The following is a 72,089-nucleotide window of genomic DNA, read 5'->3' as shown; positions in this document are numbered from 1 at the left end:
GCAAGTATGAAATTTACGAAAATATTATAGGTTTTTTGATTTTGTTACATAGACCAAAATTTTCTTTTGATGTTTTTGTTATATTTATCAAAATGAACCATGTGTTTTATTTATGAAAATGAATTAAATTATAATATATTAAAAAGAAAAATGAATTTGAGGAGTAAATAGATAAAATTTTTAAAAATGTAAAGTACTATGACTTGTAATTTAAAAAGAAAAGAGAAAAAAAAAAAAAGAAGACTACCTACCAAACTTGTAACCTAATTTTTAAAAATAGATATTTAACTCAAAACTTTATTCCTTTGTCATTGTAAAACTAAGAGACAAAATAATAATAAATAAAAGAAAATATATAAACAATTAATACAATAATTTATCGACTGAAATTCTCGTGGTTTCTCAAAGCAACCCTTTACCATACTCTTTGATTTTTCATTTAGAGAGAGAAATTAAACCAAAAAAAAAAAAAAAAAAAAAAAGAAGAAGCGGAAGCAAACTGTTCTCTTCCACTTCTTCAAACCCTAGACCTCTCCTCCTTCGATTCCTTCTTCCATCAAACCCACTGTTTTTCTTCCCCCTTTCTCCTCCATTTTTCTTCCACCTCCGTTTCTCCTCTTGCTATTCTCTCCTCCTAATGACTTCCTCTCATTTCCTTCTCTAAACAAAAACCCTAATCTCCCTTTCTTCTTAGCTCCCCAATCCCCCGAGTTCTGCTTTTTTTCTTTTGGAGGGGGTGGGGGGTCCCTCCATCACTTGTTTCAATTTGAATTTTACAAGCTCTGGTTTCTTCTAAGATATGTATAGGGATCGAGGAGGAGGAGGAGGGGGGATTGGTGGTTCTTCCAAATCGGAGATCGTTGGTGCTACCTTGGATCGAAAGCGTATCAACGATGCTCTCGATAAACATCTTGAGAAGACTTCTCCCTCTACTTCAAGAGGTCTTCATAGTAAGGAGAAGGAGAGGCTCTCTGTGCCCTCCACTTCCACTGGTAAACCTCAGCTTGATCATCGTTCTGCCTCTTTATCCAAGAATAAATGCTCCGATGGTTAGTCTTTTTTCCTTCTTATTTCTTTTTTTTTTCTTTTTTTTTTTAATATTAATTTGAGTTTTTTTTTTCTTTTTAGTTCGTGTTATTCAGTTGAATTTTGGGTATACGCTTGGGAAATTTAGTTTTTAACTCTAATTTTTGTTTTATTCGGGATCTAGGTTTTTTAATGTCTTTATTCCGTGTTTTGAAAATCTACACAGAAGTTAATTGAACTGGGTGTTGCATTTTTGCTATCGAGTGTTGTGTCCAATGATAGAGTGGTACTTGGGTTCTATGGCAGCATTATTTCTGGAGATATTATTGCTATTCTTTGTCTTCTTCTTCGATTTTTTTTTTGTATCTAACAAGTTTCCATTAATGGCAGAGGAATCTGAAACAGACAGCGAAGAATCAGATGTCAGTGGTTCAGACGGAGATGATACATCATGGATTTCGTGGTTTTGCAATTTGAGGGGAAATGAATTTTTTTGTGAAGTTGACGATGAGTACATACAAGATGATTTCAATCTTTGTGGCTTGAGCAGTCAAGTTCCGTACTATGACTATGCACTTGATCTTATCTTGGATGTTGAATCTTCTCATGGTGAGGCTGTCTTTTCCAATCCTACATTCTCGTTTCCCCCCTTTCTTGATTTAAGAAATGTATAATTCTTCCCTCATAAGCTTCCTTGACTTTCACAATATCATTTGGAAGTTCAATATATGTGTATCAATTAGACTACGGGTCTATGAAGCTCTTCTATAAGTATTTTAATATGTTTAATATGATAGGAAATCTTTGTTTGGTATTCCATTGATTTTATGGTTGGAAGACATTACGGTTCGATGTTAGGAAGTCTAATTCCTTTAAGAATATTTTGTTTAGATTTGGTAGATCTTGGAATTGTTATGGAATTATTTGTTTATTTATTGTTTAAACTTAAACATTACAATCCATTCTTAGCTCATTTTCTAGACTTGTTTAAATCTTTCCCGTTATAGCAATGAGAAAATTTCAGTCTTCACTGTTTCTACATATTAACCAGCTCCCTTTTACTTCTCTTTCTTGCTTTGGAAGAACAGTACTACTTGTAGTCTTCTGTTCGAAGAAGAACAGTACTACTTGTAGTCTTCTGTTCGAAGAAGAACAGTACTACTTGTAGTCTTCTGTTCGAAGAAGAACAATACTACTTCATAGTTCATACTTTATATCTTTGTTCTTTGTACTCATTCGATTTTCATTGACATGCATTTGTTTGTTTTCCTGACAATTTTGACATATTTTAAGTGTATGGCCGTGCACAGGTGACATGTTCACTGAAGAACAGAATGAACTAGTTGAGTCGGCTGCTGAGATGCTGTATGGTTTAATTCATGTCAGATACATACTAACTGGCAAAGGAATATCTGCAATGGTAATTTCTTATTCAAGTTTCTTTAGCTTTTTCTTTTTCCCCTCTGTTTAAATTGCTAACTATGAAAAATACAGCTGGAGAAGTATAAAAACTACGACTTTGGAAGGTGCCCAAGAGTGTACTGCTGTGGACAACCATGCCTTCCAGTAGGGCAGTCAGATATTCCTCGTTCAAGCACTGTGAAGATATATTGCCCAAAATGTGAAGACATATATTACCCTCGTTCAAAGTATCAAGGCAGTATCCTTCTTTAAATATATCATGTCTTGTCCTTCTGCCTTTTCTTTCCCTTCCTGTTGTTATTTTATTCTCATATATAATTATTTTGATTCTTTGCTGCACGTCTACATGCTTGTTATTGAATTTATAGTGAATTATGTATGGCCAACTTTTTATGAGATTGATTTCCGCTGTGCTTTTTTTTCCCTAAAAAGCATAAGTTAAATTTACTCATTTTTGTGTAGTGTTATTTTTCTCTCATGTTGCTAGTTAAGATAATATTTGGTTTTATACTACTCTTCCTGTGATTTTTTTTTCTCTGTGTATTCTTCTTTGCGATCCCAAGCGGAGTTCATATTTTGAATAGTAAAAATAACCGAATCACAATTATTCCATTGTTATGAATGGTCAACTGTTATATCAGTTTTAAAAGCTGTTTCAAGGCCTTGATAGTTTTTAGTTGTTGTAGAACATTAGTTTGCCTAGGATGTTCTCCTTCACTGCATATGGTCGCTGCATGTTCAATTAAGTCATCCATGAAAAGATGTTTGATTGTGCTTTATATATATATATATATATATATATATATATATATATATATATATATATATTCACGAGTGTTCAGGTTCAGGCTAGCTTACGTGCACCTTGATTAGTTTCATGGGATAAGTGGCCTAATTCTACAACATTTGGTGTCAAGCAAACTCATAGGATATTAAATTATAAGTAGGTGGTCACTATGGCCAACCTAGGATGGTTTGATCGCATTTGGTTCTATAATATTACAAAAGGACATGCTTTGTTATAAATACACAAGGCATGGCCATGTTTCTCTTTTTCCTTTTTATTAAGTGCCACCTGCTACAGTAAATCAGCGAGTCAGTTTCACATTCTAAATTTTTGCTTTGCATGGTATTTTGAGATTTAAGGGTAGGTTTGGAACATTTTTGGCAGGTTGACCAGTGCCTTTAGTTAATTTAAAGCACATTCAAAGTTTTATGTTGTGTTAGCCTAGTTAATTAAAAGTGGTTTTGAAAATTCTGTAATCACATTTAATGCTTCTTGGAGAAGCACACAAGTTGTGTGTCTATTGAAAGTACAGATAGAGAAGTGCTTTCGCTTGAATTTACTTTTCTTCAAAAGTAGCTCCCTGATGTCTTCTGTTAAGTTAGAGTCGCCATTTCGGATATTCCATGGGCTGCAAATGTATATTGGACACAATTATGAGCTTGCATGCAGATAAATTTTGCTTTTAAAAGGGCGCTAGGCATTCGTTTTTTACATGTTAATCTGTGGCTTCTCTGTTTTAGTAATGGTTCTGGATTTTTCGTTTGGGTTCTGAGGAGTTGCCTTTTTCTTTTTCCTTCGCAAGTGAATGCCTGCTTAACTAGTCTCTTTATGAAGAATACTGTTAGTGTACACCTATTGCCTCATGTTCTTCATGATTTTCCTTCACTTGGCCTAAGATATTGATGGAGCTTATTTCGGAACCACATTCCCACACTTGTTTTTGATGACATACGGACACCTGAAGCCACAAAAAGCCACACAAGGCTATGTTCCCAGAGTTTTTGGCTTCAAGCTTCACAAAAAGCATGATTGAGTTAGAAAGCTGCACGTTGGGTCGAGATCCTCCGGTATTCATCCATTTTCAAATGTGCTGCCTGGTGCGATACTTCTAATACCCTTGCGACGTGGCTGATGGATGCATGCACTCATGGTTCTAACTATCAAAGGTAAAATTACAGCCAGTTGTTCAAAAAGTCTCAAAATGATTAAAGAAAAAAAATGTTCACAAATGCAAAATTGTCATAGTAGCTGAACATGTCTTTCTTTTCTTCTTATTGTCGTTTCATGAATTAAAAATGGTGTTTGTAAGTTTATTTCTCTCTATGGGTTGATAATCAAATTATTTGCTGTTATGCATTCCTGTTCTTGTACTTGATTCTTTCTCCTCCAGTTTTATATAATACACCTTAGCTTTTATGCCCTTTACCATCACTTTTTCCTATTTCCTATTTCCTTTGAGTTGTAACAAGAAGAATGCTATATCTCTTTCTCAAATTCTGGATTGATTTTTTTAGCTTATGTAATGTGTTTTGGTTTCTACCAAATATACAAATTTTGTTGCATTTTAATTTATTTCTGTTACCCAAATTCAGAGCTTGTGTTGCAAAATCATTTTTTGTTTCCAATCAGAATATTGTTTTTGCATTGCTCATGATATTTGCTTGTGTTCCATATCTGTCTTGGTTATGTGGATGTGTGATTCATGTTTTCTTATCAGAAAAAGATAAGAGTGGTTTTCATGCTAATGCTTGATTGTGAGATGGAATTGTGATATATTAATTTCTTTGGTGATTATAATTAATTAATTATGAATGGTGACGCTTTAATTTAAAGCTCATATTTGTTGATTTTTTTGATCAGATTTTTCACTCCCAAATTTGTTTTTATTTACTTCTCTAAGTCAAAGGTAACCTTTTGACTTTTTTTTTTTTTTTTTTTTTTTTTTTTTTTTTTTAATTTTGGAAAATTGAAGGTTAAAAACATAACATTCACTTCCCTCCTACCGTTTAAAGAATAATTTGTATTTTTTTGTTCTTTAACAATTAAGTGTGAACATTTTTCTCCTGGAAAGCATCTTGTAAACATTACTTGTACGTGAGGTTTGTTTTTTATTTTTATTTTTTTTTTAATTTGGTTGAGAATTTACATGTTTGTTAAAGGAAGAATGAAAGGTCATTGTGAAGATTTGACATGAAAGCTAGCACAAAATCGAAATTCAAATATTTATGGAATGTGACCTTAGGAAAAGTAATTGTATTTTGGATATTTGCTAACAAGCACAAATTGATAGGACCATAATTAAATATCAAACAATGGGGTTACCATCTTAACTTTTTAGAAGCTCCTTAGCTAAATGCTTACTAGCGCTTTAATCCCTCCTCCCCTTTATATATATATATCTTGACAAATCCTGTGGAAGCCAGGTGATATAAATATAGTCTGTTTTAAAAATAATTCAACCCAATCCTGATAGTTGATATTTATAGAGTTCTTTTTAATTCAAAAAAAAAAAAACTTATTTTTGATAATCTTTGAAGGGTTTTTGGGTTGGAAGTCTAATTCATTTATGTTTGAATGATAGTGTACATTAACAATCAAATTCTTTTTTAAAGCATCTCCATGACTGAATGGTTTGGTTGGTGATTGAGTTTAGTGGTTTGGTTTGGCGTTACGATTTGAAATATTGCAAATATTCTCTTTTCTTTTTTTTTTTTTTTTTTTTTTTTAATAAAAATATCCTTTAAATCAGCCCTAAATGTTATTTATTGAGAAGAACTATAAAACACCAGAAAAAAAAACGAAAAGAAAAGAAAAAAGTAACTTATTAATTGTATTGCTGAAGAAAAATTAAAGTAAAATAAGACCACTGTTGAGAAAATTGACTTAGAATTTATAAGATTGAATATCATACCGTTATTTCCCTCCATAAATGTAGTTCTATTTCTGTTTCAAGGTTTCTAGCAAAACATTGGACCATTGAATTTAGAAGGTAATGACACAACATTCCTAAAATATTTACAAATTTAATAAAATATACGATTTATTTCTGATAGGCCACAATAAATCAATTATTGGTGTCTTAAGAGAGACAATTATTTGTGTCTCATAATATGGATGAACGTAGATAATCGCATGTTTTTGTTATATTACATAAATATTTTGGCCCACTTTTCTATATTTAAAAATAATCTTTTAAAAAATTAAAACATCGACAATTCTACGTTATCTTTTAGTGCCTGATGTTAGTTTTATTGAAATGTGTGAGACAATCACAATTATTTTTATGCAAATAAATACAAATGTGTTTCTAAAATTTATAGTAAAAATGCTGTATAACAACATTAAGTTAGCAAAGATTTATTAAAGGTATAAGAACTAAATTGAATAAACTTACGTAGTATTTTAATCCACATGTCTTATATGTATATAAATGTTGTTTTCAAATATTGTAAAATAAACTAAAATATTTATAAAATATAGAAAAATTTCAAAATTTATCATAAACATGGATAGAATTAGATTCTAAAATCTAAATTTTACTTCCATTTGTGACAATTCTCGACAATTTCCAATATATATGTTTTTATATTACTTTGTGTTTTGTTTTGGAGAATTGATTCTTTTGATTTTATATTCAATTTGAAAGGAAAAAATGCTGTGAAGTAACTGAATAATAGGGGAATTAATTGTACGTATTTGGTTGTTTTAAATTAGCTGTATTTGATAATATTCTTCTTTGACTTTTAATCACTTTTGAGTATCAACCTTTTTTATTTCTAAATTCTATCCTTATCTGTTAAATTAAGAAGAAAAATATCAGTTTCTTCGCACAAATTTAAACTATTTATTAGGGTACTTCTATAAGATTAAAAATAAAGAGTAAAATACACTTTTGGTCTATAAAGTTAGAAGTTGTTATCTATTTGGTCTCTAAAATTTCAAAATGAACACCTCGATCTTTGAGCTTTGAGTTCAAAATGGTCCCTAAAATTACTTTAGCCTTGAACATTCGATAATGGTCTGCTTGTGCTGGTCCTATTATATGAAACTGAGAGTATTGATACAATCCCTTTTAAAATTGCTAAATTGTGGATTCAGGTTCGGGTTAAAATTTGGTTATATGTCAAAACATCTGGTAGCACAAAATAGAGGACAACTGAGGGATCTGATTGAGATAGATTCTAAGAAAGGTAGTAAGTAGATGGGGCAACATATGAGACTAGAGGTGACGTCACCCAGCCTCTTCAACGTGGAATAAAAATCAAATTCAATGTATTTAACGAGGTATGGTACCATTTTAAATATGAAAAGCTTCTAGGTTTTTGTTATCATTGTGGCATCATGGGGCACACAATAAGGGAATGTGAGGAGGAGAAGGGGTATCGAACTGACGTGGGAAGAAACAAGTATAGAAAATGGTTGAAGGTAGATTGGCTAAAAAAAGGGAAGAATGAAACAAGGGATAGAGAGTTACTGTTCTCATGGAAGAGAGGGTGGGGAGAGTGAGAGAGCATTCATGTTTGTATTGGAATTTATGTCCTAAAACTCGTAGTTGTAATCATATTCTATTCAATAAAATCATTATTGAAAAATTGAATACTATAATCTTAAATCCAATAAACTAAGATCCCAAGGCTATTTTGAGTAAACTTGAACTTTATGTAGAGACATAAATATGGATTAAGTTCGAGTAAAACGTCTAAATAGTCTATAGTATATAAATAAAGGTTGGGCGCCTTATTCAGAGATATTATGATGCGGCCCGCTTTGTAGTTAATACAAATAATGTAATCTTGAATAATTCATGTAGAGACATGAAAATGGAGGCATTCTATGTAAAAGGTTTACATAAGAGAGAATCATGAGATAGTCACTTTTACGTTATAACGTCATTTACTGTTCAAAACTGACTATCTCGATTATTGATGAACTAGGTAACTTAATCTTAATCCTGAGCTAACTGTGAACTCCTGTTCACACGAGATTATCCTTAGATCTGCATAGGTGAGGGCAACTCATTAGCATTGATCCAATAAGCCTCCCATTTTAGGGGTAAAATCGGGTGGATAGTTAGAAACATAGGGTGCAAGACGGAATTCACTCCTACCCGCTTTAGGGTTAGTAGATAGGTTGTTCTCTTAAGGATTGAATCCAATTCTTGAACAATGGGGCTCCACCCTCTCATTGACCCAAGAGGGATTTGGTTTATAGGTTGTACCTTAAACCAATTGTTCAATAGTGGATCAGTGGGACTTAAGGAACAAGATGTAGCATCGGGAGTAAAATGGTATTTTGGCCCAACCGAGGTTACAAACAACTTGTGAAGGATTAACTTACTGATCATGGTTATATCAGATGGACATAAATATATCTATAGTGAGGGGAGTGCAACTACGAGACTTTAGTGGAATGACTCGTTAGTTAACGAATGTTAATTAGCTTGGTCTAAAAGTGTTTAGCCAGTTAATCTCGGTTCGTTGGAACCCATGATCTATAAGTCCATTAGGTTCCCATGCTAGCTCATGTGGAATAAACTTAGAACAGTATGATGGAATGAGTCAAATTGTTTGAAACAGGAGAAGAGAGAGAAACTGACAAGTATATGTGATATAGTTGTCGGCGTTAAATTACTAATAGAGCTTTATGCTTAATAGGATTTAAATATTAAAGATATGAATGTGGATTCATACTCGAAAGCTCGGAAAAGATGGAAATAGTCAAAGTTGTAAAAGTCAAAATGTTAACTTTTGACTTTTGAAAAGTCAAACTTTGACCGGTAATATATTCAAATGTGATTTGAATCTTGAGAAAATAAATGCAGATTCATGCTCGTAAGGTCAAAATTAGTCAAGAATGACAAAATTGTAAAAAATCAAAATGTTGACTTTTTAGTTTGAAAAGTCAAAGTTTGTGTTCTTCATCTCAACTGAACAAGCACCAAGATTGCCTCGAGATTACCTTTCTATCTTCAATCTTGCTTGGGATTCCACATGACTATACGAGATTCAACCTTCAACGATCTCTTAGCTTCAATTCCTTGACACTTAGCCAAATTTCCTCTTTTACAATAATCATAACATAATTTTAATGACAAATATGAGTTTCCTTTTAATATTAACTCTAAACAACACTTATTCTTCGAAGTTCTTCAAAAAGACTTGAGCTTCTCTATGATCTGGGGTTTACAGTGGGGGTGGGAAGGAAAACATTAATTCCTTATAAGATCAAGAAGGGAATAGAGGCACGCTTGTGAGGAATGAGGAAGATGTAATGATGGGGTATGGAGACACTGACAGTTAAGGAAAATCAAAAGTAAAAGGTGAGGGATGAAAGTCAAGCGATGAAGGTGGGTAAGAAAAGCACGAAGATTAAGAGGGAGGATCATAATGAGGAGTGGGAAGAAAGGGATTATGGAAGTTAGTAGCAATCATAAGGAAACAATTGGTCAAAGGCAAAGAGATTGTGAGTTTCATCATCAAACAAGGATTGCTATGAATAGATGGTCTATGAAAGATGTGGTAGAACTAGAGAAAGGAAAGTTAAAATTTTCTCTAATTGACTCACATGAGGAGGAAATGTTTTTCATTGAAGGAAAGAAACTAAGAGTTGAGGAAGGTTAAATCATCAAACCAACAGTGAAGGCTTTTGAAGAGTCCCGTTGAACGCAAGAATCATTTTATGTTGGAAGAATCAAAGCTTGGAGAGCTCGAGAGTGTTCAATGACCTTTGAGAGGTGATTAATAGATAAAATCCTCAGTTGGTTTTTTTATCTAAAACCAAATGTGATAAGAAATGAATTGAGATAATCAAGACTAGATTAAACTTTGAAGGTTGCTTCTGTGTTAAATCGAGGGGAAGCAGTGGCAAAATATGTTTATTATGGCGCGAGGAGGTGGAGGTTTCTTTGCGTTCTTTTTCAAAACATCATATTGATTGTTCTAAATGTTGGGAACAAAAGAAGAGGAAGTTTTCTAGTATTTATGGATGCCCTGAGGGCTAGAATAAGGTTGATACTTGTGATTTGATTTGGGAGCTTCATAACTTTGATGACTCGACGTGGTTGGTGGGTGGGGATTTGAATAAAGCTTTTTGGAGCAGTGAGCAAAAGGGTGGTTCCACTAGATTCAATAAGAACATGAAGCTATTATGCGAGACAACCTTTGACCCCAACCTTCATGATTTAGGATTTGTTGGTATTGCTTATACATATATGGTCTAACAAATGGAAAACCCAAAGGCCTATTATGAAAAGATTAGACAAAGTCTGGGCTAATGATGAATTCTTAAATGCTTTCCAAACTTCCAGGTTTTCTTCATCTCCCATGGAACTTGTCAAACCATCGCTCTATTTGCTAGGTGGGATGCTCGGATGTTAAACGTTTAAGCTAGAGATGGTATATACCTATATTTCGATATGAGGGAACTTGGGTACAAGAGCATGCTTGTGTTGATATTATAAAAAAATGTTGGTTGGGTCCTTTTCTGGATGATATTAATTTTCAAAAAACGATAAGTGAGGTAAAAAGTAATGTTGAAAAGTGTGGCCTCCATCTTATGGATTAGAAAAGGTGTAATCCCAAAAATTTTAGCAAGGAAGTACATGCTTTGAAGACTAAAATTTAATGTGTAATGGAGGATCCCCACAGCCCGAAATTTGCTATTGTATATGTGCTAGAAAACTCGCTTCAGCATGCCCAAATATGGAAGAGATGAACTAGAAACAACAATCAAGGGAGAGCTGGCTGAAGGGGGTGATCGAAACACTGAATGGTTTCACAGGAAATCATCAATTTAAAAGGAAAGGAATACCATTAAGGGTGTTTTAAATGAGTAACGAACCTGGATAACTGTCACCATTAAGGGTGTTCCTTAGTCATTTTCATAAGCTCTTCAGTTCTAGAATACCTTGTGAGAGGACTATCAACTTGGTCATTGCGAGAATTCAAAGGAAGGTCACAAATTAGATGAATAGTTTTGTACTGAGGAAGTTTACTAATGAGGATGTAAGGATGACTCTTTTTCAGATGGATTCGTCCTAGGCTTCATGTCCTGATGGTTTCCCTACATTATTTTATCAGAAGCACCAAAGTATGGTGAAAGAAAAAGTTATGTCAACTTGTCTGGCGATTCTTAATAGAAACACTTCCATAAGGGATTTTAACCACACTAACATCATTATGATTCTAAAGAAGAAGTGCTACTTAGGTTTCTGATTTTAGACCTATAAATCTTTAAAGTGTCATGTTTAAAATTATAGTGAAAGCTCTTACAAAAAGGTTAAAAAGGATTCTTCCTCAGGTCATATCCAAGTCTCAGAGTGCGTTTCTTGTTGGACAACTAATTTCTAACAATGTTCTGTTGAGTCAAAGTGTTGCTTCATTTTATTTCTAAAAAGAAGCAGGGGAGGAAAGACTTTGTGGCTATGAAATTGGATATGAGCAAGACATATGATAGAGTTGAAATGAGTTTTCTACAAAAATTGATGGATCGCATGGGTTTCAACTCTGACTTGATTACATCGATTATGGATCCATTTTTCTGTGCTTATTAATAGTAGTCATTTTCTCCCATTTTACCCTCAAAGGGGTTTGCGGCAAGCCGATCCTTTGTCGTTGTATCTCTTTATTTTGTACAAGGAAAACTTTTCTTCTCCTCTTTCATCGGAGAATCATGATTCGGGGTTGAATGGCGGCGGGCATCTCTTATTTTTTTTTTTTGTAGATGATTGTTTTTTGTAGAGTTAATGTTAAGCCGTGTAGTATTATGAAAGTGATTATTCAAGCTTATGAAGTTGGATCTGGCCAATGTATAAACTTTCAAAAAACTGCTATCTATTTTAGCCCAAATGTGAATCAAAATCTATAAATGGGGTTCAACGATAACCTTAATATTAATGTGGTCAAAGATCTAGGAAAATATATGAGTCTCCTGTTGTATTTCACGAGAAAGAAGAGTTGAGATTTTAGATTTCTAAAGGAGAAGATTCAAACGTGTGTTACTTCTTGAAAAGGAAAGTTGTTCTTTATGAGTGTTAAAGAAATTCTCATTAAGGCAGTTGTGCAATCTCTTCCTACTTATGCCATGTCTTGTTTAAGATTGCCAAATATGTTTGTTAGAATATTCTCAAAGAACTTGCTTGATTTTGGTGGGGTTCCTTTAGTCTTCACAAGAAGATTCATTGACTAAGATGGAAGGCTTTTTGTAAACCTAAAATGAAAGGTGGTCACGGATTTTGTCATATTGAAGGTTTTAACAATGCTCTCCTCACGAAAAAAGCTTGGCTGTTAACCAATCTTTTTAAAGGTAAATAATTTTCTCACACAACCTCTTTGAATGCTAATAATGGGCACTCTCTTTTTTTTTTTTTTTGTTTGGAGGAGCATTTTATGGGGGATGGAAAATGGAATCCGTAGGTGCATTGATAGTGGTGATGATACTCTAATTTTTCAACATCCTTGGATTTATCACGAGCGGTCTTTCAAGCCTTTTTTCCAGTGCCCCTAATGTGTACATGTCACTAAAGTGGTAGATATTATTCTGGAGGGTGAGTAGAATGTTGATGTTATGAAAACATGTTTATGTGATGATGATATCCAAACTATTCTGACCATCCCCATTTGTCGCACAATGATTCGAGAACATTTGATATGACACTACTCTAAAAATGGAGATTTTTTGACTTGTCTACTTTTTACTCAAGTAAACGTGCAAGCTTTGTCCTCAGAGATGAATTCTACCCAATTATGGGGAAGAAAGTTTGGTCTTTGCAGGTCCCTAATAAGGTAAATTTTTCTTGTGTGGAAGCTTTTCACTCCATTTTGACTACTAATTTCAACCTGCAAAGAAGGAAAGTGATTTTATCTGGTCATTGTTCTATTTGTGGACAATATTATGAATGAGAATCATGTTTTTTCATGTGTTTTCGTGCGATGGAGTTACGGGAAGAATGTTTCCCATTTTTTCTCGACTATGTGAATCCCCATATGAATATTAGTGACATGCTAGTATGGGTGGCTGGTTGTTTTGTCTTCCAATAAATTTATTCGCTTTAGCATCATCTGTTGGGCTTTGTGGGAGGACAAGAACAACTTGGTTCATTCTTCTTCTATTATGCCTATAAAAAATAAGATGGATTGGATTGAGGATTATATTGGGAAGATTAATCATGCTTGGAGTTTGGGGTTGATGTATTGTAAATATTTGTCGAATTGCAGTCTAGTAGCACTTTAGGGGTGTTGAGAGGGGGTGGCGTTCGTCGGGTTTGGCTTCCGCCAATGAGAGGGAGGCTCAAGCTTAATGTGGATGTGGTGTGCGGTCCAAACAAGCATGGGTCAGGGGTGGGGGCTGTGATTCGAAGTGCGAACAGTGATTTGGTGGCTGCCCAAGTGCTATTTTGCCAAGGTTGTGGACCTGTCGAGGTAGGTGAAACTACAACGATTAAGATGAGGCTTTCGGTGTTGAAGGTTTAGATTACTTGGATGTTTGGATTGAATCTTATATGGAGGTTTTTGTGAAGCACTTCTATGTTATGAATTTTGCCATTTTTCCTTTTGGTGTGTTTTATGCTGAATGCATTGTTTTATTTGCCTTATCGAACATTGTTGGTCTCAGTTTTGTCTCAAGGGAGTGCAATCGAGTTGCTCATAGTCTTGCCAAACATGCTTTATCTTCTTGAGTATGGGGAGTTTCCCAAAAAGTTTCCCATTGATGTTTTTCTATTTGTTTCTTTCTTTTGGTGATAAGTGCAACACTTGGGAATGAAAGATAGTCATCTACCTAATTATTTATTGATTTAACTAAACTTTGACAAAGTTGACAATATGTATGAAATTAGAACAATATCATATATAAAACACCCCTTTTTCTTTAATTAAAATGAGACTACAATGTTATTTTGGTTTATCAATTTTTTGATTTAATCCAATTTTAGATTTTGTATTTTCAAATATACAAACACTAAATTTGTTTATTGGAAGTTAATTTTAAGGGTGTCTTTTCAAAATATAAAAAAGTAGCAAAGTATTTACATTGTATAGAACAATTCCGAAAACAGAAAAAGCCCAAAGGCTCAATATGTAAAATACCAAAAATGTCCCGTCAACTACGCTGTCAACAACGCGCGCGTAATATATTTGCGATCGCTTAGATTTGGCTATTGTTTGATACATGATCGTTTAGATATGGCTACAATTTATTTTTTTCAATTCTATCGTTTAATTTTGTTACACGATCGTTTAATTTGGTCACACGATCATTTCGATTTGATTGTTTAGATTTGGGTAGATTTTTTTTTCAAAACTTGGTACACGATCGTTTAGATTTGGCTAAACAATTTTTTTAAAATTCTTTTGCTACACGATCGTTTAGATTTGTCTATCGATGATTTTTTTTTTTTTACACGATTGTTTACATTTGGCTACTCTAATCTAAATGATTTTTTTCAAGATTTTTTATACACAATTTTTTAGATTTTGCTATTTTTTTTACACGGTCGTTTAGATTTGGTTATCCAAATTTAAACGACGTAAAAAAAAGAAAGAAAGAAAGAGGAAAAGAAGAAATGCTGGAAAGAAATCATTGCGAAGAAAAAATAAAAAGAAGAAAGACGATGGAAAGATTAGACGACGTAAAAAAGAATAAAAAAGAAGAAAGATGGTTGAAAGAAATCACAAAATCAAAAAAGAAGAAATACGATGGAAAGAAATCTCAGCGAAAAAAAGAGGAAAAGAAGAAATACGATGGAAAGATTTAACGACGTAAAAAACAATTGGAAAATAAGAAAGATGGAAAGAAATCGCAGAAAAAAAGAAAAGGAAAGGAAGAAAGACGAAAGAAATCGAGTAGGAAGACGATGAAAGAAATTGCATGAGGAAAACGATTTCATCGCGAGGAAGAGAAGAAAGATGGAAGGACAAACCTGAAATATTGGCTAACTTTATGAGCTTTGTCACACACACCGTAAATAGTTTAGTAGTTTGTTGCATTTATGTAAGTTTTCCTAATTTTAATTAAAATTAGTTGAATAATTATAATTATTTGTCTCCAAAAATGGATACCCTGAGTATGTGTAACATTATTTTCTATTTTTATTATATATATTTTAAAAACTAATAATTTTAGGAACAAATTTTATGATTTGTTGAGCATAGAGACTAAATTTATACATACAGACTAAAACTTCATGAAAGGGTCAAAGTATTGGAACCAAAGTTCTATCTTAACCTTAAAAAATCATTGTTTTTTTTTTTGTTTTTTTTTTTTATCTCCGAGGGGCAAAATGGGAATTTTAAAGCATTCATGTGTTTATTGGCGAAAGAGATAAGAATTATAGAAAAAAAAGTTTTATTTATTTATTTATTGTTGTTGTTTTTCTTTTTTCTTTAGCTTTTAAGAGTTGAGTTAGATTCAAATTTTTTTAAACGGGACACATGCTTTATATCAGTTGATTTATGCTTCACTTTGCACATAAAAAATGATTTTGATATTTAAACTTTTTGGTATCAATATTATTCAATAAAGATTTTTAATTTTAATATGAGTATAAATCAATTGATTAAGAGTTCAAATTTTCGAATTATTTAAATTTATATAATATTAAACTGTAAAAAGAAAATAGATTCTTTTAAGAAAAATTATTAAAAATAACAAAATTGAGATTCTATCAACATCTATCTATCAGTAGAATATAAAATTTTGTTATATTTTGGTCTATTTGAAAATATTCATTGTTCTAGAAGAATATATCAATTTTTTTTTTAAAAAAAATAAACAAATCATTAAGAGTTAAAATATGAGATTAGTTTATAGAAGAATATCATAAAATTACATTATGTAATGAAAAAACGAAAGGATTTAGGTTATAGATAATAGCACTAAAAAGCTATAAATAGGTAATCACATGTCAAAGGAAAAACTCAACCTTGGGGGTAAGGAAAAGAAAGATATATGAAAAAGGAATTCTTTTTAATATACATTAAAATGAAATTCCTATTAAACAATTGAAAATTTTAAAGTTTTAAACACTACTCCTTATAAATTATTATATTTAGTAACTAAATTGTTGTATAACCTAATTGAATAAAAAATTGGGCTAACAACACAAATAAATAGCATATTTCAAATAATAAGATGTATTTAGACGAGGAGAAATTGCAAAATTAATTTAAATAATTTCAAAAACGAAAAAAGCTCCTAGGTTCACAATAAAAAATACCAAAAATGTCCAATGATTAATTGACATCTAGTGTAAGTAATATATTTGGTAAACGATCGTTTAGATTTGACTATTCTTTACTACACGATAGTTTAAATTTGGGTGGATTTTTTGGTATGTTTGGTATGTTTGTTTAGGTTTGGTACATGATCGTTTAGATTTGATTGTTTAAATTTGGGTAGCCAAAACTAAACGATTTTTTTTTAAAAAGTTTTTTTTGTACACGATCGTTTAAATTTAAATTTAACCAAATTTAAACAATTTTTTTCAAGATTATTTATATTAGATTTGGCTATTACTTATTACACGATCGGTTAGATTTGATCATTTAAATTTAGGTAGCCAAGTCTAAACGATTTTTTTTTTTAAATTCTTTGGTAGACGATTGTTGATCTATATTTGGTATCGAAGAAAGGATGAAAAGGAATGACAAATTTGAAATATTTAAAAAATAGCCGGTTTCGTAGATTTTTTTTTTATTATATGCGCTGTCGTAAATATTTGGTTGTTTTATTATATTTATGAAAATTTTCGTAGATTTTATTGATATTTAAAATATATTTTATTTTTAAAAAATAAAATCTGATTCAACTTCGTAAACACTAGTACAAGCTCGAGAAAAGTTAAAAAATAAAATGAAAAGAAAATCTAAAATGTGATCTAAATATTTAAAATAAACCATTGACGTATTCTTCTAAAATTAAAACACACAAATCACAACAAAAAAGAAAAAAGAAAAGAAAAAACTCTTCCAAATTAAGATTAATTGACATATAAAGAGAAAATTGTACTTGGAGGATCTTGTTTTACTATGTCATGACACAACAACCGAAAATGTAGCACTAAGTTGGTGCAAATGTGAGATTTGCTACCAAAGTTGGAGAATGGAAAGATTATGAAACAAAAAAAAAAAAAAAAAAAAAAAACACAAAATGAATTAATAATTCATTATTTTATTATTACAATTTAAGAATAGTAACTAATTATCAAATCACTCAAATGATAATAAACTAGACTTTGTTAGTTTTTAACATTCTTTTGCAACCATATCAAGAAGCATTAAAAAAATCAAAATAGAAAAATAGAAAAAACAGATGAAAATAGAAACAAATAAATAAAATGATTATTTAAAAAAGGGTTATTTTTCAAAAGTACAACCAACACGAAAATATTTACACCGTAAAAAACAATTTTAAAAATAGAAAAAACCTAGAAGGCCACAACGTGAAATAATATACCTCGCGATTAATCGACCACATATGTGTGAAAAGCTTGGTATATGATCGTTTAGATATTGGTACGTGATCTTTTAAATCTTGATAAAATGATCTTGGTACATGATCTTGTACCAAATCTAAACGATCTTGTACAAAATCTACATTAAACCATCGAGTACCAATATCTAAATGATCTTGGTACAAGATCTTGTATCAAATCTAAATGATCTTGGTACACGATCTTGTACCAAATCTAAATAATCTTCGTACATGATTTTATATCAAAATCATTTGGATATTAGTACACAATCGTTTAGATCTTGGTGAACGACCGTTTAAATCTATCACTTATCTATCTAGATAGATAGTGATCTATATCTGTTTATCTGGGATCGATGACTGATCATTTAGATCTTGGTATGGGATCACGTAGTAAAAAATGAGGAAGAAAGAGAAAAAAAAATGACACAATACCAAATAATGAAAAGAAATAAGGAGATGACGTCCAAGATGAGAGATGACAAAGAAGGAAAAAGTTTAGGAAAATGAGATGAAAAATCACAAATAAGAAGATGTGACAATATGGAGAATGAGAAGTAATAATATGAAGAATATGCACAAGCATTCAACGCGAAATTTAAAACTAACGAGGACAAATCTAGAATTTATGAAAATATAATCGTTGCTTTATGATTATTTTAAATTGAGTCTTTCATTTTTATGTTTATGATCAAGTTAAAGATCCACCTATTGTTGTAATGAAGAAGGCAAATTTCTCATTTGAGAGATCCAGCAAACATTAAAAAAAAAAAAATTAGAAAACAAAAATAAAAGTAGAAAATGATGCAATTTTGAAAAATTAGATAAAGTAAATTTTGATATTTAGAAAAAGTTTATATTTCTTTTTATTTTTCTTTTTTTTTTAAAAAAAGAGGAAGATAATTTAGGAGAAAATCAATGCTTATGCTAAAAGATTTGCCTTTTAACTGAAAAAGCTAAGGGTAATTTCAGGTTAATAGAAGCCCAAAACACTTGGAATAAAGCATGTTTACTTTTTTTATCTAATAAAATCTTAGGTTTGCTGTTCTCTCAAATAATAGTATAATTACCGTTATAGACCTGAATATTCCTAAAAGATTTGTTTCCATAGAGTAAACATTTGGTGGAATTGTCTTTGCGTTTGCTTTCAACAAAACCACATCAACATAATGATATCCAAAGTCAAAATGAGTAAATATTCGAGCATTACATCAACATTTGTCCCATATTAAAAACACTTTGTTACTACCAAATTTTATTCTCAGAGAGTTCCATAATATAATTATTAGTTAAATATTAAAATTTGAATATTTTAAAAGTTAATGTCTACATAACATTTAGAATAATGATGTTTAGAAACTAAATTTATAATTTAAAGTGAGGACCAAAGTCCTATGGTAAACATCCATTAATATTCTTCTAGGAGAACCTTGGAAAAAATTGAAGAGAAAAAACAAGGGTCTCTTTTTATGATATAGACACCTTACAAATCTTAAAAAAAACTTCCTTTTCTAATTGGATGGAGTTAAAAAATGTTAGCTGGTTTTAGGAATATTCTCCTTCATCAAGTTAAAGCTTTGAATTCTTCATTATCACTACTTGTTAAACTTTTTTAAATAAAAACTATGTCAAAATAGTTTCTTTTTTTATTGTTTTTTTATATATTTATTTTGAGAAAAATATACTTCTTTTTCTTTTTTATCCATTTAAAATCCAAACCGATAATTGTAGCAATTTAAACCCAAATTAATAGTTTTAACAATTTAGTTAAAACATTCAACTTTTTTAATTATATCAATTTAAGCAATGAACTCGCTTTTATAATTATATCAATTTAAACCCTAAACACTTTAATAATTATTTCAATTCAAGTTATGAACTTTTATAATTATATCAATTTAAACTTTTCATTATTTTTTTATTTGAATACACTTACGAAAGTTAATGTGATGTGTTTATGAAAGTTCAATACTTAAATTTATATATTTATAAAAGTTCAAGGTTTAAACTGATACAACTATTATTTTGGGGATTTAAATTAATACAACTTTAGTTTAAATTGATACAATTATGGATTAGGTCGTATTTAGTCAAAATATGACTTGAGTGATCTAGTTCGATTTTTTTGTACCAACAATTTGACTCAACTGAGTTCAACTCAGGTTGGGTCGAGTGAACTCTTTGTACAGATTTCATGAAAGACAAAATTTTATCCAGCACAACATTTGTTTCTAAACTACAAAAAGCTCTTCAGAAGAGACTGTATGATGAAACTGAATGTGGCTTCTCTCATTTATGACAACATTATTTACCTCAGACTTATGATTAGCATGAATCCAATTGTCATAAGAGTCTCGAACAGTTCGTTTTGTCCATGAGCAGAAATTAAAAAGGCATATTCATATGTTAAGACAAACCTTAAATCATCAATTTTACTAATATTGTGTTTAAGTTGAATTTCCACCGAATGTACTTGTCACCGGTAAGTTTATCAGAAGCTAATAGTTGGATTTTTGAGCTAAACATGTAAAAAAATAAACAAATTCTATTAGAAAAATGTTACAAACTCCTATAAATCCAATCAAGTTTTAGCAAAAGTAACAATGTACCCATCATTATTCTATTTGCAACGATATTTCAATGATTTAAAATGACAGCTACCAAGGGGTAGTCGTTTATCCCTTCATTGAACTAAAATAATCTTGACCAAACGTTAGAATAACTATTAATTATTTCTATAACATTTAGTTACCACTATTTCCATCGAAAATATATTAACTCTTGTTAATTCTTGTAAGTGTGACCCTTTATTTTCGAGCCTCAGTGATCAGAATTAATATGCTTCCAAAGTTGGAAGACAAGATTGAAAATGGACCTAAAAGATCCTAAATGTTTATGAAATTAATGGTGTTCTAAATTCTATGATACAACCCTTCCATTGGTAAGGTTTCTCTAAGGCAAATATATAGGCACATTATAGGAATCTCACGGTGCAACCTATTGAAAGAGAGACCTTATGTTGTCACTTACTCTTGTTAATAATTTTGATGTAATTTTAATATTTTTCAATTTTATTCTTTTTAATGAAAATGTAGGATTAATTGAGTCTTTTCACGATACATTATGGTTTCTATTGGGAGGCTATTTAAGCTTTGTCTTTAGGTTGTTTCAAGAAAGTTTTTGACAATTGAAGTTTAGGGTTTTTTTTATCAATAGAAATTCTTTGGTAAATTGTAGAGTCCCATTGTCATCTTTTTGCAATTCTTGATTCAAGGTTGCTTGCCAAGAACATTTAGGTAAGTTCGATCACCTTGCTTGTAGGGTGTTCGAACTTGAAGTGAGGAACTAGTTCTCCTTATCTCTTGATCTTCGATCAAAGAGTAATCCAAATCTAAATCATTCCCTTGGGTTGCTATCAAATTGAATTGACGGTTTTAGAATTTGATATTAAGGGTTCACCAATTAGGTTCCTAATTATAAAATATAATCTTAGGGCTAGTGTGAACTCCTAGGGATGCTAGAGCTAAAAGTATGTTATTTCTCTCCAACTAAAGTGTTCTAGACGACAAGGATATACTTTTTCGCTTAGGCATATATTTCGGCTAATTAAACATATCCTAAGTTTAGATGGTATATCCATGTATAACTTTTATATTTGGATTTTAATCTATGATATCTAGGTGATTATAAACCAATTTAATTACTTCTCTCACACATGCTCATAAACTAGGTTAACTAGGCTCAAGAATTGACTTCGACCTAAAGGTAGCAGGTGTTCTGTAAACCATCAACTTAAAAACCTTCAACCTTAGTCATTTTATCTGACTTTTTGTCAAGATTTTATCATATGAGTCTCTTATAACCAGTTCTACAAGATATATATCAACCTATTTTTGTGAAATTGGAGAATTTTTTTAACCTAGGTGAGCATGCAATTTTATATTTGTTATAGATTTTAGATGTCTAATTGATTTTATAACTCTTATAGCTTAGACAACTAATCCTATAACAAACATCTAACGTGCATTTATATAACAATTATGTAAACCAACCATATCATGAAATATTATAACAGCTTATAGTACTATTACCCATTATATCATGCATTAAATAAATCATAATTAACTCTTATAACATATATGCATGAGAATGTTAAATCTATATGACATACATTATGTTCAAACAAGATTTAAAACATTTACACATACATTCATAATGCATATAAAGATAAATACACTAAAATGAACTAGTTTTGGCTCTAAATTAAGCTTATTGACTAAATTGTTACAATAAAAATTTGAATCAACCATGAACCATACTCTAACACTTTCGAACCTGTAAGAGTAAATAACATGCTAATGGAAGTGATTAGGATAAGAAACCACTAATTTCATGGATTAAGCATGTTGTTTATTTATATATATATATATATATATATATATATATATATATATATATAAAGTAATAAGAATTTTACCTTGATAGCTCAAACTAGAAGCAATCTTTTCCTTGATATTGATCTTGAACACTTGGTGGACTACCGTTAAGTCTTTCTCTCTATTCTTGACCTTAGAACAAGGTTGTCGGTCCAGTGAATGATGAAATTGAGAGGGAAATGAGAGATTTTTTCCCTTAGTTCTTCAACTCCTCGAAGAGATTTTCCAAAACTTTCACATTCCAATAAAAAAAAAAAAAGAAAAATCATTTAATCATATGAATTCTTTTAATAAGTTGTACTCATGAAAACTTGAATTGGATATAAATTAACACCAAATCATGCAAACATGCATAACGAGGTTAGTGGTAATAATTTCAAATACAACCCTTGTTTTTGTTACAATTGTATCTCAACTTTACTATTATTTGACCGTCATTTTTACTATACAGGTGTCCCTCATGTAATCCGAGTTTCGGGTTGGAAGGTTGAAAATTTTGGATATATATATATTTATGCTTACAGAAGGTTTGCCACTTCCCCATGCTACTCAAACCTTGCCACTCAATATCTTTCCTTTTTCACTCCATTTGATTTCATTGGTAAGTGTTTGATAGTACAAGGTTCCATCTCAAAACCAATTGGTTTTGAGAAAAGTAGCCCATCTACCTTATAAGGGGTGCGAGTCCCCTTGGTTTTTCCAATGTGGGACTCAACAACATCTCAACAGTAAGGAGGAGGTCCCATTTGTTTTTTTAACTTCACAGTTGTATTTCTATATTTGTTATTTTTGTTTGTCATTTGAAAACAAGTAAATGATGAGGTCCCATTTCGCTTGATTTTCTAATTTGAGGTTATTCTTTGTAACCTAATTGGGCTATAATGCTCGTTCCTGACTTTGCTGGTCTCTGATTTTCAATCACGCCTTTGTTGGTTATTCTAATCATGACTTCTATTGTTTGTTTTTAAACTTTGGCTAATAATTCACACTAAATTATTATTTATATCTCTTGTTTGGTTCTTGATTGTGAAATGCATTTTAGAGTTCAATATTGTCATGACTTTTGGGCTGTGTTATCATGCTCTTTCCTAGCTCCGTTGGTCTCTGATTACACTTATATACTAAGAGTTGGGTTCAAAAAATATGGTTGTCCATCTTTGTTTCTTTATTCAAATATAGTTGACCTGTTTTTCCTTGTTCCATATCCATTCCTACCGTATCTTTTGTATCCATGACTGTCATATCCATTAATTGTCTACTGTACTAATCGTTGGATTTTGCCATATTGCTTTTCTCCTCTTTTTAGGAAAGGTTTTTTGCCATATACTGAACTATTTATGAGTGTGTATTATACTATTTTGTTTCTGTCGTATAAAAACAGAACATCATTTCTGCCCTATCCATTTATCCCCACTTTCTAGGCAAGTTAGCATTACATATTCATAGGGAATAGTTTGTAGTCACTGTTTGTTGGATAGTTTTGTGTCAAAATCCTGGCCTTCTTCACCCAAGTATTATATATGGGTCTCGGTTGAACTCAATCGTATTTCAATTTCATCCCATCACTATTTAGTGATCATTTTGGAATGTTTCTTTGTCCATCGTTCATCTTTGATTTTCAATTGTTTTACACTTCAATAGAATGATTTATTATTGCTTCTTTTTCCTTTTTCTTAATCGTTTGTTCGGTCTTTCTATCATCTTTGTTGAACCCTTATGTAATAGTATACATTATACTAGTTCCAATAAACGAATTTCTTAACTATGAAGTTGGAACAATGTTTTTTTATAACCTTATAATTTGTCTTACTTTTCTTCTTATATACGGTTGGACTTTAGGTTAAACGTTAGTGTTATGTCTTCCTTCCTTCTCCAGTCTAATATCATTAATTTTCAATATAACATGCATTGCTTACTTCCTTCCTTACTTTTCTTGTTTGTACTAATGTTCTTTAAACTAACATGTTTAAGGGTTCATCTCCCTAAGGATCAACCACATCAAATGTCACGGTGGACCGCTATTATTTTCGGGGTTGTCACGTTAAATAGTAAAAATGTTCTTTGATAAAACTCCTCTTTTATTAATAAAGCTAGTGGCTAATCCTCTTTTGCATACTCTTTTCAGGTTGTTCAATTAACTAATAATTTGTTTGTTAAAGTTTATACATACGAAACTATAGGTTTTTTTTTTTTAAAGTTTTTTGTTCGATGTTTTGTTTGTAGTTCTTTTGTTTAAGTATAATTTGTATGGATGACGTCTAAACCTTAATTGCTACAATACTTTTTTTTTTTTTTTAAGTTGAACACTTTCACTTAAGTATTATATCTTAGACAATAACGTGGATACTAAATTTATTGCAAATTTTGGGGGTATGTGTTCTATTTTTTTAGATATGTATTTCATATGCTTAGATTCAAACTTTAATTTATTTTAATTTTAATTTAATTTATCAATGTCTTATGCATCTGTTCAAAAGAGTTTACCATTTCAAAATCTTTGGCAAAAAAAACTTGAAATCAGTTCCAAATAAAATGGTTACTATTTTCCCTTTTGTTCTTTCCGAAAAGATTTTTGGAAGGTATATTATAGTACACAAAAAATTGATATCAGGATTTTGAACTGACATAAAATTAAAACAAATGATAGTTTCAATATGTTTGTTAAATTCATGACATAAAATTGATGAGCTAAAATAATTTGTTCACATTGTAATCAAATAACTTGTTTTCATACCAGTAATAAAAAAAAATTGAAGTTCTTACAAAAGCCTTATTATTATTATTTTTTTAATTTTTGACATGTATGCAAAAGTAAGAGTCTTTTGTTATACACCGTCTTATTTGAACTTCTTTATAGAAAAAAAAAGTAACGAACGATTAATTTTCAAAATATAAAGTATTTTAATGGGTGATTATACAAAAGTGAATTCATAAACTTCAACATACCATTACCTTAATATATGTTCCAACAAATTTGAACATGCTTATTGTAAATTTAAATTTGTTAAGTCGTTATAGAAATACAAAAATTTTGAAACGTATATATATAATAACCAAAGATTTCTTTTTTTTCTTTCTACAATAAAGAATAAAAGAAAATTCTCTCGGTTGACACTAATTAAAAAAATGGGACCTAAGTCTGTCATTTGATCTTTTACCTTTTGGAAACAAAACTTGGCTGCAAATTAATGTTCTCATATCCAAATTTTGAATACAAAGAAATTTGAATGAAAGAACATAACTTAATGTCCTTTTAATTTTTTTTATTAAAATAATTTTTTATACAAATTCTTTCAAACTTTATTATCTTGAACTCCATCTTTCTCGAAGAAGTCATCATTTTACAGCACATAATGGATCCACAAGAATTAGTTATGATACTTATAATATTCGCAACTTCACAGCTCAGTTACTTATGACATTAGAATTATTACTAAATGACCATAACAGGATAGAGCACACAATACATGACAGTAGACATCGTATCAGACAGTTAGCATAATTCAACTAATCCATGAGTTCGACCTATGTTGTCGTTAAAGTACAAGAATGGATAGAAGTTGATTTACCATTCTATGTCATTTATTTAGGACAACTGGATAGAAGATGATTCAAAGAAAATTCGTATGGTCTGGTGAGACGGTATTACACACTTGTAGACAAATTGTTGAAAAACTCTCAGCCAATAACAAACTCATGTATGGATATGAGATGGAAATGGTTTAAGATAAATACCAATTGTCTAGACGTTAGATGGACGTTCCTACATATGTGTATAAATATTTCCAATTTTCTTATCCCGTAGAATTGTCTTGGTGTGTTAAATGACTCATATATCAAGGTTAATATTAGTGCAACTGATCGTCCAAGGTATGGGACAAGAGTGAAGTTGAAAAAATTGTATTGGGTCTTTGGGATACTAAAGGCAATTTTATGTTCATTTTATCTGGGTGGGAATGATCGACAGATGATTCCTGAATTCTTAAAGATGCAATATCAAAACCTAATAGACTAAAGGTTTTGAAGGGAAACTAGCTACACGTATTATCTCTTCATATTGTTTCTATTCATAGGATGAGATTTGAATTAGTAGGTCCTTCAATAGTGTGATGTTGGGTACCCAAATGTTGAGGGTTTCTTAGCCCCAAACAAAGAGGAAATATATCATCTTTTAGAGTGGCATGGAGAAGGTAATGTCCAACAACAGAATAAGAGTTCTTCAACATGAAACATTCTTTTGTACGAAATGTCATCGAAAAAACGTTCAGATTATTGAAGGGTTGATGGAAAATTTTAAGAGGAAAGTCACACTACCCAGTGCAAATTCAATGTCGAACTATCATGTCTTGGACACAATCTTATCAATAGGGAGATGAATAATAATGAACTATGTTTCAAGCTACATTACAAATGGGGGTGACAAGATTAGTTACATTGAGACTTCAAATAAATGGAGTCAATGGAGGGATGAATTGGTGCATAATATGTTTACTGAAAAGAACTTACATAACAAGTAGTGCATTTATGCCTAAGTATTTTTAATGCATAGTTAATTTGTCGTTTGTAGTGAAATGCTAATGTGTTGTGAAATGATTGTCTAAAATTAATTATGTTAAATACTGATATATGATGTTTCATCTTATTAAATTGTGTATGTGTATACACTAGAATGACAAGTTCTTCTACAACCCTAAAACAAACTTGGACTAAAGAGGAAGAAGCAAAACTGGTTGAGTGTTTGGTGAAATTGATCTCATCTGGTGTATGAAGATGAGATAATGGGAGATTTCGACCTGGGTACTTGGCACAATTACAACGTATGATGGCAGAGAAGTTGCCTAGTTGTAATATCCAAAGATCACCAACTATAGATTATATTATCGTGTCAAATTTCTGAAGAAAACCTACAAAGAGATTACATGAATGAGAAGGTCATCGTGCAGTGGCTTCGAATGGAACGAAGAATTTCACTACATCTTCATAGAACGAGAGTTATTCAATAGTTGGGTGAAGGTAAAAATTTTGTGTATAATGTTTTATTATTATAATCTTGATCATCAACTAATCTATTTAACATTTCATATAGAGTTTTCTACAAGTTATTGTAGCCTTTTAGGTAGAATAATAAATCCTTGATGCAAAAGTTTGAAAGAAAACGCGTAATAAATAGAGAAATTGATTAAGTTGTGCGTTACGAGTTACAAAAGAGCTTTATCCTTGTTTATCACTTTTCCATGTTTTAGATGTAGGATTTTAAGCGAAAAGAAGAAGTATAACCCAACGACGAAACGTCAGACGAGGAGACAACGCGACCAACAAGGCGAAACACAGAGCAAAGCTAGGCATTTTGAAGTAGTAGCAAACAAAAGTGGTTGGCGCGATTGTCAGAAAGGACGAAAAGGACATCTACGGCGCATAAACAGCTTTATCAGAGAATTAAATGAAGCCTAGAACGTCTTGTCACATCACACCTCGCTTATAAATAGTGGCGGCTTCTTCATTCTTGTGTGCGCGAAAATTTATTCCCAAGGAGAAAGCTTCATTCTTTCCTCATTTTCTTGTTTTAGGTGAGAGTCTAAATTAGAGAGAGAAATCATCCCCTTACTGCTTCCCCTCAATGTAAAAGGAAAAAATCAGAACCAACGAGTATGAGAAATCATACTTCGCGGCCTACCTCATTTCTTTGTATCCCGTTTTGTAATTCATTTGTATTAAGTTGTAATTTTGACTCAATGGTCGTAAGGCCTACAATTTTAATTATAATATTAATATAGTTATTCTACCATTCTCTCATAGATCTTTATTTCACCATGCACTTTACATTTAATTAATTGTTTGAACTATGTAAGGCGTTATCAATATTAAAGAATATGGATGTCTACGTTGTTTGTATTGCTCAGCTAAATGTAGCCATCAATGTTTTGTCTCATTCGAAAGAAAAGATAAAGCATTGGCTGTTGTCACTTAACGTGTGATGACCCAAATAGGCATCAAGGAGATTGTAGCAATGCAATCTTATCATTGAACTTATTATCCTTAGCATACATATCAGAAATGCAAGTGTGTGAAATGAAAGCACTGAGAGATTGCTCGCCTTAATATAAAATGAGCTGCTGATGATTTAGTCAGAAAGTTTAAATACAAATCACAGCTTAACTTTAAGTATTTGGATCCCAAAAGGCAAGCAAGTATGGCGAAAGTATCGGGAGGTTGCTCACCTTAATTATAAAGTTAATAAATGTTTTGTATTGCCTCAAAATATTAATTTATCTCGCATATTTACATTTAATTAGTTAAATATTCTTGCATTACCACGCGTGATATCTGAGTTCATAATTTATCACATTTATTATAGCTTTTAGGTAGAATAATGAAGCCGTAATCATAATTTTGAATAAAACGTGTAGGAAAATAAAGAAATTGGTCAAGTTGCGCATTGCGAATTACAAAAGAGGTTTGTCCTTGTTTATTGCATTTTATTTATCTTATTTCAAGATTTTAGGTGAAAAGAAGAAGAGTAGTCCTAGATAAAATGTTACGCGAGGAGATACATGCAGCCAACTAGACGACCAACATAACAAAGCTTTCTAAAGCACTAGCGAACATAAAGGAGGTTAGCGAGAATATCAGAAAAGTTGAAAAGGGCACCTAAGGCACAGAGACAACTTTATCAGAATTAAATAAAGTCCATATTATTCTGTCACTTGCCTCACATATAAGTAAATGCATCTTCTTCATTGTCCAATGTGCGAAATTTGACCAACAGAGAGCAAGCTCATTCTTCCACCCTTTTCTTCGATTTAGGTGAGAGTCTGAAACAGAGAGAAAGTGATCCCTGACCATTCTCCCCTCAGGGTAAAAGGGCAAAAATCAGAGCAAACGAGTATGAGAATTCATACTCCGCGACTTGCCTCCTTCCTTTGTACCCCATTTTGTACTTTATTACATTGATTTGTAAAAATGATTCCATGACAAAAAGGCTTAAAGTTTTACTTATAACATTGATGCATTCCGTCTACCATCCTCCTATATCTCTTTGTCTATTCATTCACTATATTTAATTGATTGTTTGCATAATGTAGGGTGCTATTAACATTAGAGAACCTGACTAAGTGCATTATTTAAGTTTTGTTTAGTTAAATGTGGCCATCAATGCCCTACCTTATTCGAGGGAAAAATAAAGTATTGGTTGTCATCACTAGACGCGTGATGACCTAAGTTTAGCTAACCGAGCAGCAAGGGGATTGTAACAATACAATCTTTTCGCCGAATTTATCCTTTATATACATTACAGAAATGCACAATGTGTATGGTGAAAGCACCAAAAGGTTGCTTGCCTTAATAAAGAATGAATTACTTATGATTCACACAAATAGATTAGAACAAATCATAGCCTAACTTTAAGTATTTGGATCTCGAAAGGTGAGCAAATATGACGAAAGCATCGAGAATCTGCTCACCTTAATTCTGAATTTAATAAATGATTTGTATTCCTTGAAATTTTAATCTCTCTTTTTTTTTTTACATTTAACTGGTTAAATATTCATACATATTCATGCCTAATTATTGAGTTCATATTATGTTACACTTCATCGCCATGTTCATCTTGTTACTCCAATCGCACCATAGTGTAAATACTTAGAAAAAAAATCGTACTATGCATAACCATATACTGTTCAGCCATTGCGGAGGATTAGAACATGTGATTGATGCATTTAGGATACTATTTCTCTGTGTTCGATCCTAGACTTACCAGGAAACCTCTCTCTTCGCTTGCACTTGGTTGAAAGAGAGAGGAAAAGTACTACACTAAACGTTAAAACATTATAAAATTAGCAACGCATAGGTAGGATATGTACTTTTTATCGTATAGACCTAACCTAGACGCTTACTCAAATCGCACAATTAGAATGCATCATGACATATCTTCGAATTGATTTTGTAATACAAATTACGGAACAATCACTATCTCCAATCGCACAATAGCGTAAATATTTAGGATAAATTATACTGTCCATAATCATATACTGTATAGATACCGTGTAGGAATAGAACACGCGATTAACCTATTTAAAGCACCAATTTTTTTTTGTGTTCGACCATGGTCTTACCTAGAAAACCTCTCTTTTCACTTACACTTAGACAAGAGAGAGGAAGACTTGTGCTAAAACATTAAATATTATGAAATTAGCAACACATGAGTAGGATGTGTTTCTTTTATCGCATGGTCCTAGCCTAGACGCCTACTTAAGTCGCATAGTTAGAACACATCATGACATATCTACAAATCAATTTTGTAATGCAAATTACGAAATAAATATCATTCTGCATCAAAAGGGCTTCTACACAATCATTTCCATATTATGATGATTTGACCTATGTATTCGACAAAGATCTATGGGAGCACGTTTAGAGAGCTTTGCTGACGTTGGGTCAAATTTGCCAAACCAGGTTAATAATGGTGTTCTCCTTGGCGATTCACATGATCCAGACATCCCTATGATGTATAGTCAATGAGTGGATATGTCACTAGATGAGATGTTACAAACAGGTGTAGGTCAAACCAAGTGAAGAAAGCAATGTTTCGAGTGAAAGTAAAAGGAAACGAGGTGGACAACATTCTGAAACGATGGAGGTCTTCAGGAATGCAATGGAATTTGCAAATGACCAATTGAAGGTAATTGTAGATTGACCAAAAGAAAAACGTGTAACAGAGGTCGAACAACATGCAAAAGTCATAAAACAACTATAAGATATTCCGCAATGTGGATGATATAGAGAAATTCATGTTCATTCCCACACACCTGAAATTGGAGTATTGCAATATTCACCTGGAAGATATTGTTTGACCAATTGTGCATTTTGACTATTAATAGAAAGTAAATGCTATTACATTTTCTCTACGTGGTTGTATTTGTTTGAGTTTAGTTTAAATTTTGTGAACATGTTATCTAACTTTATATTCTACCAAGTTCATTATCAATGCTATCTAACTTTATATATTTAAATTTAGTTAAGCACATTCTCACTTTTTTTTCTTTATCTAAAGTAATTCGCCCACTATTTGTTGGGATGGATCTCTAATATAATTTAAAACACAATATATGAACAAATGCGAAAATTACTTTATCAACTTGTTAATAGCCATATATAGAGATTATAGTTAAATTTATTAAATGAACAACCTAATTAACAAGATTTAATAAAATCACATATCAGTTTCTATAAAAGATATATAAAATTGTAGAAAACATGCATCTCAACTAGTAATAAACTAGTTTGTATAAATTGGTAGAAGGTACAATGTGAACTACGTTTTACAAAAATGGTATTTCTTATACCTAATATATGTATGAAAAAAAAATAATAGTGAAATAAATCAATATGATATAACCCAGACTATAATAATATGCACCCCAAATACAGACTATAATAACTTAGACTATAATAATCTCATTCCAAACAAAGATTATAATAACTCAGACTATAATACTCTGCTCCTCAAACACATATTATAATAACGCAAACTATAATACTCTACACTCAAACATAAAATATAATAACCCACAAACTATTATAACTTACATGCTACAATAACCACGGATTACAGTAGTTCAATCCATTACTATTTGAAGGTCAAAGTGATAATTCACATGGCTTGGTTAACTATCTTACTTTGACCCTCAAAATCAACTACTAACGTATCAATTTCCCATTTTTCTTAATTGATTTTATATAATAATTAATCAAATTAACTATATATAAAATTAATTTATAGCTAATTAAAGTGTTTAACTAATTTAAAATTTATATCCAATATTAAATTAACAATAATTTTGGACAATTTTGATTTTGCCACAATGAATCTCTATTCATAATGTTGATATTTACTTTTTTGTTTCTTTTATATGATTATGAATCTTTTTTTTTTCTCCCAAAACTGAACTTGAACATTTCAAACTCATTCATCATGTTATTTAACTTTTTTCAAGGAGCTAGCAGGAGACTTAATTGATCTACAAATCATGAGCTCAATTGATCTAAGATTAATCGACTAAACTCTTTAACCTAGTCAACCAACATTTGTTAACTACCAAGACACTCTACTAATGCTCATAGTTGCACTCTTTTCACTATAGATATATTTGTGTCCATTTAATATAACCATAATTAGTAAGTCAACCATTCACTATTCATAATTACAGTGGGGTCAAATGTCTGATTTACCCCATAATTACATATTGTCTATTAAGTCACACTGATCCTTTAATGAATAATTGGTTTATGGTCCAACAACTAAACTAAGTCCCTTCCAGCTCAATTAGAGAGTAAGACCCATTGTTTAAGACCCGAAGTTAGCACTTAAGGGTACAACCTCTCTACTATTCCTAAAAGTTGGCAAGAGTGAATTTCGTGTACATTATATCTCTACCTATCTACTCGATCTTACAGTTGAAATGGAAGGCTTGTTGAGGTGGTGAAGTCTAGCTCCTCTCTCCCATGCAAATAAAAGGATAATCTCAAGATTAAGGTCAAGTTACCCAGGTCATCGTATTGAAACAGTCAGTCCTAAAGAGCAAACTGTGTTATAAAGTAAGGATGACTTATTTCTAGGGTCTAGTTTTACAAACTCTTTGCATAAAGATACCCACTCAAATGTCTTCACATGAATAATTTTAAATCACATCATTCGGAGCACTTTACAAGACAATTCTTGTAATAATCACAAAATAAATCTCATCCAATAGTGTCCCCAAAATAAAGTACCCAGCCTTATTCATATACTATAAATTGTTTTGGCTATCTACTCGAACGTGGTCTACTTTTGTGTCTGTACATAAGGTTCAAGCACTCATACTCATAGTCATGGTTCTTATTAATTAATTAGATTTAAGGTTTTCTAATACAAAATAAGTAATTCACAAATTCAATAATAAATTTATTGAATAAACATCAATAACAACTTTATTGCAAACAGAAACATGTTTATTATTTACAAATCATGAGCTTTAGGACATAAAACCCAACAGAGCCAACTTGAACTGCCTGGAAAGGGGTTGAACCGACTCAATCTAGATAATCTGAAACAGATGTGCCTCACGAGCATGCATGTAAGAAGAACATTAAATGGCATCTTGATGTCATTAAAGAGCACTACGATGTGCAGGGTAAAATGGAGTACATATTTTTTTATCAGAAAGCTTATCATTCCAGTTTCATCAAATTACATCCTAATTTTACTTCTATGACTCCAACAAATTTAAAGACCTTCAATAACACTAAAAGTCATCAAACACACAACAATTACATTAATTACTACAAAATCGAGCACAATTTTATTATCAAAACCATAATATATCTATTTTAGCTCCGACAACATTCATCTCATGAATTAGCATCCGTTGTATACAATGAGTGTTATAAGCATGATCTGATACTAATTGTCAAATGTATAAGCATGCAAACGGAATTCAATCAAACTAAAACACTCTATTGCATGAATTTCAAGGATTAAAACATTCTCAATCTTTTGGAAGAACAGATCAGAACAATGAAACTTATTGTTGTAGCTTAATTCTACATTGTTTTGATGTAATCTTCGGTCACAAACACACCTAAGACCACTACGAGAGTCTTCTCGACTATCCTTCTACCTTAAAACATGATTCTTATATCTAATATGTGATCAATTTTAGAAAAAACTAATGTTTTAAAAGAGTTTGATTTTCTACAAAATCCATGAAATTCCCATAAGCAATAATCAAATTAGTTTTCACTTATTTATAGATTAATCACATGTAAATCTTATATGCATTAGCGATTAACATTTAATCATAAAATTTATAATGGGATTAATGTTGCAAATTGGTGAAGACACCACATCAAGCATGTAGGAGATTCAATCATGCACTAAAAGTGGGATAATCCCACTTAGTTTGGTATTCTCCACTAAAATTAGTCCAAGTCAAAATTTGACTTTGGTCAACACTTTGACCTCCCTATGTGAAAGTCAACATTTTTTTATTCCAATTTTGCTCTAGTTGATTTAAATTCAAAATTAATTCAAATAATTTATTTTAAATTAAAAAATTTAATTGATTTAATTCCACTGGTCATGATAAGTCTGATTGAACAATTTCAAATCTCTATATTAAATTCCAAAATTTAATATCTTTTTTAAATATCATTTCTCTCTCATTACCGATCTGTTAATTATATAGAATATATTCAATATCTCACTCTCTAAATTAATTCGAACAATTTGAGTTTATAATCACATTGTTCTAAAGTTAATTCTGATATGAGCTAGTAAGGGGACTTAATGAACTTACAAATCATTAGTTCTAATTATCTAAGATTAATTTGCTAAACTCTTTAATCTAGTCAACCAACATTCTTTAACAACTGAAATTGTCCTTTATAGCCCATAAATGCACTCTTCTCATTATAGATATATTTGTGTCCACTTAATATAACCATGATTAGTAAGTTGACCCTTTACGTACTTTCATGATTACGGTTGGGTCAAAATACCGTTTTATCCTCGAAATTACTTCGTGTTCCTTAAGTTCCACTAATCCTCTAATGGACAATTGGTTTATGATCTAACCACTAAACTGAATCCCTCTTAGGCCAATGAGAGGTTATTGAGGCCCCTTGTTAAGTCCCAAAGTTAGCATTTAAGAAAACAACCTCTCTACTATCTGTAGAAATGGGTAGAAGTGAATTCAATCTTGCACCTTATGTCCCTAACTATCTACCAGATCCTACTCTTGAAATAGGAGATCTATTGATCCAGCGTTATTGTTGAGCTACTCTCATCTATGTAAGTTTAAAGATAATCTTGAATAACAACGTTGTCGTCATTGTCACAAAATACACCTAGGTCATCGAAATCGAAATAGTCAGTTTTAAACATCAAACGATGTTCTAGTGTAAAGTTGACTATTTCAACGTTTGATGTTATGAAAACTCATTACATAGGACACCCCACTCACATGTCTCCACATGAACGATTTAGGGTCACATCGTTTGTTTTAAATACAAAGTTGACCATATCCATAGTGTCTTGAGAATAAGACGTCCAACCTTATTCCTATACTATAGACCACTAAGTCAAACTTGATCCACTTTTATGGCATTACACATAAAACTCCAGTATTCATATAATAGTCAAGAGACCTTGGTTTATTGGATACAGAATTATAAAGAGCAAATTGTAAATTCAATAATAATTTTGTTGAACAAATCCTAAAACACAACTTTATTGAATAATAGAAAAAGATGGTGGGAAGAGGGCAGACTATGCAAGAAAAATCACCACTGTTGTATGATGAATTCGAACTATATAGATGATCCTAAAAGTAATGTTGGGGAAGAGATGGAACAACAAATATGCTTTTAATGAATTGTTAATGAAATGGGCAAAACTGCCAATTAGAGAGGCTACTTGAGATGATAAGATGACAATGGCACAACATTTTCCCACTTTTCACCTTGAGGACTAACTTTCGAACCCGAGGGAATTGTAAAGCCTCATGTTATTCATAAATATACTAGGAAGAGTAAACAGGCAAATGAGGCTAGTGTAAATTGTTAGTATAGAGAAAGTTACAAATTGGGAACTGTTGGGAGACCACGAAAAGGGTAATGTAGGCGTGAGAGGTTAATTTATGTGTAGATTTTTAAGAATCAAAATGGGTGCCGAGAATTTGAGCTCGCTTGGAAAGGGATGCACTCTAGAATCGGCTCTTATCGTTTTTCTTTCTTTTTGTTTCAATTATCATCTTGTCCTAATAATACTCTTATTTTGGATCGATATTGTAGTTGGAACGTTGGAGGTTCTACTGTAGATATATCTACCATAGCTTTGGTATTGTCCTGTTTCTGTCTTTGTTGGTTATTTTTCTAAAGGCAGGTATGAAGAACCTAACATTGAGTTTTGAGTAATGCAAAATAAATAACATTTAGGGAAGTTTTCTTAAATATAACAAACCCATAAAATATTTACGGCTTGTGTAACAAATTCCACGAAGTTAGCCATTTTTAAATATTTCAGGTTTACCCTTTCCTTTTTTCGTCTTTCTTCTTCTCTTCGTTTGCAATTTGATTTTTTTCTTTCCATTATCTTTCTTCTCTTTCTCTTCTTTTTTTTTTTTCAAATTGTTATTTGGTTCAAGATCGTGTATTAAATATAAAAGACTTTTTTTAAAACTATTATTTAGTTGTTCAAGATCGTGTACGACTTGAAAAAAAACGTCATTTAGATTTGAGTAGCCAAATCTAAACCCAAATCTAAACAATCGTGTATAAAACATAAATGATCGTGTAGACAAATCTAAACGATCGTGTACCAAAATAATCTTGAAAAAAATCTTTTAGCCAAATCTAAACGATCGTATACTAAAGAATCTTAAAAAAAAAAATAAACGTGCAGATAAATCTAAACGATCGTATACCAAAGAACTTTGAAAAAAAAAATCGTTTAGATTTGACTTTTCAAATCTAAACGATTGTATACAAATAATATTGAAAAAAATTGTTTAGATTTGGCTATCCAAATTTAAACGATCGTGTATCAAACAATAACCAAATCTAAATGATCGTGTACCAAACATATTATGTGCATTGTTGAACGCATGCTTAACGATCCTATTTTTTGTATTTTCCATTAAGAACATGTGGGTTTTTTCCTTTTTTGAATTGTTTTATACGATAAATATTTTGATGGTTTTTTTACATTTTTGAAAAAAACTTCATTTATTTATAAATAAAATTAAACTACATTTATTTATAAATAAAATTAAATAACATTTAATTATAAAATTTGTTTCCATAATTATGGACTATGAGATTTAAGGCATAAATCCCAACACCTTCCTACTAAGAAAGAATGGATGCATAATATATATTAATGCGACTTAGAGTCCTTTAAAAAAAATTATGATAGGTTGGAATGTGTCTTCTAGAATAATCCAAAAATTGTCCGACAAGCTAGTCTCAAGGTTATTTCAATGTGTTATGAGATTAAGGTTCTTGAAACTTTGATCGTCCGTGAAGGTTTCGATAGCATTTGTTGTACCAACATGATTGATGTCAATGTTGAGTCGGATAGTGCGAAAAAAAAATCGATTGAGAAAGAAAGAAAGAATTGGTCCAAATCTAATAAAAATATCCATCAAACATTAAAATCAAGAATCCATATTTGATAGAACTTAAATTCCCATAATTTAGTTGACATTGACATTTGAACCCTAAGTAATGACTCTATTTGAAATGCAAAAGTTGTTATAATTTGAAGGCGTTGTTTATATTTTAGGGGTTCAGGCCTAAACCATCGGTTTCTTCCCATCCCATTTTCCTAAAGAGATCAAAGTCATCAAAGTGGTTGGATTTGGAGAATAATCATTCTCAATATTTAAATCTGAGATTTATGTTTGAACATTTCAAAAGCTTTGAAACTTTTATTGTGAGCTTAGTCTTGAATTGCATCAAGTTTTCCATTTTTTGTGCCCCTTCAAATGCTGATCTTTATTTCATTTCTTCCCCTCCAACTATAATCATCTTATTTTATTAATTTCAAAACTATTGCATTTCTTTGCATTCAAGTTTTTTAGTGGGGTTTTATAAATTCAATATTTCTTTTCTATATTAAAAAAATGCCCCCCAAAAAAGAAACAACAATTTGAACTTTTAAGAAGTAATGATGGAGGATTTTAGTTTTAGGCATGTGAGTTTATTAATACAATATACACTTTGAGTTTTATCTGTTAATTGTCGAGTAATATGAGAGTCACATATCTATCTACGTGTTCAAATATATTTAAATATATTAATAAAGTAGTAGATTAATAATATTATATATATATATATATATATATATATATATATAAAATAAAATTATAACAAAATTTGACTACTTCTTTGCTAAGATAGCTGAAATTGAAAACTAATTTAATACATTAGGCAAGCAAATGATCAAATTGATGGTTCTGAAGAATATTTGAATTTTGTAGGTACTAAGTTTGTTGGTTAAATTATATATTTAGTCCACGAAAAGTTTAGAAAGAATTCAAGAAACAAAAAACTCTGCAGGCTATATTAAGGATCAAACATCACTTGAACACTAAAATTAGTAATGAAAGATCAAAAATTGGGATGTGAACACTATATGCTTTGCTTTCCAAGCAAATATTACAAATTGAAGGTTAAATATTGAACTAACAGGAAACTCATATCCAACTTTACCAACTACATTTTCTCTAGAATTTTACCCTAAACAAATTGCTAAAACTCATTTTAGATTTGTCCACCGTTGATTTAGAAGAAAGAGAAAAAAAACTATTTGAAATTTGAAGATATAATGATTAAAACAAGAGGACACAGACAAATGGGTCGACAATTACTAAGTATATGTATGTATATCATATGTAGCATATAAATATTTTTTGTTTCTTGAATAAAAAATTAAGACCATTATTTAATACCATCCTAAAGAATATTCTACATACTCAACATCAATTAATTAATTATTAATCAATAAGTTAATTCGCTTAAGTCTCCTTCTAAAAAATATATATATAATTCAATTAAAAAATAAGAATGTGTTAGAAAAAATATAGAGATGGAGAGCAAAGGTAGTTTTATCAATAATTTTGATTTTGATATTTTTGTTGAGGTTTGAATAAATTTTAGAAAAATTACAAAGAAAAATAGAAAACGATCTATAGCACCTCTCTCTTTTGCATCTTGCAAATATGATAATTAGATATATCAAAAGGATTACGATTTAAAAAATATAGTAACACAAACTCTATTATCATAAATTTTATTTTGCTATTTTTACCAACACCCCTAAATTTTATTATATAGTGACTAATTTGTATAAATGGGTATTAATTTACTTTTAAAATGTAGTATATAATAATTAATCTCTTTACCATATAAAAAAAAAAAAGTTCTATCAAAGGTCTATTGTTTTTTATCTTTTGTATATTTAAACTAAAAACTAAATACTAAATAGTACACCTCCTAAATTATTATAAGTTAAAAGTCAAAGAACTAAATAGTTAGTTTGTCCAGAACGTCCATGAATATAACCAAAAAAAAAAAAAAAAAAACTCTTATAATTTTATCAAATTAAATTTTATAATCAACAAACAATTACAAATTGTCACGTTATTTATTAAATTAACGTCGAAAAATATAAATAATTAAATTTAAAACTAATTAAAGGTTTAAATTGAAATTGAAGACATAAATTGACACAATTATAATGACTTCACGTGTTCGTTGGATCAAATTAATCATTTTAGTTTAAGTAAAATATTATTTATTTTGACTACCAAAAAAAGGTTTTTACTCATAAAATTTACATAAATTTTTTTCTAACTCTAGAAAGTTCTTTCGAAGATACATCACATGTGCTCCGTTTCTCACCTAACTCTGGAAAGTTCGTTTGAAGATACATTATCTGAATTCAATTTGAAGAATATTACGTGCTTCACTTCCTCAAATCAAGTATAGGTCAAATACTAGAAAACGAAACGCGTCGCACTATAATCAACATCAACACAAATTCAAGTTTACGAAACATGTTTTTCAAGAATACCTTATTTTTCAATTTCACGAAATAAAAACACTTTTACAAGAGAAACCATATCTAAAATATTAAGGATAGTGAAATTTGGTGAAATTGAAGTCTAAGTAATGCACAATTAATTATTAAATAAGTTGATAAAGAAAAAAGAGAGTCACATTTTAAACCATCAATCTTTTGAACCATATCTAATGACTCAATTACAAAGGGCATGCTTGGAATCACTATTTATTTATAACACACGTTTTTTTATTAAAAGTAAAAAAGGAAAAAGAAAACAGTTTTAGTTTAAAATTAAGATTATGACACTCTCTCTTAATAGATTTAATTTATTTAAGGTAAAATTTGGACATAAAACTGGAGGGTTTATAGAGGGTACTAAAATAAAAATTATTTTGATTTTCCGTAATTGAAAATGAATTCATATGTGAGAAAGAAAATGAACTCATTGACACCATATACCCCCGTGGAACTAATTTCAACGAAGTAATTTTCCAGAAACCGTAAGGCTATTTTGGTAAAAGCGGATGTGATTTGCTTTTTTTGGGTTGATAATAATAATATAAATGAAATTGTAATTCCATAAATTCTACGCGCACACCGCTCCTTCTCTCTCCACACTGCTTCATTTCTCTCTCTATCTGGGTGGATTTTGGAGAACCGCATCATCGAGTTTTTTCCGCTGAATTCCAAGATTTAAACGCTTAACCATAAGCTTCTTACAAGAACAAGAAGAAGGATTCTGAGTCTTAGATTTTGAAGTTGAAGATTGAAACTTTTCTTTCGGGGGAGAAATTTGATTCCTTTTTGTTTTGCTTTTGATTTTTATTTTGAATCTAGGTTGGTGTTTTTCTTCTTCTTCTTCTTCTTCTTCTTCTTCTTCTTCTTCTTCTTCTTTTTTCAATTGGGTTTTTTTCTTATGTAATGCATCAGAAGAAATCTGAAGTTCAGATCGGAAAAGAAAGCAGCGGCGTCTCTTCCGATTTCAATCCATCTCCTCCTCTTCTTTTCCCTTCTTCAATCTCAATTCATCAGAAACATCCGCCGCCGCAGCCTCATACTAATAATAATAATAATCAATCTCATCATTCCTTTCTTTCTTTCACAACCCCTCAAATCCTAATTGAAACTCCTTCTCATCATGACCCGATTGTGCCGTCGCCTTCATCTTCTTCGTCTACTTCGCCTTATAAGAGACCCCTTTTGACCCATAATCACTCTTCTCTCACTAAATCCCCAACTCTTTATCGTCTTCCTTCAGCCCCTCAATTCAATTCCGTCGATCCTTCTTTCTTTTCTGTTTCTTTGGCCGTTCGGAGTGCCGCTTTCCGTTTGCTCCGTCGCCTCAAGCAGCTTCGCCGGCTTCGTGTTCATTTGCGGTTGATTCTTTTGTTTTCTCTACCCTTTTTCTATTTCTTGGTATCCCATCCAACCCATTCTTTCTTCCTTGATTTTCTTTCGGCTTTTGCTTTCTCTGCTGCCCTTTTGTTCTCTCTTAATCTCGCTGTTCCTCGCCTTCCCTCCATACGTTTATTCTTCGCTCGCTCTTTCCCTGTGAAGCTCATTTCATCATCTTCGTCGTCTAGAACGCATCTTCCGGTTTTTTGGTCAATTGGGTCTCGGTCAAAATCAGAGAAGAGATTGAATTCTGGTTGTTGGGTTCAGGTCTACAGTGATGGCGATGTTTATGAGGGTGAGTTTCATAAGGGCAAGTGTTCAGGTAGTGGTGTTTATTATTACTATATGAGTGGTAGATATGAAGGAGACTGGATTGATGGAAAATATGATGGATATGGAGTTGAGACATGGGCTAGAGGAAGCCGGTACCGTGGGCAGTACCGGCAGGGGCTACGCCACGGTTTTGGGATGTATAGGTTTTACACTGGCGATGTTTATGCCGGAGAGTGGTCTAATGGGCAGAGCCATGGGTGTGGAGTTCATACCTGCGACGATGGAAGCCGATTCGTTGGGGAATTCAAGTGGGGCGTCAAACACGGGCTTGGTCATTATCATTTCAGGTAGCTAAAAGTATTTATCTAAAAATTTCTTGCATTTGGAATCCAAATTGCGCATTGCCTTTTTGCCTTTCAATAACTGTATTTGAATATATGTATTGGTTTATGATTGAGTTCTGTGTGTCTTTTGGCGAGGTTTGTTTGGCCATTGAATGCTTACTGGATTGCTTGCTTTTATATACAATGATTTGACTATGGTTCTTTCTATATGCTCTTAGTTCTCGCCAGAAGGTTTGATAATTAGTGTCTTCGATCCAACAGCTCTGTGCAGAGAAACCACTTAAATATATGCGTGTTTTCTTTCATTTTGTTTGTGTAAGGAGAGGTGTGATGTCATTGGTTGAATTACATAAACTCATTTGCTTTGAATATTTCTTATGCTTATGGATCTCACCAATGTCCCTCCACAGAAGTGATACCCTGTTTTAGAGAAGTTATGTACCACTAGACCAACCTTTGGGATGATATTAAATCATAAGTTGAGCAGTGTCTTGGCTTTCTTTTGACCAAAAACGCCTTGTTCTCTGCAATATTTGGTTATTTTAATGCCCATTCAGTTCCATGGATTTGAATGTGACTGCTTCTAAGATCAATGTTTCAAAAAGCTATTGAGACTTGCACCTTGGCCTTAATTCTAAGTTTTAGCCTCGAAACTTATGCGTTCTTTGAGCCATAAGAGGCTTACTTATTGAGGCGTAAGGTCTCTGTGCCTCGTGGCCCTTGTAGAATGATTAGAAAAATAATAGAGATTTACCTACCTTCTTAAAATATTAAGGTTTGAGTTGTGGCAATTTGAATTAGGACCACTTTTTTTGCTGTGACTTCAAAAAAAATTGAAGATAAAAATCTATAGTGTAAATCAATCCTATTAATGATAATAAGAGTAGTCGTAGTGATGATAAAGATACCCTTCTGGATTTTTGATTAAGTGAAAATGTGGGGGCATATTTTCTTTTTACACTTATATATGACAATCATGTTCAGCAGTATTTGGTCATAACAATTTAGGATTTAAATTTTTTTTTTTCAATTCACTATTTGGTCATAACACACGGCATACCATCTCGAGGCTTCCTTTAGCATTTTAAAACATTGATAAGATGTAGGAAATTAGAAAAACCACTCCAAAAAAGAGCAACAAAGGAATAAAGAAAGGGACCTGGTTTGATTTGCTCAGGCTTGTGCCTAGAGATAGTTGTGGTAACTGAACTGATAATGACGTGAAACGGCTCTGTAGGGAATGTGTGAATAGTTGAAGCTCCAGTATTGGTGAATTGTTGAATCATCTTTCATAATCTGAGAGATTTAGGATAACTGTTCATGTGCTACCTTGAAATTTGTGCTCACAGTGCTTCTCATACATTAATTCAGAGGCAGTTCTTTTTTATCTTTCTCACTTCTTGATAGACTATAATCTTTCTGTTGTTCTCGGATACTATTTCTTTTCAGATTTATTTGATGTATCTCCCCTTTCATACTGATATTGTAACTTTTTTCATGAAATATCTAGAAATGGGGACACATATGCTGGTGAATATTTTGCTGATAAAATGCATGGATTTGGCGTTTATCAATTTGCTAACAATGGACACCGCTACGAGGGGGCTTGGCATGAAGGCAGAAGGCAAGGACTTGGAATGTATACATATAGAAATGGAGAAACCCAATCCGGTCACTGGCAGAATGGAGTTCTTGACGTTCCCAGCACTCAGAATTCTACTTATCCAGTGTCCCCCGTTGCAGTTTATCATTCCAAAGTACTCAATGCAGTGCAGGTAAAATCTCTCTTGTACTGACGTGAGCCATTTGATTCGTTTTGTGTCTTTCAACTCTCCTCCATCTTTCATTCGACAGAGCTTTCTGATTGGTTTGGAATTTGCATTGTCTACAGGAAGCAAGACGAGCGGCTGAGAAAGCCTATGATGTGGGCAAAGTGGACGAAAGGGTTAACCGAGCGGTAGCAGCGGCAAATAGAGCAGCCAATGCAGCTAGAGTAGCAGCAATCAAAGCAGTACAAAAGCAAATGCAACGCGGCAGAAACAACGACAATATGCCAGTTACAGTTGTTTGAGTCTCCAGCAGCAGTTCGTCAGTCAATAACTTCATAGGAAGGTTTGTTTGATTCCTGTTTGGTTTCTTTTGTCTCTCCTTACTTTTTAGCTCATGTGTTAAAGAGGAGGGATTGGATATGGGAAACTGAAGAGGAGCTGAAATAGCTAGAATTGCTCTGCATTAACCATTCTCTAATGAGGGGAAAAAAGGGAGGGGAGGGTGAGAGAGGATAAAATATGCATATGATAAACTAATTTTACACTGTTCCATTTTTGTAAAGATGAGAGGAAGAGAGGAGGTAAGATGATGTGAATGAAATTACTGCTGGAAGCGGATGAAAGTCTTATCCCCAATGCTATGTTGTATTTGAATTTGTTGCTCTTGTTCTTCACTACTATATAAAATTGTCCATAGGTAGCCTGATGTGACAAAAGAATGCCTCTTTGCTTGCAATTCTAAACATTGCTTGTCAATGTGCAATCTCTCTAGTAACTACGAAATATGAAGTAGATGCACAAAACTACCAGCTACATTGTGGCAACTTTCTCGAATTTGAGCTTCTTTGCTTATAGTTTTGGTTGCCACTTTATCGGAATTTTTGTTCATACCATCCATATTTAATATGTGCGAGGAATTGATGAACCTAAATTGGAAAAACTAACAATTCTGGCTGAATCAAATTGGTTTCATTGGCTAGTTTTTACAGTTTGAACTGTGTTCATCGTTTGGCTGGGTTTCTTGTTGGTTTGGATGGTTGGGTTACGTATTAGGTGTGGTTTAGTTCCTAAAAACTTGGTTTTTGGTAAAAGGTTTTCTTTTCCTCTTGGGAAGAAAGGTTTTTAGGCAGTTTGCTCTGTTAACTTTCTGTTCCTAAACTATATATTTACAAATATTATTAATTAAGTAATCTAAGAAATATAACTGAAGGATAAAATTAAGAATCAGTTAGTTGTCATGGTAGGATTTGTTTTTGTTTGTTTGTTTGTTTGTTTGTTTTTTCCTTCATTTTGTTCTTTCTGTTTTTAACTTGAGAAAAATGGTATACTCATATTTGTGGTTTCCAAAGATGAAAGCCGAACATGGCTTTAGTAGAAATGACCGAGAATTGCTTACTCCAACGTTAACTTCCGGGTGTTCCTTTCAGAACAATAACAATGATGATGATGGTAAATATCAATTATTATGGTAAATATCACTCTCAACTTTCAGAGTCGTATAAACTTAAATCGAAATTTAAATTTTCAAATTTCATAAATGTACGTAAATGTATCTAAATAAATAATATATCTATGAAAGTACGTAAATGTATCTAAATAAATAATATATCTATGAAAGTTAAGGTCTAATTTGATAATTTGGGGTTTAAATTGATGCCTCCAAAGTTTAGAGCTTAAATTTATAAGGAGTCCAAAGTTTAGAGCTTAAATTTATAACGATTCCAAGAAGTTAAGGTTTAAAATGATATTTTCCCTAATAACAGTAACATCCCAAGTAATTTTCCAAAACCATTTTGAAAGTATTTTCCAAGTAATTCCAAAACCATTTTGAAAATATTTTCTTAATTATATTGTAAGCCATTATCAAATAAGTATGTTTTTAAATTAGATTAAGAAAAAATGTTGTTAAATAATAGTTGTAACATAATTAACAATTAATTAAATTAAAAGATAATTTACATAAATGTAACAAAATTAAAAAAATATTTATAGTTGTGTAACAAATAAAATCCATAAAGCTAGTAAAATATTTTCATAATTTCTAGATTTGCTCTTGAATATTGAGGACAATACATCACTTCTCTTTCTTCTTCTTTTTTGCTATTTATTAATATTCTCTTCCAGATTTCTTCCTCTTCTCTTTTAGATTTTCTTTCTATTTTTAAACGATTTATTCTTCTATTTAAATGTACTATTTCATTTTCATCATTAGGCAAGATACTAAGAAGCTACTTTATCTTTCACATATTCAAGAATGTCAAAATCGTTTAAATATCGTTTTGACATGATCTAAACGATCGTTTACCATGGTCATCACGATCGTTTAAATTTGAAGTCTTTTTTCAATTGTTTAAAATGAATTTGATCATGTTGGCATGATCTAAATGATCACTTACCATAGTTAACACGATTGTTTAACATGGTTAACACGATTGTTTGGTTTGAAGTTTTTAACAATCATTTACATTGAACTACACGATCATTTACCATAATCAACATGATGTTTTTTATGATCAACACGATCGTTTGTCATGGTCAACACAATCGTTTAACATGGTCAACACAATCGTTTAAATTTAAAGTCTTTTTTCTCATTGTTAAAGAAACTACACGGTCGTGTATCATGACCTAAACGATAGTAGATCATTTAATCATTCATTTAAACTATAGTATACGATCATTTAGAAGAAGATTACTCGTGCGCTCGTGTAGCTGATTAATCGCGTATTGATTGAAACACTTTTGGTATTTTCCACTATGGACCTATTGACTTTTTATGTTTTTCAGAATTGTTTTATACAATGTAAATATTTTACTGATTTGTTTTAAAAATCCCCAAGTTAAAATATATTATTTTATAATTGAGCTTTCTATCGTAGTAGTCTAATTACGGTTTTAATAATGTCTTAAATTCACTATTTTTTTTCGAGAATAGGCTAATGAGTTACAAAATTACATAAAAATCAAGTGCAAATGTCCATGATACCCTCATTAATGTCCAGTCGTTTTTTATTTATTTTAAAAAATAAAAATTTGTAATGACACAAATATGAAAATAGTTTTTTATTGAGTTAATTTTAAATTTAATTTTGGCTATTTATTATTTGATTTAGTTTTGAGCATTTAATGTGGGATACCATTATTTATAATGGTATGAAATTTGATTTAGTTAATGTGAGATACTACATATTTATTTTTTAATTGTATGAGATTTGGTTAATTTAATGTGAGGTAATACATATATTTTTTCTAAAAATGGTAAAAATTATGGGGTATTTTTTCTTTCACTTCAATTCTAAATTCCATTTTGTTTTCACTTTTTATTGTCATTATCTATATGGTTTTTTACATAATTTTTTTTCACTTTTTTTCATTCTTGTGTTTTTATGTTGCTCAAGTTTTGTACAAATTCTATACATTTGAAAATATACCATGATTTATTTTTTGTGTTGATAAACATATGAAAAATGAAAATATATAATTCGGTATATAAGATGATATACTGTAAAATTGTTATGTCCATGAACTTATTTAGTTTAGCTATTTCAAATATATACAATATTTATATTAAATATAATTATAATAATTATAGACTTTCGATAAGTGACATAATATAAACATCATGCTAAAATATACATTTCATGTACTTTCTCATATATATTGTTGAAATTTATGTACTAAAACTCGTAGTTTGTAGTTTAAAATTATATTTTATTTAGTAAAGTGGTTATTGAAGACTTATTAAAGAAAATTGAATACTATAATCTTGAATTCAGTAAACTAAGATTCAGAGACTATCTAGTGATAAACATGGATCAAGTTCGAGTATATAGCCTAAACAGTCTATGACATATAAATAAGGTTCGACGCCTTATTCTGGCGACAGAAGTGGGGGACATCCTATGTAAAGAGTTTGCATAAGATTGGAACTATGAAATAGTGACTTTTACGTAATAACATCGTTAAGTGTATAAAATTGGCTATTTCAATTATTGATGACCTAGGTAACTTAATCTTAATCCTAAGCTAACTATAAATTATTGTTCACATGAAATTATCCTTTTATCTACATAGATGAGGGTAGCTTAACAATGCTGACCCAATAAATCTCTCATTTCAAGGGTAAGACCAAGTGGATAGTTAATCACTATGAGTCTGTTAAAGAACTTTTGAAATTTTTAGATTTTCTATATTCATGTAAAGAGCAAGTACATAGAATGTTTGAGGTGTGTATGCAGTTTTTTCGTGCTGAACAAAAAGCAGAGTCTATTACCAATTACTTTATGTGCTTTAAGAAGATAACTATCTACCTTGCTTTATTGTTACCCTTTAGTCTTGATGTTAAAGTTCAACAAGCTCAACGAGAGAATATGGTTGTTATGATCTTTTTGAATGGACTCTTATTTGAATTTGGAATGGCGAAGCCACATATTCTGTTTGACTCTAAGATTCCATCATTAGACGATACTTTGACTCGTGTCCTTTGCCTTGAAAGCTCTCTGACTATTGTGTCTATTCCTCAATCGAGTAGTGGTTTCATTAGCAAGAACAATAACTCTCGGACACCTCGAGCAATGGATAACAATTTTCAGAGGAATAATTATGATCATAAAAACCCAGATTCTACAAAGATTGTTTGTAACTACTGTCATAAGCCAGGTCATATGAAACGTGATTGTAAAAAATTATTATATTAAGAATAATCAACGATCTCAACATGCTCAGATAGCTTCCATATGTGATATGCTAGAGGCGTTCTTTACTATTTCTGTAGATTAGTTTGCTTAGTTTTAGAACTACCAAGATTCATTACAAGCGTCATCTTCCTCACCTTTTATTGCATCCACTATTGCCCCAAGTAATACAAGTGTCTTCTTACATCATCTACCAAATGGGTCATAGACTTTGGTGCCACAGCCCATATGATAGGTAATTCTCGCCTATTTTCTAGATCGTTGTCCTCTGCCCCTTTTCCATCTGTCACATTGGCAGATGACTCCACATCCTCTATTCTTAGCTCTGGCACTATTCACCTTACCCCATCATTTTCTTTTTCTTTTGTGTTATATTTGTCTAACATGTCCTTTAATTTAATTTCTATTAGTCAACTTACTCATGACCTTAATTGTGTTGTCTTGTTCTTTCCTAGTTATTGCTTGTTTTAAGATCATGTGACGAAAAAGATTATTGGTAGAGGATATGAGTCATGAGGCCTTTATCTCTTTGATCACCAAGTACCGCAAGTTGTGGCGTGTCCTATCACTCTTCCCTTTAAAATTCATTGTCGTTTAGGTCATCCATCTTTATTTGTGTTGAAGAAACTTTATCCCGAATTTAGGTCTTTGTTTTCTTTGAATTGTGATTTGTGTCGATTTGCTAAATTTCATCGTCTAGTTCAAGTCCTCGAGTCAATAAATGAGTAAGAGATCCATTTGATTCGGATATTTGGGGTCCGTGTCCAGTTGTGTCTCAAATAGACTTTTGTTATTCTGTTACTTTTGTTGGCGATCATTCTCGTCTAACTTGGTTATATTTAATAAAAAATCATTCTAAGTTATTATCTCACTTTTGTGCCTTTCATGCTGAAATAAAAAATTTATTTATTGTCTCTCTCAAAACTTTGTGCACTGATAATACGGGTGAATATTTTTCTCATACTCTTGACTCTTACTTGTTTGAACATGACATTATTCATTAGCCTTCATGTGTTGATACTCCATCTTAAAATGGTGTTGCAAAATGGAAAAATAGGCATTTACTTGAAATTGTCTGTGCTTTATCGTTTCAAATGCATGTTTCAAAAAAATTTTAGGCGAATGCTGTCTCCACAGCTTGTTTTTTTATTAATAGAATGTCTTCCTCTGATCTTAATGATGAGATTCCGTATTGTATTTTTTTCCTACCAAGTATTTGTTTTCTATTGCTCCTAAGATATTTGGTTGTGTCTGTTTTGTTTGAGACGTTCGTTCTCATCATACTAAGTTAGATCTCAAATCCTTGAAATGTATCTTCTTGGGTTATTCGAGTGTTCAAAAGGGTTATCGTTGTTATTGTCCTACCCTTAAAAGATATCTTGTTTCTTCGTTGTTGCATTTTTTAAGGATACACCCTTTACTTCATCACCATCAAATTCATGTCAGGGGGAGGATGACGATCTTTTTATATATGAGGAGACCTCTCCCACACCATCCTCTTCCTCTGTTGTGCCTCCTTCCTGTCTGTTGCTTTCTCAAGTTTACTTCTGACGACCTCCACCACAACCTTTAGACTCATGTCTCCATCAATGCCTCCTTCATCATGCGATTTAGGACCAAGTGATGATCTTTCCATTGCTCTTCACAAAGATAAACACAAGTGTACTTACCATGTTTCTTCCTTTATTTTCTATCACAATTGTCTCCTCCCATATATATTTTTATTACGTCTCTTGACTCCACATCTATTTCTAACACTGTTCGTGAAGCTTTATCTCATCCTAGCTGACGAAATACAATGATTGAAGAGATGACTACTTTAGATGATAATGATAATTGGGATTTGGTATCTCATCCTGTAGGAAAAAAGGTCATTGGTTGTAAATGAGTATTTGTTGTCAAGGTAAATCTTAATGTAACAGTGACTCGATTGAAAGCTCGTCTTATTACCAAAGGTTATGCTTAAATTAATCTATGGAATTGATTATTCAAACAAATTTTCTCCAGTTGTCAAATTAACTTCCATCCGCCTATTTCTTTCCATGGTTGCCACCCATAAATGGCTTTTGCATCAACTTGACATTAAGAATGTTTTTCTATATGGTGATCTTTAAGAGGAAGTTTATATACAGCAACCACCTGGGTTTGTTGCTCAAGATGAGAGTGATAAAGTATGTCGCCTTCACAAATCTTTGTATGGTTTAAAGTAGAGTCCACGTGCGTGGTTTGGAAAGTTTAGTTAAGCCCTTGTACGCTTTGGTATGTAGAAGAGTACATCTGATCATTCTGTTTTCTATCATCAATCGGGTAACGGTATAGTTTTACTAATTATATATGTTGATGATATTGTTATTACTGGAAATGATGCATAAGATATTTTATCTCTTAAAACTTTTCTTCAAGGTTAGTTCCATACGAAAGATTTGGGTCATTTGAAATATTTTTGGGCATTAAAGTGATGCAAAGCAAGAAAGGTATTTATTAGTCTCAACGAAAATATGTACTTGATTTGTTGTCTAAGATAGAAAAATTAGAAGCCAAACCAAGTGGTATTCCGATGATGCCAAATCAGCAACTTGTTAAAGAAGGAGAATTATGTAAAGATCCTAAGAGATATAGGATATTAGTTGGGAAGTTGAATTACTTAACAGTGACTCGACCATACATTGCTTATTCTGTAAGTGTTGTAAGTCTGTTCATGTCTTTTCCTACAGTTGATCATTGGCCTGTAGTAGAGTAGATTTTGTGTTATCTAAAAGCTGCGTCTGAACATGGGATCTTATATAAAGATCATGGACATACGAGAGTTAAATGTTGTTATAATTTTGATTGGACTGGATCTTGAGAGGATAGGAGATCGACTTCTGATATTGTGCCTTTGTAGGCAAACACTTGATATCATGGTAGAGTAAGAAACAAAATGTTGTTTCTCGTTCGAGTGCTGAGGCAGAATATAGAGCTATGACACAATCTGTGTGCAAAATAGTATGGATTCAACAACTACAGTGTCAGGTAAATTATAATGTGATAATTAAGTTGCAGTTCATATTGCATCTAATCCAATATTTCATGAACGAACTAAACATATCGAGGTGGATTGTCACTTCATTTGTGAGAAAATCCAAGAAGGGATTGTGTCCACAGGATATGTAAAGAGTGGAGAACAATTGGGAGATATTTTGGCCAAAGCTATAAATGGAGCAAGAAAAGCTATTTGTGCAACAAGCTGGACATGATCAACATATTTGCTCCAGCTTTAGGGGAAGTGTTATGATATATATATATATATATATATATATTTATATTTATATTATATGTCCATTATCGTAATTGTACATACTGTCTAGGGTTTCTTTATTCTCTATATATATGTAGCTTTACTCTAATTCTAAATGAATAAAACAATTATACTTTTCTCTTATTCTTAAGTACAAAAAGGATGAGAAAACCCTTCCTTTTTCATCAATCAACTCTCTACCAACAAAATCCATCTTCTCCATCTTCATTTTATGTTAATTTTGCAGCAGCCACATTGGGCTTCTTCTTAAAATTCTCAAGTTAGTAGCCTTAAGAACAAAAGTTCCTTTAAGGCATACCCACTCTAGGTTATTTCATTTTGTGGAAACATGTGAAACACTAAGAAATTGAGAAATCATCTTAACACTTCTTTGAGTTGTATTTATTTTATTTTCTTATAATTCTTTCTTTTCTTCCTTACCATTCAAACATATTGTAGCAATGATTTTTGATCTAATAAAAAGATTATTTTGTCATTCAACATGAGCTAAATTTCTTAGGGGTTCGACGATGTGAATGCCCTAGGATTTTTATGGCTTAAGTACTGTTGTGCTCACAACACTCTGCAGTCTTTACATTCTCTTTGTTGATTTTAGTGAATGATTTGGTAAATTAACTTGATCACTTAATTAGAAAGCTAGTGGAACTCTAACGCTGAGAAGGCTAGGATGTAAACATAACTTACAAAGGGATATAAGACTTAAAGCCTAGAATAGTAAAAGTCATATCGTCTTAGGAATAGAAACACCACGAGGTATTAATCTATGATTTATCTACCCATGGGAACATTATGTAGAAGCTGCTTAAAACTCCTAAAGGAACTTGATCCATGACCAAATAGGTATAAGATTTTTCCCCATGCATACTTCACTATTTAGATGTGATGCATCAGTATCACTGTTGCTACAAAGCCCCAAAGGATGAAGCATTACTAGTATCTATTTGATTATCATTGTTTACTATTTTAAATTGCATTCCAATCTATTCACAAATTTACTTTGGTTACCTTAGGTTTCATAAACGATTTAAACTATTGTTAGTCTTGTGGGTTCGATGCCCATAATAATATGAGATTATTACTTCGTCGATAGTGTATGCTTTCACTTAAACCTAGCTCACTCATATTTTAATTCACACATTTGATTGATCACAACACAATTTTCAACTTCCTAATAGAGGCTCAGTTTGGACGCCAAACTCTCCTTAGCTCAGCAACAAGCTTGCAACACATACTCCCTGCAATGGAAGCTTCAAAATCCCATTGCCTACGTTCAAAATTTTGAGGTCAGCACTTTACTACTCAAAAAACTATTCACAACTATTTGGACGCCTATCCCTTCATGCATTACTAATCCTAACTTGACACCTAGCCACCTATGAGCCCCACCTCATCAATTTGGCAACTGTTAATGTTTTGTTGGCTGTAAAAATCTTCTCTTATTTGTTACCTTATTAAAAAAAATCATTGTTGCTTTGGTCATAGGGTGCTTGGCTTAATGGTCAGTTGATTGCTTTCCTTGTATATGTTGGTCAATTTATTTGTCATATGTTTTCTTTTAGCATTACGAAGAAAGAGTTTAACCTAGTAAGGGAGGTGCGACTGTATACTTTGGGTGTTCATGAACAAAGCTTCTATGTTGTGAAGATAGTTTGTTGTTCTGTTTTATGAATACCGTTTGTTGTCGACATGTTGTTCAACATTGATTCAGAAATTAGAGTATAGTGTTTAGGAGAAGCCTAATTTCTATATTGTTGGAGTTCAATAATCTAGGAGGAGTTTGGTTTTTACAAGGAGAATCAATCAAGTATCAACTACTTAGGTGGAGCCTAAGTGATCGTTTAACTTAATCTTGTTGTACCTCAAGATTGTCTACTAAAAGATAAGTTGAATACTTGTAACCCATTTATATATATATATATATATATATATATATATATATATATATATATATATATATATATATATATATATATATATATACACTCTAGTGAAAATCTTCTCAATTGGGCGTAGCATGTCATGTCCCACCCCAAAGGTTACTTCATGCGACCAGGTGGGGGATGCCGCCTAGACATCCATCGAGTACCTATCTGCGAGATGACGTGAAAATGCCTAGTAAGCTAACTGACTCTTCCACTTGTCTCTTTTCTTAGCTCTCTTCCTTGAACTTTAGAGATTTTCACAATTCCTTGCAGTGGAAAACATCTCAACTTAGCTTTATCGCCTAGTTTTTATTACTTAAACTCAACAACTTGTAGGCAATAAGCACAAAGATATACATAGTGGATTAATAAATTAACCTCCCTTTCTTTATTAACTTAACCCTTTTACAAAGTTCACAATTTACAAAGTACAACCCCTAAACTTTGCTTTACATAAAATAAAACCTAGTCTGATCTCCACGTCATCCTTCTTCTTCTTGCTAAGGGACTTCTCTTCGCGTCAATATGCTTAGATTATAAAACCCCTTTTGTTTCTTTACCGCTTTAATTGCTTCTTTGAGGTGGGGCACCTAGAGGTGTAAGAGGTCCTCCTTTCCTTCTTCACCTTGGTCACCTAGCAACCCCAACTTAGAAGACATCCTTTAGGGCTTTCTTTTCCTACCTCAGTTCTTCGACTCTTTTGCTCTTTGGGCTTGGCCTCACCAGCCTAGGTGTGCACTCACCTTCTTGCTAAATTGAGTTTTGGGCGTTAAGAAGGGATGTTCTAACCAACAGGCTCCTTAAACGTGAGATAAGATGACATGGTTTTCATGCCGCATAAGGCTATAAAGTAACTCGGATTCCCTCCTTAACTAGCTAGACTATAATACCTGAAATCCATCCTTCACTTGACTTCAACTCCCTGACAACATGGGGAGAGAAAAACTTAAAATCTAAGTCAAACGAACTTTGTGAGTGATGAGTTTGAGAAAACTTTTCTGAAGAAAACACACAACATAATCAATCAAAAGGTCAAACTGCATCGTATAAATCTCATCGCATCAAGCCACAAACAATTAAACCATCAGTACAACAAGCGCCACAAGTACCATGTGCTTATATCATTTCACAAATCATTCTCGTCATTGAGACCTGGGATTCTCCTCTCGTCTTGACCTGGAATTCACTCTCAACTACCATCATGCGAGTTACCTGGGATTTTCATCAGCGTCAATCTTTCTCAAAACTGGGATTCACATCATTACAAGAAATAACATATATGATAGCTAATGAAAAAGGCTATAATGGACTTTTTATAATCATTTTCGAAAGTCCTGACAGCCCATGTTATTAAAAGGCGGAGACTTTTTATAGAGTTTTTCATAAGCTATAATGAATGTTATCGTAGAGTATAAAGATATAGAAATACGTTGCTATAAAAACGTTTGATAGCATTTTTCATTAGAGCTATAATAAGTTTATATAGATTAAATAATGTGTTATGTTTGACATATAATAACTTTTTTAACGCTATAATATAGTATTTATAACTGTAATATTAAGCTATAATATAGTATTTGTAGCTATAAATAGTATTTACAGTTGTAATATTAAACTATAATAATGCTATTTAGTCGTTTTCAATTATTATAATAATTATAATAACCTTTTGATACCATTTCGTTTATGGCTACATAAATCTTTCTATAGCTTTAACTTATGGCTATGAAAGAGGTAACTTCTTTCTCAAAAATAATTTTTGAATTAATTAGCTTTTGATAAATTTTAGTTCAAGGACACAACTTTAGTTAAACCTACACACATAAATACTTTTTCGCACAATGAATACTAATAACTTCCATTCATAATGTATTAAATTACAAAATAAAGTAGTCAGTAATTTACTTAATTAATGTTGCGGTCTAAATAATACGAAGGTAAATAAAGTATTTAGTAAATGTACCAACCACACAAATTAACCCTCAAAATACAAACAAAGTGCATCATAAATGTTCAACATTATATGAGCTAACTACCATCGTTGATTCTTTAGTCCTCTGGTTAAGACTTCATTTCATTCACTTACATAAATTTATAAAACATATATCAATGTATGATTATGTAGACACCAATAATAGTGGGCTATTAATTAAGCAAGTATAGAAAATCTTTAACAAATGTAGACAAAAAAGATTAGAATTAGATAACATACCAATGGTCTGACCTTTATTAGATGGCCATGCAACTGTACTTCCCAAACCTTCTTCAATACATGTCATTTCTGATGTTGGCCTCCATAAATATGCATTCGGTTTCTTTGCTACAACAACTCATACTTTAATCACATGAAGACTAATAGGAACATGATGAACCAGAGCAGCTGGATCATTAGAAGACCATCTTCCTTTAGCAACAATCTCTCCCGAGCCATATCAATCTAATAACTTGCACTTAATTTGAATATTGTTATTGGTACTTTGTCAAAAGATAAATATGAGATACTAGAATAAGAAAATAATGACATCATAAACAATTTTCATCCAATTACAAATAAATTTACCGATGGAAAAGATATTGGACAAGTTGGAGGAATATTTATTCACTTAAGCACACTTGCAATAGCATTTGAAAGTTCCTCTTATGGTTCAGCCTATGATAATCTCATATGAAACATAAAATATAGTTAACTACTAATAGGAAAAAAAATAATCTAGTTAGTAAAAAAAAACCTATTTCTTTAAATAAGATGACATAAGTGCTTTCATTTCTATCATTTTGTCTTTCATTGCTTTCATTTCTATCATTTCTTCCTATCTTCAAATACTCTTTTTCAAGAACCTTATACTTGTGATCTTGTTGAGACAAAAGTGATAGTGTTGAACAAGTCACACCAAACCCAAATCCTCTTACATGACCATGATCAAAGCCAAGAACTTTACTCAAAGCATCATCAACCACGTTTGTTGTTGAAATTGTCGTCTCAGCCTTAGTTTTTTCAATGCACTCCTAGTGACTAGCAATATATGAACACAATATTCCAAAGCAACAAGAAACATCCAACAAACAAACCAACAAAGTACAATATCCCAACCACTTTCAAAGAGAAAGAAGATTGTAAAGTCTAAGGTCATCTTACTTCCACATACTCTACACATATGTAATTAGAAACATTCAACAAGAAACATCCAATGCACAAAGACTTAATCTCAACCCCCCTCTCTCCACAATCTCAAACTTAGTATCGTACCATTCAACGTAACTACTCCAACAAAGTACAATATGTCAGCCACTTTCACTAAGATGGTTTGTATATATGATAGACTTAATACAACCCAAAATAAATCGTAATTAGAGCAATTACATCATTGATTTACTAACTCTTATAGACATTTCAATATAAGTAGTACACAAGCTTTTACATTTTAGTCTGATGTTGTCGTTAACAAGCAGGATATTTCATCAATTTAAGGATGGATATATAGAGCTAAATACATAAAATTCTAGGAAAGAGATTTATCGAATACCTTAATTTTTCATCAACAAAGTCCATCTTTGTTCCTATTACGTGCATTAGAGCCTTTGGTGATAAGTATTTTTCACATTTTGATCCTTAACCAGTTCATCGAACTTCCCTTTCTCATTTAAAATATTTGAAAAAGGAAACTGTTAAATGAAATACTACAAACTTAAAGTATTTCGAAAGATAGAGATTGTAACTATAGTCAATTTATGCCAAATAGAGATAAAGGATGAATCCTATTTCTTGCATAAAGAAAATGTTAACGATAATGTGATAAAAAAATTTGAAGTAATGTTAAGTTAGACAACTCTCCAATAATGAGCAACTCCATAAAAAACTAAATTGTAAATACTGTTAACTGAGAAGATAGTCATATTAAATAAGTATAAGCAATAAAAATTTCCAAACCACAGAGAGTATAAAATCTCAAATTTCAACCATCAAATATGTTAATAACTATTCTCTTCAAGCGAACCCATGGAGGATTGTTAGCCCATTTAACTTCTAAATGAACAAAAATAGCACTTTGGTCTAATAACATTATAATTAACCTTAGTAGGAGGGAGAGACAAAGATTCTCAAGTAAATTTAATCGATACCCAATCCTGCTATGTTCTCACAATAGCCAACATACACCACAATCTAAATGGTGCCTGATGGAAGCAAACATTCATCATAAGTTTTGATGGACCGTGCATTTAGTTTGACATTCTGATATATCAATACCACAATAGGTAAAAGACTTCTTAGGTAAAGGACACTACAAATAAGATTTCAAGGGAGCCAATTCAAATTTGACAAGACTAGAACAAAAAGAGTTTTGAAAATGCATTGATTCCTCTCGAACCATAACACTGATATAATAGATTTAATAGAACTTATCCATAAACAAAAGGCCTCTGAACTCCTTCTTGATCCAATCACCGAGTAATTATTTCTCAAGCTATTAGAAAAACACTGATTTTTAAATATCTCAAAGAAAGCAAACCAAATATACCTTGTGTTGGTGCACCCAAATAATAGATGAATGAGAGATTACACTGTCCTTAAGCAAAGGGGACAAACCGAAGGCATAAGAATATGTTTAAAAACATTTTCTGCAAAATATCCAGTGAACTGACGCTTCCACTCTGCATTACCCAGATCAAAATGTTAATCTTTCTCTGGCGCTTTGATTTCCAAATTACTGCATAATGAGTTTTATCCATATGAGAGGATGTCAAATTGTTGTAACATGACTTAACTACAATAAGCTCCGAACAGCCCAAATATCAAAATTGATCATCTTTCAACGAAGCGATGGAAGCCAAAGAAAGACAATATAATAAGTTCTAAAAAAAACAAAGAAAATGACAGATCGTAAACTCACTTAGTAATAAACACAAGTCTCTAATGTTTCTATAGTAGAAGTCCAAAAAAATTTAAAATTCGAATTTATCTCTCCAGACCATACAAAATACAAAGACTGTGAAAGAAGTAAAAAAATTCCTATACTCATAGAATCCTCAGATAAAATTACCAACTTCCTATATCAAAAACAAGTCATGGTCATATCCATTCAAAAGAGAAAAAGCCAGCCATTAACATTCTACTCAATTTTTGTTTTCTTCGAGATAGATAATGTTTGAAACCTTTAGAAAACCAAATATACATAAACTAAAAATAAGGAGAGACTTGATGAACAAAAATTTTCAATGTTTAATAATCTCTATAATCCTACATGATTCAACACAAAAAAAAAATGACGGCACTAAAGAACCCATCATCATCAATACAACCTCTAAAAACCCTAAAAACATAGAAATCACCAAGTTTTACCCTAGACCAATTGTCAACACAGTGAAACACAATTTTAGGAAAAATGCAAAATCACTAGCACAAGTAACCAATTCCAAAACAAAGTAAAAATAAAAAAAAAATATAAAAGTAAGAGGAACCTAGTTCTTATGGTCGTGAGAAGTGATGGTGGACAAAGACAATGTTGGACGACAAAGAGACAATGAATAGAGAGTTGTCGTTGGTTGAACAACAGTTGTGATTAGGAGGTAACACGATCGTCATTTGAGGGTGGGTTACGTTTTGGCGTGGGTATCAATGAAAAAGAAGACAAGGACAAACATACAGAGAGTGATGAAGTGACGATGGATATAGACAACACTGGACGATAGAGAGACGACGAACATAGAGTTATCGTCAGTTGAACGACAAACGTGAGAGGGAGGTATCATATTCGATTTAAGTGAGTTATGTTTCAGCGTAGGTATATGGTGAAAAAAGAGATGGAGAGTCTTGAAAAATGAGAGGGAAGTTCATGAAAAAGAAGGAGGGGAAGGCTCCAAAATTTTGACGGGCTAATTATTTTTTTTATTTTCCACTTTTTTCTTTTTAATATCTCAATTTAAAATGGGCTATCTTTAAAGGCTATTAAAAGCCTTATTTCTTGTAGTGCATTCAACCAGCGTTTCATCACCTTCTCTCATAGACCTAGGATTCTCTCATCGCCGAGATCTAGGATTCACAATCAACCAACATCATGCAAGTTACCTAGGATTTCATTAGAGTCTTGCAATAAATTTCACCTTCTCACGTTATTCCATCATTATAAATCGAAGCGTTGGCTTTCTAGCTTACTTTCCTTACATAAAATCACAGTTGCAACAATATCATGTAATAAGCATCAACGAACACCTTCAAACAATCATAAATAGAATACATCATTCACATATCAAGTTTACAAATACAACATTAGCTATTTATGAAGAATCACTCACAAAACATTTATTCATAATTCGTATTCAAGCATAGAGAACATTTAACCATAAATAAAAACTTAGAAATCACATTGAAATCTTGTTTTATCACTCACAAAAATACGTAGTTTGAACTCCTTGCTTCTCTACTTTTGGGTTCCTCTTCTCTCCTAGTGGTTCCCTCAACCGGTAGTTCAACATTTAGAACTTCCCCTTGCCATCATTGTCTGAGAATTCTAACACTTCCGAACAACATCTTTTTCCTTTCGCATTTGGCCCTATTTATAGTGACCTTTCTGCTCCAAGGATCACTTCCACACTTTACACGAGTTACCTTCATGATTTACTGTGCCATGCAGTCAATCCAAACTCAACACGTAGGCTAAACATTAGCAGCGATTAGACATTCCCTCGAGATGTACACCTTATCTCTTTAAGAAGTCAAACTCTTTAATCGTCTGACTTTCCCTTACCTTCGTGGGAAACAACAGAGATATTTACTTTCTCCTGCGAGTTGTCATGTCAACTTGACCGGACACCCACTTTCTCACCTCATTCTCTTGGACGTAGGGTTGGGTTTGTGTCCTAAAACTCGTAGATAGTAAATGTAATTCGTTGACCGTTATTAATAAAGTGTTATTATTATAATTTCAAGAAGTGTTATTGATTATATTATTAGTTTTGTCTTAATAGACTAAATCCAATAAAATAACATCCTAAGCTTTTTTATGAGTCTTGAACTGTATGTAGAGACATACAGGGATCAATTTTAAGATCAGCTTAAAAGGTATATAATACAGGGATAAGGTTGGGCACCTTATCGTGATAACACTATGGATATGGCTCACTTTGTATTTGATACAAACGTAATGATCCAACGCGTTCATGTAGGTGAGATGCGAGTGATGGTATCCTATGCAATGAGTTTGCATAAGATCGGACTATGAAATAGTAACCACTAGATGTAACTCTGTTAACTAGTTAGGTTTCTATTTCATTAGGATGACCTAGGTAACTTAGTCTTAATCCAGAGTGTATTATGAACTCCTATTCGTAAGAGATTTTCCTTTTATTTGTATGGGTGAGAGTGGCCAAATTGTCGACTCAATATGCTTACCATTTTAAGGACAAGACCAAGTGAGAACAAAGAAACATAATCCTACAAGATGAAATTCACTCCTTCCCGACTTTAGGGTAAGTAGATAAGTGTTCCCTTAAGTGGTGTCTTCAGGACTTGAACAAAGGGTCTTACCCTCGCTATGGCACGAGAGAGGTTTTTGTTTAGTGGTTCCATCATGAACATGTTGTTCATTATAGAAGCACTAGTATTTAAGAACTAGAAGTAACGTAGGGGTAAAACAGTAATTTGACACAGTTGATGTTACGAATATTTATGAAGGACTAACTTATTGTTATTGGTCTATCTATATCCGTGAACACAAAAATATATCTACAGTGAGAAGAGTACTTCAAGTCTTTAGTGGAATGTACATACAATTAACGAATATTGATTAATGTGGTTAATTAGTTTACCTAATTAATCTCATATCGTTGTAGCTTCTCATCAATAGGTCCCCTAGGTTCCCTTTCTAGCTCGCAAAAGGTAATGAGATTTATTTGTATTGGTTGTAATTTGAAATATTCAAATTTATTTTGGGAATTGATATAGTGTAAGGTGATACATTATAATATAAAGTCTATATTTTAATTAAACTTTATTATATAAATTTAATTTTGGTTATGATTCGAAATTAATTAATTAATTTATGCGAATAAAATATTTAAATGAGTTCAAATATTAATTTAATGTGAATTAGATTCATATTAAAACTATAGGTTAAAATTTAATGTGTATATGATACATGTTAAAACTATAGGTTATGAGAGAAATTTATATTTAAATATGATTCAAATTTGGATTGAATTAAATATAAGCAATTAATTAATGGGAGAATTAATTAATAGTTTAGTTAATTAAATTAAAACTATAGGTTATGTGAGAGAGATTCATTCAAAGATGATTTAAATGAAATATTAATTAAATATGACTAAATATTTATTTATTTATTTTAATATGATTATTAATTTAAATTATTAAATTAATAGGAATTGTGGGTGATTTTCCCACGTTCTCGTATTCACTCTAACTTTAGGAGTTATCAGTATGGTAGAGATAGAGGTGCTTCGATATTTCTGTAACTCTGGGTATTCTCTCAAAAACAAAATTATTCTCTAACAAATTTCCTTTTTCTAATTTTTGGTTCCCACAGACCAAAATCTCTAGCACATAGAATAAGAAGGTTTCCAAGTGATGGTGCCTCAATTTGGTAATTGATAGATACAGAGTCGACAACGAGAGTGAGTATTTTTTCCTCTTCTCTGTAATTTCTTTATTTTATTTGAAAGCGTGCTTAGCCTTATAGAAATTAGTTTTTGTAATTATCTTTCCAATGTATTTGATATTTTTAAGTTTCCAATTAAATTGAGTTTAAGATTTTGTTTAAATTTATTTTGCTGCTTAGGGCTATCATCCCTTCAATAGGTACTTCTTCCCGCTTTGACACGCTAAACGCCTAACTCTTGGCATCCAACGCAGGCTTCTTCCACTCCAGTTATTGTTATTGCGTCGCTTACCTTCACGCGATAGAACTTAAACTCAAGCATTTTCCTTCATGTTGTCTTTTCTCTTTTCGAATCTTTTTTCGCAGGATGTCTCATACTTATTCTTATCTGACATAACTTTCTTGTAAGGACCCTCTTTGATAGGACTTCCTTTCTTCGGATTAAAGTCTCACACATAATCCTTTCATGGAACATGTTCTACTATCAGAAATCTTTTCATTTTGCATCCCTATGGCATGGACTTTATTGCATTAGGGGTACGCGATCGAGGCCTTACATAGCACTCGAGACGTAAGTGTATTTCACTAAACTAGGTTACCAAGTGCTTTGTGTTATTTTCTCTTTACTCTCTCATGTCTTTGTTAATTGTCTTGTTATGATATTAGGTATAACATTGTTACTCTAATTAACCCCTGTTATTTTTTCAATTGGTATCAGAGAAGGTAGATCTATTACCTGACCTCCTGTGTTAGATGGAACAAACTATGTATATTGGAAAGCCAGAATGACTGCATTTCTCAAATTTATTTACAACAAAACCTGGAAAGTTGTTTGTATCTACATGACTCTAGTCAACCCCTATTGTTGTTTCAGCAACAAGTCTCCTAAGGTTGGGTATTACAGTTGGGACTCCATGCCCATTGATGTTGCTTTTTAAAAAAAGAAAAAAAACCTATAACCCTAACCCCTATTTTTCCTCGTCCCTCGTTTTTATACTTTCTTCTTCCTCCTCCCTCTCTTTTTCAACTTTCTGGCAGTGTGGTTGTAAATGAATGTCATGGTGTAGGGTGAAGCTTTCGACGTCAGTTAAAAGTAGATATATTCATGTGTGGATTCGAGCGTATCTGACACGTACTCAAGCGGACAGTAGCATAGTTGCATAAAGCGACATGGGAGAGCATGACGTGGGACAAAGCTTTTAGCATCGAGCATGAGCAGATCTAAACTCGAGCAATTCACAACTGTGTGTTTATCAATTATTCGTCTTTTGGAATTGGTCCCATGTCGTTTGTTCTCGTTTCTCGTTCATTTACTTTTTTTACACGATCATTTACTTTTTTTACACGATCGTTTACTTTTTTTTTACACGATCGTTTATATTTGGCTACTCCAATTTAAATGATTTTTTTTCAAGATTCTTTACACACAATCTTTTATTTTTTTAGATCGTTTACTTGTTTACACGATCATTTACATTTGGCTACTCCAATCTAAATGATTTTTTTTCAAGATTCTTTATACACGATATTTTAGATTTTGCTATTTTTTGTACACGACATAAAAAGAAAAGAAAAGAAGAAAGACGATGGAAAGAAATCGTAGCGAACAAAATAAGAGAAAAAGTAGAAAGACGATGGAAAAGCGAAAAGAAAAAGGAAGAGGAAAAGAAGAAAAACGATGGAAAGATTAAACGACATAAATAAAGAATCAAAAAATAAAAAAGATGATGGAAAGAAATTGCAGAAAAGAATAGGAAAGAAGAAAGACGAAATCGCAAGAGCAAGACGATGAAAGAAATAACAGTAGGAAGACGAATCTCGAGAAGAAAAGAAAAAAGGGAAGGGCAAGCATGAAATATTTAAAAAATGGTTAACTTTATGGACTTTGTTATACGGGCCCATAAATCTATATGCATTCTTTCATTTGATATATGTGAATTATATACTAGGACATATACCTTTGTTTATTTGAATGGTATGAAATACTACATTTATGATATATACTATGATTTATGTGAACATTAAATCGATATGTGATTTATATGTTGTAGGATAATTGATAAAGAAATTCGATTAAATAATATATACTCCTCATTTTGTATATCTTAATTATTGAACAATAAATTATGGTCAATTAAATCGCGTCACGTCATCACAACAAAAGTGCGATGATTATATTTTGATTAAATTTTAGTAGTTAAGTTTTTTCATATCCAACCCAATTCAAGCCGCTGATAAATAGTTGGGTCAAAGAAATAATGGACCCGAATCGCCAAATAAGTGGGCCCGAGCCCACCAAGCAAATGGGCTCAAGCCCAAGCCCAAGCCGTCAGGAAAATGGGCCCAAGCCCAACAAGCAAATGGACCCAAACCCACCTAAAGCCCATGAAATTTATTTATAAATAGAGATCTTTGTCATTCATTTGAAGATCTTTGGTTGAAAGAAGAATTAAAACTTTGAAGAATTGAAGCTCTGAAAAACTGAAGCTATGAAGAATTAAAGTTTCAAACTTCTAAAAGACGTGCAAGTTCTTATCAACCTCGAGATCATCATCTTCTGAAAAATTGAAAACTTGGAAAATTAAACTTTCCTTGAAGTTTCATATATAAAGATCGAAGATAAAAAAAAGTTATAAGTCTTAATTTGTATTTGAGAGAAAACATTAAATGAGTAAATATTAGAAATTGTATCCACAATACCATATAAATAAATATACAAAGTTCAATTCCACGAATTACATTTCTTCAGGAATATCGTATGAACAGTAACATCTATTATTTTTGTATTTGTTTTGAGATATATTGGCAATGCTTCAAGACATATTGGCATACATATCATAACATTGGAAAATATATTACGGTCACAAGTGATACCTAAGTCTATACAAATAAGAATATCTAATCAGAAAATGCATTTACTATATATACCTTTGCTAGTTTTGAATATTATTTGTTTTAATGTAATGTATTTGATTTGATATCACATATTATTAAAAATAAAACAAGAAAAATGAAGAGACCCTAAAGGAAAAATTCACAATAAATATATTTTCTCTCTCCAAATTGGTAGATGACAAAAGAATTACCATACATTTTATCTCTCCGATAGAAAATGGAAAAGGTATATTAAATACAATTTCTCTTTTCATCCTTAAGATAGCTTTGTAGAAATATATATGAAAATCGGATATAAATAAATGAAAAAGAAAAAAGAAAAACACTAAAGAAACATTTTTTAAGAAATCAAATTTAAAGACATAGAAAAATATATAGCCTCCCATCATCCATTATCTTTATCTCTTAACATGATTTTAGGAATTCAAATCATCAATCTAAACTTAATTTATTATGCGTATTTTTCTTTAAATAATTTAGAAAATAAAAAAGGGTGAAATCAGAAGATTATGCATTATCTTTGCCGTGATTTTAGGGAGTCAATTTTGAATCTAAAATTAATTAATGTATATTTTTTCGTAAATAATTTAAAAAATAAATAATCATTAATCATTAATTCAAAAAATAAAAATTGAATCTTTGAAATTATTTTTTTTTTGTTAATTTCTTGATTTTTATCCTAATAATTAGGGGATGTTGAAACTAATGACATATCTTTGAGGATTGTTGGAAAATATAATAATTTTTTGATTTAGTTAATAATTATCATAAGTTAGTTTGTTTACAAATATATTTGTATTCGTGACATGTGATATTTTGTTTGATTTTTTTATCTCAACAAATACACTATATTTGTATATGGATAATTCTCTCATGTGGAGGGATAATTTCGGAAAAAAATGGAAAAATTATTGTGGCTGTTAGTTTTGACATAAATCAAAATAATAAAACGGTTTATTTTTTCTATCCTCAAATTTTACTATTTTCACGTTTCCCGTAAAAATTGAGGGGTTTTTACTAGAATTTGAGGAATAACCTAAATATTATATAAATTGCTATTTTACTATTTTCAAATTTTACTAGAATAACCTAAATTGCTACATGATATACACAATGAGCCTTTCTTTCTAATATATTATATAAAAGTTCTAAATGAGCTAACATTTTCCACAAAAAAATGCACAAATTTACCTTATTACCAAAATTTCATTAATCTTGAATAATATTTTCTTTAATTATTAACAACCATATTTATTATATCAATTGTAACTTCCATATATTTGAATTTATTACTTTTAGAATGATTTAAATATGGTATAAATTATGATCTTATATGGTAATAATATTTTTAATTATCCTACAAAATAAATATTTTTGATTTCATGTCCAACCAAAAGTTATTTTCTCATGATCATCGACATTCTTCTCCAATTTCTATTACAAAAAAATTTTGTTCTTTCTTCTTCTCTTCCGATTTGCTTCTTGTGATACGACTAGTCTTTTTTTCCCATATATTATTTATTCTTCTATTTTGTAGCATATATATTTTTTCCTTCAAAAATTTGTTCTTTCTTGTAACATATATTCCGGTAATGTTCCTCTTATTTTGATTTTTCACATATGCTACTAAATAATACATTTATGTTTTGTGATTTGTTACATATATACTACCGTATATATTCAATAATACATACACAGATTTTTTTCTCATGTTCTGTAATTTTTTATTACTCAATTTATATACTATTGCGTATATTCAATAATTACCGCATGTTCTGATCATCTTATTCATATTTTTGTTTAATAAAGTTTTCGTGAACAATATATACATTTATATACCACTCTTTAATCTACTTCTATTATGTGTTTTATCAGATATATACATCTTATTCATATTTATATTATGTGATTTGTTACATATATACTACTTCATATATTCAATAATATATAAACTGTAGTTGAATTTCATTATATATTTACTATATACACAGATGATGTTATCAGTATATACATTTGTATATATACAATAACAGGTATTTAGTGACACATATAGTTCAGATTTTTTTCTTCATGTTTCGTATTGCTTTCTTTATTTTTTTTCTCGATTCAATTAGTATTTTCTTTGATTTCGTACATATATACTGCTGTATAATTTATTTATGTTCTGTGATTTGTTACAAATATACTATTGCATATATTCAATAATACAGAAATTGAAATTGTCATCCTCCCATCGAATGTAAAACGTTCAGTTGATCGACCAAAGAAGATTAGAATTCTTTCTAAAATGGAGTTCAAGAGACGCGTTACTGTGGCCCTTGTGGACGTGTTGGCCATAACCGAAAGAGATACAAATTTTTCTTATTAAATTGGTTTTTCCTTCTTATTATTGGACTTTTAGTATGTTATTTCATAATTTTATTTGAAATATTCATATTCCAATTTTTAGTTCAATTATTTTATTTCCATAAATTTTCAGCATACTAATCAAAGTTTCTGAATTTATTATATTTAATATACTACACATAATCATTATTGTTTCAAACATAACTTATTTTTTTTACATATAATATGAATATTTGAAATAAAATACATAAATCAATTTAACAAATTGAAAACATAACCTTTCATTCATAAAATACACAATGAATTATTTTATATATACTATTCATAAATCAATTTAACATATCCTATTTTTCGACAAATGTAAGTCAATTTATAGTATTATTGTATATATGAAATGATATATATATCCTAAATAACAGAATCGATATATCATATTTTTTAAAAACTTTATATCAACATATATTTATATAAATTGTATATATCAATTGGTATATATCTAAATGCAATATTACAAAATCAAAGTTTAAAACGTTCTAGGAAATCTACGATGTTATATATGAATTGTTATATATATGAAGTAGTATATGTCTAAAACAATTCTTTGGGATTAAAACGTTAAATGTTCTATGAATGTATGTATTATGGTAAATATGAAGAGGTATATATTTACAAAAACATAGAAGATAAATAACTACTTTATTGGAACTTATAAATCTAAAATACATCTTAGGGAATATAAGATTAGACGTTCTCGAAATACTATGATTTCATGATTTAATAGAGTATAAAACAAGGGAGGAATGACAGGAATATAACTTAATCGGATATTTGTGAAGGCGGATGGTATTCCCTAAAAGGATAATTGTGAGGAATGACAGGAATAGAATCGCCGGTGAAGCTCTGAACACAGTGATATAATATCAACGGCGGTTGAGGATTTTCGACGGTGGAAGAAATATCCGGCTGTGGAAGATATTTCCGATAGAAAATATATTGAATTGGTGGAGGACTTTCAAGGGTGAAAAATTTAAAAATTATTCTGATGGAGGACATGAGCAGAAGACGACAGAAGGTAAGCAAAAAATTGGACCACATGAGCAGAAGATGGCGGAGGAATTAAGAAATTGCATTACGAAATATATTTTTGAATAATGAGAATAATTAAAAAATATATCTTTGAATAATATTTTCATATTAAAAGACATATTATTTGATTATAAATAAATTGCATTTATAGAAGGAAACGTCTTTTTTGATTTATATAATTATTGAATATTAATTTAAAAATACAAATAAGGAAATTATAATATATACAATTATGATAACAAGGAAATAATTAAATCTTAAATTCAGATTTGGTATATAATAAACGTTAATTATCTGACTAAAATGGTCAATTTCTGTTTACTTAAAAATTTGAAAATTTATGATAATTTGGTAGACAAATTAGTTGTTTCCTCGGAATCTCTTAAAATAATATAGGGGCCTATTGGGCTTTGTCATTGGAGCCCGTAACCCAATTGAAAAACTGTTTTTAGGTTCCATTTACCACACGTATAAAATCAATAAACCACCTAAACCTTCGCTCAGCCGCGCAGTTCAAGTGTTGAAGATTTCTAGGGTTTCTGCTCTCTCTTGCTAGTTCGCCGAAATGGTAATCCCATCTCTCCGTTGCTTGCTTATGGATCTTAGTTTCTTCTTCATATTTTCAATTAAGGATTCCTTAGAGATTAGTTTGTATATTTCAATATCGATTTTGATTAGGCAGTTCGTTATCATCTCTTGGACTTTTGACGATGGTTTCTTGTTAGACGATCAAGTTATTGTTTGTTACTTTGCTTGCTTACTGGGTAATTTGAAGTGATTAGATTGTGATATTGTGGTTAATCAACTTTTGGATTTGGCTCGGTACTTTTGGTTTTTAAGAGACGCAGTACCCTTATTTAGATTCGGGAAATTTGGTGATATGTTGGATGTGTAAGATGAAGCTTAATCCTGTTTTCATTTTGATTTTTCTTCAAATATTATTCTTTTACGTTGTAATTAAATTTGACCTAATGGCTGCAATCTTTTCAATTCATTTAATTATTGCTGATTGTTAGGGAAGATGAATAAATATGCTGAATCTAGTTTATCTTTTGGACGTTTTCGTCCTTTTTATGAGTCAGCTATCCTAGTTTGTATTGTTAACATTACCTAATTAAACAACTTGTCGACCAAAGTTTATGTGATTGTTTATTCATTTGTACTTGATGTCTCTTGAACTCATAAACTGATACTAGAAATCTTGTTGTAAAATTATTTTCATTTTTTTTTATTGATTCTCATTATTCTTCATGATTGTTTGATCCGTAATGTACACCTTTTATAATGCTATGTAGACGAAGAGAACAAAGAAGGCTGGCATCGTTGGCAAGTATGGTATGTGCTACTCTCGTTCTTGTTCTTAAATAAGCTTGCTAGGAAAAATGTTGGAAGAGGGAATATTTATAATGTTTTTGGAATATGGTAGAGGAGAATATTCTTATGTTTAGTACTTGATAACCCCCCATTCATAATAAAGGCTCAATTGTAAAAAGTACTCCTAAACTTTGCCCATTGTTTAATAATACCCTTCATTTTTCAAAAGTTATATAACAATTGACAGTTCATAAATGTTTTAAGACTATCCTTGTAGTAGAAATATTTTGATTTTTTTAGGCTAATTAGGACCCGATTTGGTGAGCGACCCTAGCTTTGTGGAAATTTCAGTTGTTGGTCACTGCCACTCTGTTTAGGTCCCAGTTTTCATGTGAAATTCTTAAGGATTTCTAAGGTATTTTTCAAATGAAAGATGAAGGGTATACTGCAATTTTTGAAATTGTGAGGGTAACTTTGTTTGAAGTAAGGGAATGCTCCAGGGAATTTTCCTCAATTTAACGAAAAAAATGGCTTTTTTCTGTGAAAAATTGTTTGTCTATTGCTCTTTTACCTTGTCGTTACACTAAACATGTTTTTTTTTCTTGATTACAGGCACTCGTTATGGTGCTAGTTTGAGGAAGCAAATTAAGAAGATGGAAGTAAGTCAGCACAGCAAGTACTTCTGTGAATTTTGTGGAAAGGTACAGTACAACATTGTTTGGGGGGGTGGGGAGTGGATTGCTGTTTTAATGACTTGAAGGCTGATTTGGTGCCGTGAATGTGAATTATTTAACAACTTTCGTGTATCCTCTCAGTACGCCGTAAAGAGAAAGGCTGTTGGAATATGGGGTTGCAAAGATTGTGGCAAAGTGAAAGCAGGAGGCGCTTACACGTTGAAGTAAGGATGCCTGAATTTCTCGTTTTTTGTTTTTTGTTTTTTTTGTTTTGATCAACATTTTCATTGTTCTAATTATGTTTGTAAATGACAGTACCGCTAGTGCCGTCACTGTGAGGAGTACTATTAGAAGGTTGAGGGAGCAGACAGAGAGCTAAATTAACTTCCAGATTTTGTTGTTGAGGTTACGTGGAGTAATTTTGTTGAGGTTCTTGAGTCAGTCTTTGCCGAATTTTATCTTCTCGAACGGAAGTTGAGAAATTGATCATTTTGTTTTGACTATTAATGAATGTGGGATATTTATTTTAGAATTTTTATTTTTTAGTTCAGTACAAGATAGTAATGGCTCTTCTAAGTTTCAGAATTTAAATTTATATCTATAATAATATAGAGTTTTTAAAAGACTAAACTTAAGGTTGAAATTCCTTGCTAGGAAAACAGAAACTTAAAGGGAATATATCAATGTAAAAGGTGTTATTTAGATCTAACCTAATAATTGTATTAATTTGACTCATGAAGGTTTTAAATTGAAAGTTGTTTGGTTTAAAGTGATACATTCCAGATTTTTTAATCATATTATTATGATTGTTATTACTTCCGGATCTCTCTCTCCCTTTCCTTTCCTTCCCATTTAACTGATTATACTTTCCATACTCTACTTTCTAACATCTTAACAACTTTTTTTTTTATTAGATTTGTGGATTACATAGAGTAAATATTTGGGTTACTATTGCATTATGTATGTGATAAATGTCACATAAGACCGACAGAGTCTAATTGATAATCGTGGTACTCTAAATTGATAGTTCAAAATGCCTCAGTTACTTATTCTAAAATATTTTATATTGTCAGCCTTTTTTAGTTATCCAATTTCAATAATTTATTGATGGTTCTAATCACACCATTTAAAGAAAAATATTAGCAAATGGAATTTAATATGGAGTATTTCACAAGCATATGATTGATATAGATTGTGTAATAAATATAATAATAAGTAAAGGGAAAAAAAGGGTATGATTCAATTCAACTGGTTTGATTAAGAAGCCAACAATCATTGTGGTCATGGTTAAACTAAAGAGAGGTTTTTATTAGAGAGAAGAGGTAAGAAATGAAGAATTTTGCATGTAAGGTAATGTGACCAACAACTATGTTAATAGTAATAGAAAATGAAGATTAGAAATTAGAACATTTAGGGCGGCCTTAGGGTATGGTTTAGTTGTCATAGTAACCTTTTATCACAAAAAAAAAAAAAAAAAAAAAAAAAAAAAAAAAAAAAAAAACTAAAAATTAATAGGTATTGGTGAGTGGAGAGATGGATGTGTTGTTGTATTGCCTGTCCACTGCCTCCATAACCTTATTGGCTATGGCACTTGCATACACTGATGATCCTTCATATATCTGATCAATTCCAAACACAATTCTCATTATTATTATCTTCTATGGTTAATTATTCGCTTGTCAATATATACTTTATGCCTCTAAATGACTACACTTTATGAACTAT

The 72,089-nt window shown here is 31.3% G+C and overlaps 4 protein-coding genes across 4 annotated transcripts in view; 3 read left to right on the top strand and 1 right to left on the bottom strand.

The window, feature by feature from the left end:
• The first annotated feature begins 325 nt into the window (after positions 1–325).
• LOC103496901 (putative casein kinase II subunit beta-4) lies at positions 326–4,660 on the top strand. Its single transcript, XM_008458939.3, has 5 exons — positions 326–1,049; positions 1,417–1,635; positions 2,337–2,446; positions 2,521–2,686; positions 4,132–4,660. The coding sequence occupies exons 1-5, from the start codon at positions 800–802 to the stop codon at positions 4,266–4,268; spliced, it is 882 nt and encodes a 293-aa protein (XP_008457161.2). The 5' UTR covers positions 326–799; the 3' UTR covers positions 4,269–4,660.
• Positions 4,661–40,330: 35,670 nt separating this feature from the next.
• Positions 40,331–44,179, top strand: LOC103496903 (uncharacterized). The gene is made up of 3 exons (XM_008458940.3): positions 40,331–41,757; positions 43,265–43,529; positions 43,646–44,179. The coding sequence occupies exons 1-3, from the start codon at positions 40,664–40,666 to the stop codon at positions 43,823–43,825; spliced, it is 1,539 nt and encodes a 512-aa protein (XP_008457162.2). The 5' UTR covers positions 40,331–40,663; the 3' UTR covers positions 43,826–44,179.
• A 24,621-nt stretch (positions 44,180–68,800) lies between these two features.
• Positions 68,801–70,896, top strand: LOC103496904 (60S ribosomal protein L37a). Its single transcript, XM_008458941.3, has 5 exons — positions 68,801–68,944; positions 69,672–69,711; positions 70,303–70,391; positions 70,506–70,588; positions 70,680–70,896. The coding sequence occupies exons 1-5, from the start codon at positions 68,942–68,944 to the stop codon at positions 70,741–70,743; spliced, it is 279 nt and encodes a 92-aa protein (XP_008457163.1). The 5' UTR covers positions 68,801–68,941; the 3' UTR covers positions 70,744–70,896.
• Positions 70,897–71,710: 814 nt separating this feature from the next.
• LOC103496905 (transcription factor bHLH91-like) overlaps positions 71,711–72,089 on the bottom strand; it is a 2,866-nt gene continuing 2,487 nt past the window's right edge. Inside the window, exon 4 of the mRNA XM_051085306.1 lies at positions 71,711–71,983. Coding sequence (XP_050941263.1) covers positions 71,873–71,983 — 111 coding nt within the window. The 3' untranslated portion in view covers positions 71,711–71,872. The remainder of the gene's footprint in view (positions 71,984–72,089) is intronic.

This window comes from Cucumis melo, chromosome 5 (assembly GCF_025177605.1).
Source record: "Cucumis melo cultivar AY chromosome 5, USDA_Cmelo_AY_1.0, whole genome shotgun sequence".
NCBI lineage: Eukaryota > Viridiplantae > Streptophyta > Magnoliopsida > Cucurbitales > Cucurbitaceae > Cucumis > Cucumis melo.
This window is presented reverse-complemented; position numbering and strand designations above follow the sequence as displayed.

Coding starts and splice junctions, on each gene's coding strand:
- LOC103496901 (XM_008458939.3), top strand. CDS start 800: ATGTATAGGGATCGAGGAGGAGGAGGAGGGGGGATTGGTGGTTCTTCC. Junction 2,447..2,520: donor GCAAAGGAATATCTGCAATG/GTAATTTCTTAT, acceptor TGAAAAATACAG/CTGGAGAAGTATAAAAACTA. Junction 2,687..4,131: donor TCGTTCAAAGTATCAAGGCA/GTATCCTTCTTT, acceptor ACTTGGCCTAAG/ATATTGATGGAGCTTATTTC.
- LOC103496903 (XM_008458940.3), top strand. CDS start 40,664: ATGCATCAGAAGAAATCTGAAGTTCAGATCGGAAAAGAAAGCAGCGGC. Junction 41,758..43,264: donor CTTGGTCATTATCATTTCAG/GTAGCTAAAAGT, acceptor TGAAATATCTAG/AAATGGGGACACATATGCTG. Junction 43,530..43,645: donor AAGTACTCAATGCAGTGCAG/GTAAAATCTCTC, acceptor CATTGTCTACAG/GAAGCAAGACGAGCGGCTGA.
- LOC103496904 (XM_008458941.3), top strand. Junction 69,712..70,302: donor TGGCATCGTTGGCAAGTATG/GTATGTGCTACT, acceptor TCTTGATTACAG/GCACTCGTTATGGTGCTAGT. Junction 70,392..70,505: donor TCTGTGAATTTTGTGGAAAG/GTACAGTACAAC, acceptor GTATCCTCTCAG/TACGCCGTAAAGAGAAAGGC.